This window comes from Drosophila mojavensis, unplaced genomic scaffold, assembly GCF_018153725.1.
Source record: "Drosophila mojavensis isolate 15081-1352.22 unplaced genomic scaffold, ASM1815372v1 contig_136, whole genome shotgun sequence".
Lineage (NCBI taxonomy): Eukaryota > Metazoa > Arthropoda > Insecta > Diptera > Drosophilidae > Drosophila > Drosophila mojavensis.
Window position 1 is genome coordinate 10,511,865 of NW_025318667.1, and position 67,717 is coordinate 10,579,581.

A 67,717-nucleotide genomic window follows, 5' to 3' on the forward strand; every position below is an offset into this window, starting at 1 on the left:
TTTCCCCACAATTTGTAAAAAACGCATTTCAAGTACTAGAGACTTGTGCTTTGGAATGTACACACATATTCATCATATGATTACACTCTGAAAGTTTGATTAAGATCTTATGTCTACAAAAGAAATTATTCAACAAATAAATTTTCATAATATTGCCCACATTTTGAATGGGAAATCCGGGTAAATTGCGTTTGCTGTATTTAAAAATTACTTACTCTATATATATATATATATATATATATATATATATATCTCTCTCTCATATATGTATCTCTCCATATGTCTCTCTCATTACTTTTCCCTCTCCCCATTTCTTTCATCCTTCTCCTTAAACGTGGCTTGTTCGTTAAGCTGAGATGAGCTTTTACTGTAAAAGAAAGCTGAATACGCATACACGAACAGTCAAAAGCACACACACACACACACACTAACACAATAACACACGTTCAATTAGCAGGAATAGTAAAGAGAGCTTTTCTTCTTGTGGTTTATTGAACGAATTAGCGAAGCTTAAAGCTAGAAAAAATATTGCTGGTCAAAATATGGTAATCCCTGCATCTGGATATGAAATGCGTCTATAAAAAATATATATTTTTTATTGTCATCAAAAATGTTGAATAAAATAAAGAAATAATTCGTTTCTTGTGTTTTGATGTATATAAGTATATTAAAAAATATTTGTATATATGTATGTATATGTATATAAGTTATATAAAAAAAAAAAAAAATTAATAATAATAACAATCATAATAATAAGAAGAAGCATATAACATTATTTTGTATATATTTGTGGCTACATTTCTAGATACTAGAAGTATAATTCGCTTGGATAAAAAAAAAAAAGAAAAAATATAATATAAAATATAATATTTAAATATATATCGAGATATTCCTAATAAGCTACAGCTAGTAAAAAAAATAGATGTACATATATAACGGTAAACATATAGATATATATATAGCTGATTATCTTTGTGCAACTAACTAAGGAGTAGGAGCAGGAGCAGGAGCAGGAGCAGGAGCTGGGGGCTGGGCGCTGGCTGAGGCTGGGGCACGCCCCACTCAGACAGACTTGATCAGGCGATCCTGCCGCTCGAACAGTTTCGTCTTATTGGCCAGCGTCTCGGCCGCCGTGGCAATGACACCGTTTGTGGCCGTTGCTGCAGCATCCGCTGCCGCTGCCGCTGCGGCCGTCGCCGCTTCCATGGCACGCGCCTGCAACTGCTCCTGGCGCAGGGTGGTGAGGCATTCACGGAACGCGAGCAGGAACTCGTCGGCATTCTCGTGATTGAAGCACATGGGCGGCTTGAGCTTGATGACGTTGTCGTTGGGCCCGTCGCTGGAGATGAGGACCTTGTGCAGCTGCTTCATGCGATTCACCAGCCAGTGCGCGGCCTGGGTGTCGGGCGAGCGCGTCTCCCGGTCGCTGACCATCTCGATGCCCACGAACAGGCCCATGCCGCGCACATCGCCCACGGACTCGAACTCCTGCTTCAGCTGGCTGCACTCGCGCAGCAGATACTCGCCCAGCTGCTGGGCGTTCTGCTGCAGCTGCTCCTCGTCGATGATGCGCATCACCGCGTTGGCAATGGCGCACGAGACCGGATTGCCGCCGTATGTATTGAAGTAGGCGATGCCGGTGTCATGGAAGGCCTGGGCGATTTCGGGCGTGGTCACCACAGCGCCCACCGGATGGCCATTGCCCATGGGCTTGGCCACGCACACGATGTCGGGCACCACGCCCTGCGTCTCGAACGCCCAGTAGTGGCTGCCCACGCGCCCGAATCCCACCTGCACCTCGTCCGCGATGCAGACGCCGCCGGTACGGCGCACCGCCTGGTAGGCCGCCTGGAAGTAGCCGGCGGGCGGCAGGATCTGTCCGCCGCAGCTCTGCAGGCTCTCCGCAATGAAGGCGGCCACGCCCTGGCCCTTCGCCAGCTGGCGCTCGCAAATGTCGGCAATGGGCTGGGCATAGAGTGCGCCCAGATCAGCATTGGGATAGAGCTTGTCCGTGAACTGGCCGCCGTAGATGTCCGGGCACGGAGCCACGTGCACGTAGTCCGGCTTCTTGGCGCCGCCCGGCTGATTGAACTTGTACGGCGAGATCTCCATGACGGATTGCAAGTGGCCGTGATAGGCGCTGCACGAGGACAAACAGATGCGAGGGTTAATCTCTATTCGATATTTGGAATGAGCGGGGTAGGGGGGAGATGTCTTACTGGTCCAGTGTGATCACATCCTGACGCTTCGTGTAGTTGCGCGCCAGACGCAGGGCCAAGTCGTTCGCCTCCGAGCCGGAGTTGACGAAGAAGCAAACGGACAGCGATGGCGGCATCTTGCTGGTCAGCGTACGGCCGCACTGCACCAGCTCGTCGTGCAGGAAGCGATTGTTCGTCGATATCGTGGCCATCTGCAGGGCGCCAGCTCGCACCACCTCCGGATGACAGTGACCCACTGCAAGTGAGAGCAGACGTGAAATATCTCATTATAATTAATGTGCTTGGGCTGATTATGAACCACTTTGAAGCGGTCCTAAGTGGAAATACTGGAAGCGGTTAGCTTGGTTCACTGACCTCAGCATAATCTCTCGGCTACGGAAAGTAACAACTGTCAGTTGCCTCCAAGATAACCTCAATGGTTCAGTTTTTTAAGCTTTGCCTAAAGAGTCTACCGGGAGACCGTACTTAACTCTAGGAATAGCTTAAAAAGTCTATCTGAGTGCTATGATATAAATGATGTATTAGAGCAGTCTTTAAAGAGTTAGATCTTAGGTCAGTTGGCCCAGTGATACAGGTAAATCGGTTAGCATCGGCTTGTGCTCTAATCTTGTGACTTTATTAAAGTGGGTACAGCAAGAGGACGACAAGAAGGAGCAATGAGGAGGAGCAGGTGAGGCGTAGGGGGAGTATGACGAGAATGAGGAGTAAAAGGCAGGAATGGGGTCAGATGAGAAGGACGAGAAGTAAAAGGAGTAGAATGAGGAGTAGAAAGAGGACGACAATGAGAAGGAGAAAAGAAGAGGAGCAGAAAGAAAAGGAGAGAGGAGGAGTTATAGACCGATCATGAGAAGGAGGAGAACAAAAGAGTTAACGAGAGTAGAAGTACTAAGATAAGAAGAAATGGCGAAGGAGCAGGAGGCGGAAAAAGTAAGGATAAAGGAAGAATGAATAGAGAGGAGAAGGTGTATTAGGGAGTACAGAATGAGAAGGAGGAGGTGCAGCAGTTGCAAAAGAAAGAGGAGAAGCAGATGCTACAAAAGGAGGATGATGAGCAGGAGACGAATAGCGAGAATGGTAAGTAAGAGCATGAAGAGGGGAGTCAGAGCAATAGCAGGAGGCGGAAGAGGAACAGTTGCCAAGAGCTACTCTGCCCTGCAGCAGTTGAAGATGCGCATCAGTGCATCAGAGGATGCCATTGCATTTTCATAGACAACGGACAACGGCCCACGGATCACGGACATCCGCATCCGCATCCGCATCCGCAGCTGGGGCCCGATTTGCTTCGAGCCGTGCCTATGGGGATGCCAGGTTGCATTTTGAGTCCACGCTGCGCAAAGCCAGATTCGACAGCAATTCCACCCAGATAAACGCCGCAGCGAGCCACTGTGGACGGGGATAGCTGACTGGCTGGCCACACGTGAATGCCATGAATAATGCTTATTTTTAGGCACATTCGAGCGGACGAACGAACGCATAGTTAGCGAGCGTCTCTGATTGCGAGAGCTCAGCAAAAACACTGTCCTACAAAATGCGAATCACTTGAAGAGAGCGAAAAGCAATTCACATCAACACTCACAATCTCTATATAGATGAATATTTATAGGAGTTTACGTTTTTCTCGATTTAATGTGCTTAGAAAGTATTTTTAATACATATGTAATTTAATCAAATTTACATATATACATATTTTAATAATAATAATATAAAAAAAACGTACGTAAATATTTAAAAAATAATTTATATATGTTTATATTATTTTTATGTAACAAAATTATTTCAATATTCTAAATAATTATAATTATTTGATTATTTAAAAACTCTTTAAATATTAATTAAATATTTTTAATTAGGATTAAATGCTTTAAAATTTGTTTTCAATTTTGCAAAGCATTTTTTTAAAATAATAATTAGAATAAGAAGATGATTGAGCATTGACAGCTATCAGCATTATTAAAAAAAAATAAATAAATAAATAAAAGAAAAAAAACATGTATATAACTAACTAAGCCATCTAATTAGTTCTAATATTTTGTAGGCGTGTGTAGCGAATTGTCAAGTCTTGACCGCATTTCCCTAATGACAAACAAACATACACACATACACACATACATACAAACACACTCATGCATATGCATGTGTCAAAAGTGTTTTTCACCATTATCACAGCGCAGAATTTTCCACTCGCAACGGCCGCCCGCTGATTGCTCAGTTTGTTAGGCTTGAACAAATATTGAATGTAGACTATGGACAAACGGCTAGATGACGGACAGCCCGTTAGCTGGCCGAGCCGGGCCAATCGGCCAAAGTGCGTAGTTGTTGTTGTTATCTCAAGTAGATTTCCACTCGGCACGAGACGTTCACATGTTGCTGCCCACAAGGCAACGCAACGCAAAGCAACGCAACGTAGTTCAGCTCGTTCCAGTGCAGCCACCCAGTTTCACAGCTGGGCCGTCACGTCGTCCAGCAGATAAGCGGCACACTACGCGCTCTGCTCGTCATAGTCGCCGTCACCGTCGCCGTCGCAGTCGACGCTGCTGCTTGGAAAGTAGCACGAGACAATAACGTGGCGATTGGAACGCGTGAGAGGCGACGCGACGTAGGAAATCACAAAGTTTCGTAATGAGCAATAACAAAGTGCCGTTGCTGTTATGACTGTAGCTGCTGCTGTTGTTGTTGTTGTTGCTGTTGCTGTTGCTGTTATGGTCAGCAATAGCAACACGTGCACTAAGCACGCTACGTTATCAACTCTAACAATAAACTAGTTAATATTTGTCTTGATACGTTTAGGCTGCCTTCAGTTATTGTTGTTCTATTGTTGTTGTACAGAAGACACAATGTAGTCGAAATCACGTTTATAGCTTGTGCACAGAAATAGCCTCGGTCTTGCGTTCAAGCACCTTGATCGTACGATCGATTGGCACTGATAATGCCAAAAGCATATCGTAAACGGTAAACAATAATGTGTACACAATTCAAAATTGTTATTTAAAGCGACTAAATAATAATTTGCTACTCGAACTATAAATAAACAGATTGTGCATGGTTGATACTGGGGGAATAAATTTGTTATTCAAATTTAAATATAAATATGCAAAATGGACCAAAATAGTCTAGGGCTATTAATAATGAATGATCTCTGTCCATTAATAGGCCTTATCGGGCAATATGCTAGGCACAGCCAGATAAGTTCCTATGAACTTGCCTACATGCATACGTACATACATGCATATGCACATACATACATAGTTGCATAGTTGGCTGCGCTCAATTCAGCAGCTTATCAGCTGCATATATTATACTTTTTTGCACTTAGTAGATTTTTGTAGTTATTTTTTTTTTTCTATTTTTTTTTCTCATTTATTATATGGCATAAATATTTGCAATAATGAAAATGAAAACTGCGCACAACGGCCAAATGTTAAAAGTTACACGAGGCTGTCGTCAGAGGGCGCGCTTACGTCACAAGCATAACAGCATGCCTGACCTGGCGGCGGCTGCTGCTTTACATAATTGTAACAGCTGATCGCTGCTGCTAATGCAAGCATCTACATTCTGAATGGAAAATTCCGTTACGAAAGCAAAAAGGGATAACAGTGCACTGGAAAATGGCACAGTGGGTCGACATTGTTGCAATACGCAAATTGTCAAATTGATAAATTGCACACAAATGTCAGTCCTAATTGAATTGCTTATGTTATTGCAAGTATTATTATGACGATGATTTCCATTGTTATTGTTATTGTTATTGTTATGGCTATGTGGGGCTCTATTGCTGTTTGTGCCACCAGCAGAGTAACCTAATCAGGCTCAGCAACAGCTGCTCGTGTTTTTGCCGTGTGCCGGGGCCCGAAATCAACGGGCAGCATCTACAATTTACGTAGTACACATAGGCCGGCCCCGGCCCAGGCCAGCCCAGCCCCAAGCGACGTGTGTGATAAGGCTGAGTCAGTATTATTATTATTTTTTTTTTTGCGCCAGCCACTCGAATCAAATCACACACACACAAGTTGCTCAATCGGGGCCTGAGCATGCCGTCAACGTCTGCCCAGCCAACAAGCCAGCTCGACCGCCTGCTTGGGGGGCGTAACCTTGAACTTGCTGCTGCAGCTGGTGTCCCCTCCCTTAATCCGCTACTGCATCATCAGCATCATCATCATCATCATCAGCATCATCATCATCATCGCCAGGGGTATCAAACTTTTTATCAGAATACATTGAGACGCATTTCGCACATATCAGCTTACTACATTATATTGTGACTGGCGATTATTTGATTGTGAACCCGGGCATGTCATAGCAGCGAGCCCAGCTCATCGGGCCCCGGTCCCGGGGACACAAAGTATCAGTTTTACTATATGCTAATTTCGGATGCTCAACTCAAAAGTTTATTAGAGCTAAATTAGCCTACTTTCTGTTAAGACGTATAATTTATGAACTATTCTATTGGGGCCATAATCACATTATAGTTATAGTTATATAATGAATCAACACTTACCATGTGCAACATTGTTGATGCAGTCCAGATAGCGTACGCCCTCCTCATCGAACATATATTGACCCTGGCCGCGTACGATCTTCAATGGATCCGAGCGATAGAAGAGCTTACAGGCTTGACTGCATTTTATTTCGTATTTTGTTGAAAAGAATAAAATAAATGTGAAATGTTTAAAAATATATTCTAAATCGAATTAATCGCAAGCAAGTAGGTTCTATATATATATAGGCGTTTAGCTGGATTATCTATCTATATGGCTTTTGGATGGGGACAACCGGGGCCTAGGTCCAAATTCAACAAAGTCGTCATCACAGCTACAGCCGCTGATACGTAGAATATGACGACCTGTACTGGAAGACTTGGGATTATCGTTTATGTACATTTGTACTTAAATGAAGAATTGCGCTATTTGGACGGCTTCAGGCTGTGGCTCTTGTTGTTGAGCAGCAAATCGATAAAAGCCAAAAATAAATACCGCTACTTGCGGCGCGAGTGTTTGGCAACAGCCAAAAATGCGAACTCGTCTCTTGGCCCGTTCGTCATTGTTGTCGTTGTTGTTGTTGTTGTTGTGGGGCGAAAGAGGCGAACACAAGCACAACCCAACGGCTGCAGCTACACAACGGATGAGTGTGCTGCATGGGGATGCCGTTAGTTGACCTTGACAGCGAAATTGTTTAACGCAAGGTCTACTAATTGTGCGCATAACATAAGTGCAGCTGCATATGCATATGCATTGCATTGCATAGCTTAACATAACATAACGTAAGGCAGCATAACGTAAGGATGCTAGTTATACGCCAGCTTAATTATATTGTTTAATTGTAATTATGTATATGGATTTAATTTAATACGCACCCAATGTGTTTGTTACGTAGTTTAATTGTCTCCGCCTTGGACAGCTGCTGGCTGGCCACGCTTTGCACTTGTTCACTTGCAAACGGCATTTTAAATTTTTTAGCTAAATTGTTAATAATATTATTATTTAAATGCGAGACTTGAGCGCGCGCACTTTGAAAAGTTGAACTGTTCCGGCAAGGATTACGAGTCAACTGAATTGAATTGAAGGCTGTGTATGTCGGTCTGACTGGCAGGCACTGGACGCCTTTAACGTCTTTGGGTGCTTAGAAATTGTCGCCGAATGACAAATTTTATGTGAGAGTAGAGCTATTTTATAACCAGCCCACTGCCATATACAATATAATATTATATATATACATATATATTGTATCTGTATGTATATACATATGTGTATGCCTCTGCTGATGTTGTTGCTTTTGTTATTTGGCACTGTTGCCGTTGCTGCCGCTGCTGCTGCCGCCGCTGCTGCTGCGGCTGCAGCTACACCGTTAAGAGACTCAATATTCCTTAATTGTGCCGCTGCTACTGCAGACGCTGTTACTGGCTGGCGCGCTCAGTTGCTGTTACTGTTAAGCGTAGCGCTGGCCAATGTATGCGTGAGTGCATGTACATACATATGTAAGTGTAGCGGCAACACACACGTGACTAGCACCTCTCTTGTTCTCGCTCTCATTCTATAGCCGCTGGCTGTGTGTGTGAGTGTCCGCTTGGTGTCGGTGTGATAACAGCAGCCAGCCGACAGAGCGTAGCGCAACGTGCGCTGAACGGGAACAACAACAACAGTCACAGCAACGACAGCTGAGCCGAAAGTTAGCCGAGTAGGAACTTTGTTGTTGTTAGAGATGCTCGCGTGCGTGATGCATGTGCTATAGTCATAGTCATTCAATAATGTGATGTAATATTTATGTATTATTTTAATTATTTATATAACTGCTTATATAATAATGTTTAAAGGACATATACCCCTACATGTTTCCTGTTTGTTTATTAAATTAAGATGTACATTTATAATATGTCATGAATATATAATATCGGCCTAAAAGTATGTTATAATTAAAATATGAATATATGTAATAATTTGTATATTTACATACTGTGATTTGTAAATATTATACATCATTAATTGCTACAACTAACTAAGATAATTGTACTGCCGATTTGTTTATATGAACGAGACGATGATTAATTGCCAAAAAATCACAGCTACTTCGCTGCACACTCACACTGACAGACATATATATGTATACTTCGAAATTCGTCTAAGTTCCGTTACATTTGGTGTGACCAGCTGATGCAACTGTGGAAATACTCTTAACAGCGCCAGCAAATACCAGCTTACAAATTTCAAATTGCACTATTTTTAATTATTGCAATTATTATTTATAAATGTTATTGCATTTGACTGTTGTAATCTTATAATAATGTACACTAAAGTATAACTAGGTAGGTAACAAATTATGTAAGTCCAGCATAATTAACTCATTGTAATTGCAGCATATTATTAACATGCGTCTGAAACTCGGCCGTGCCCTCCTCCAACGGCAGCACCATAATGCGGTCCAGCAGCTGCCATGTTATGAGCGGCTGGATCAAATTGTCTTTGCACACATACGCCGGAATTTTGAGATCAAAGCTGCGGCAGTGCCACTGCGGCTTCATTGGCGGAATGCAAATGCGGTACACAACTTTATCGTTGTCCTTCAGATTCTGAGGATCAACGGGCTTTGCATTCCGTTTGGCTTTTATTGCGCGCTTTGCGGCAGGACGGATTCGCTTACGAGGCGCTGCCTTGGGTAACTCTAGTGGAAGCGGAGTTGACTCCGGCATGCGCTCATTGGCGTTGTACTTCTCCCTCCACTTCGTCTCCAGTTTACACATCGCCTTTTCCTCATTTGCGCTTAGATTAACCGTTGAATTAATGCGCAGATAATGCAAAGTATCCGTTATCACATCATTAAAAAAACTGCGCGACTCGGGAATCCAAGTAGGACTCATGACAATATTAGTCTTTTTACGTTTACTCATTGTGCTTTGTCAAATCGTCAAGAAATACTCGAGTTGGCGTAATATTATTGCTGTATGCTTTTCGATTCTAGTTAATCTCGCGCAGTGTGTGCACACAATCTTTGAAATATTTTACACTTTTTGCCTTTAAAGGTGTTGCCACCACGCTTAACATATCCGTTAAACGGATAAAAATTCGCATATGTACATATGTATGTATGTAAATAAAGAGCTTTTAAGTACCATTTGATTTGCTCATCTAAAGATGCATAATAACAATGATAAAGCATTTTAATATGAAGTACAATGACGGATCCTTTTGTAGCCATTTGTGGCAACAATTAATAACACTAAGATTTATTTTCGGCGACTCATATTTATAAGATCGAAGCGTTAAAGCGGCGACCGCACTATGTCATACAGTAAAACCAATACACAAAAGAAGCAACACCAGCATCCACTAACACAAAACAATATCCCAAGGTAGATTTGAAAAATATATAAATTGTATAATTAAAGTAAAGGAGCGCGCGATAATGTTACGCCCCAAACGGAGCAAAAGAAGAGGTGAAGTGAGTGCGGAGCAGGCGTGGCAGGGTCATAAAAACAATAACAAAATAAATGACAACAAAGAACATTTATCTATGGCAAGCCGACTCTGAAATACCCTTACCGACATGGGCAAATTTGAATGTGTTTACGATATTCACTTCTCTAACTCTTTCTCTTTAATCCTCTCTAGGTCTTTCTCTCTTCCTATGTCTCTGAGTAGCATTATTGATGAGCTGCATACTCAAAGATATCTTATCTCCTGTGTTTGATACCCCTTGGCCATATACCTCCTGTAAGGGTATAGCGAAAAACCACAAAATCTAGCAAATGCATTTACGACTTGTCGATGAGTCGTGGGATCGTGGGATTCGCTACAGACAGCTAAACGCGTCGCCCAACATTTCTAAGCAGTTCAGTTGCTCAATTATTGTTGCTGGTTTCGGCTATTCGGTTGTTCAGTTGTTCGGTTGTTCGGTTGTTCGGCTATTCAGTTGTTGGGCTTGAGTAATGAGCACTGTCCGTCGACATGTTCGCAGTGCCGTAAAGGCGTTCAAATTAGTTGTAAAATCAGCCCGCACGATACATTTCATTTAATAACAGTTCGGACTTGTTTCTTCTTGCGAGAGTATATAATGCACACACGATGTCCGAATGAGCCACAGTCATCCGTCAACACCGTTCCAGTGAGCTCGTATAACTCCTACTCAACGAAACCTACAGTCCCAAAATGGCAAGTCCTTAAGAAAAGTGTGATCAGTCGGAATACCTCAGCTCATGAGGTCATAACGAATCTTGGAATAACAATAATAATAATAGAAACTCCCAACTGGTATCTTTCTGATCTGAATCCCTCTCTGTAGCACTCCATTTCTGCAATGGCTTTGATCGCTTCTCTGGCGCTGTGCGCCGCTGATGTCTCTCATTTGCCCCTCTCCCGGAGCTACTTGCCTCCGCTCAGTGGTGCCGGCGGCTACTCGGCGTACTCCTCGTATCCCTCGTACACGGGCAACTCCTACTCCAGCGGTGCCTACTACCCGAGTTCCCGCCTCGGCTCTGGGTACAACTCCGGCTACAGGCCCGGCTACAACTCCGGTCTAGGCTCTGGCTATGCTGCTCCGCTGGTCACCGCTGGCTACAACAGCTATGCAGCTGTGCCGCAGTACAACACCTATGCCACGCCCACACGCACCTATCTGCCAGCCCTGATAGGTTACTCGGGTGCTGGCTACTCCGGCTCTGGCTTAGCAGGCTCTGGCTACAGCGGCTTGGATACTAAATATGCCTCCAACGGTGGCTATATCTATTAGGAGACGATCTCAGGCTTTGCTTGGAACATCTTCAAATATGTCTCTCTACATCTAGTGTATATATTATATAAGTTTTTTTTTTTTCAACGCGTAATTAATAAACAATTCTATTATTCAATTAAACATAGTCTAACTTTTGGTTTCCGATCAATATTTAGCTATGAGCTATGATCATAGATAAGCTTATGCTATAGATAGTATCTGTGATTAAATGCAGTTTAATTGTAGATTCGACTTTCACTATTTTAAGTGCGTATAACTGTGAAGGCACTGTTTGTTAAACATAAATTGTACAAATATAAATACATATATAAATATATAACACGCGTAAGTGTAGACAACATTTAGAAACTATTAGTTAACAACTTTTTGGGGGTGATTGTGGACCGAGATGAGGATCACTTATGGTACAAGTCGTGCATGCACATCATCGCTTGCGTCATCTCCCCCGTAGGGCCCGGCTGGGAAGGCATCATCCCCAGAGCCTGGTACCAGGGCGTTCGAGCCTCGGCGTTCTCCTCCCCGTTCATTGACCAGCGAATGTATTCGGCTCGACTAATTGATTGAGTGAGACGGGAATAACGTAGATAAGAATTAGTATTATATTCCTATAAATATATATAAATCTTGTCACTCACTCTTGTGTTTTCGAGCGGAACCTGCGTAGCCATTTCGCTGCTCTGTGCTTGCCTTTGCTGCAGGAATCTCTGCAGGATTTTGGGTACACCGAACTGAAGGGGTTCACGCCCGGCCGTATAAGGAGCTGTGCCTGTCGCTGTCGTGTGGGTGTGTGCGCTGATGCCTCTGCTGCTGGTGCTGCTGCCGGAGTCGCATACCAAGTCCACTTCGTTGCCGTCTTCCCGGAGCGGCTTGTCGCCAAGCGTTGCCAGAGGATTCTGGAAATGCAGGTTAATATTGAGATCGCGATGTCCGCGCTGCCGCCGTTGATAGAACATGTACCCAATGCCAGTGGCAGCAACTGCCATCAACAGTAGCGCGGCCAGCAGCCAGACACCTCGACCCTCTCCGTCATCGCTGCGGTCCGACTGCTGCTCGCTGGAGAGCAGCCAATTCATGTCGATCTCGTTCGTGCTGCCATGGGGACACTGCTGGGCCTCCGGGACGACGGCATCGCCGCACATGCACTCGTAGCCGTAGTCGGCCAGGACACACATGCCGGCGCAGTGGGCGTGCTGGCAGGGATTGGCCGAGGCTAGCGGTTGTCGCGACACTCCGGCCACAATGATGTCCTGGGCATTCATCACGTTCAGGTTGATGGCCTTGCAGTTGCGCTGGCCGTACAGTTGACAGCGCACCGCCTCCCTGGCGCCCATATTGACGATGTAGGCGTGGTTCTCGTAGATGCTCAGTCCGGTCGGCTGCATCAGAGCGTTGCTCTTCTGCAGCAGCACATAGCTCTGCCTCTGCTTGGCACCGCCACGCCCCCCATAGCTGATCATCTCCAGGGTGCGGCTGTGCAGGTCCACAAAGTAGAGCATCTGCTGGTGGGGATCTGTTGCCAGGGCGGTCACATAGCTGCGATGCTTGCCCAGCAGCAGCTCCCGCCGGCTGCCGTCCAGGCGCGCCATGTGGATCTGGCTAATGTGCAGTCCGAAGGTTTCGCTGCGTATGGCCACGTAGAAGAGACGCCCCAGGTGTGCATCAACGGCAAGCGCCTTCAGACTGAACCGGGCCGTCATATGCAGTATCTGGCCACACATCTTGGCCCGGAAGCTGCACACACTGATCTTCTGCGGCGCACTGCCGCTGATCACGTACACGTTGCCCGTCGTCCACTCCACGGCCATTTTGCTGGGCGTGCGCAGAGAGAGGGCGGCCAGGCGCGTGCGGTCTCGCATGTCCACGCGGTAGATGATGTTCTCCTCCTCGCTGCTGAAGTAGCCCAGCTTGCGGCGCATGTCCACGTCGAAGCCGCTGATGCGCGAATCGTTCGCTGACCAGGCCACAGACAGCATCACCGGCTGCTCACTGAGATTGCGCACCTCGTTGTAGCTGGTGAAGAGGAGAGTCGCCCCGGACTGTATGCTCTTGCAGCTGCTGCGATCTTGGCGCAGCATGAAATCCGCATGGCACTGGCACTGATAGCTGCCCGGCGTATTCTCGCACAGCTGCGCGCACGGCTGCTGCTCCGGCGAGACGGCGCACTCGTCAATGTCCACGCAGCTGCGCTGATCGCTCTGCAGCCGATAGCCCTCCAGGCAGGTGCAAACGGCGCCCGCCGGCGTCGCCTGGCACTTGTGCTGGCAGAGCGGCCTCATGCAGGCGCTGCCGCACTGCGGACCCTCGTCGTTGCCATTCGTGCAGTCGTCGAAGCCGTTGCAGACACGCGACATGTCCACACACTCGCCATCGTGGCAGTCGAAGAGATGCGGCTTGCACGCTCGCCTCGCACTCGCACTCGCACTCATGCTCGTCCCGTTGCCGTGCAGCGTGTGCTGCTCGCAGTGCTCCTCGTCGCTGCCGTCGGCACAGTCGCGCTCCTTGTCGCAGCGGAACTCCTGCCGGATGCAGTGCTTGCTGTCGCGGCACTGGAACTCGTAGATGCTGCACAGCTCGCCACAGTCGGCCTCATCCTCGCCGCGTGGGCACTCGGCGGTGCCGTTGCAGCGCGCGGCCATGTCGAGACACAGCTTCAGATTGCTGCTGCACTGATACATGGGCGTGGCCAGCGTGCCGCAGCTAATGTTGGCTGCAGCAGCAGCACCGTCGCTGCTGCGCCGGTCACAATTGAGCTCGTCCGACTGATCCCCGCAGTCGTTGTGGCCGTCGCAGACGAGCCGCGCATCCAGGCACTGGCCGAGCAGGCAGCGATGCATCTTCTCCGGGCACTGGCGCTGTCCGCACTTGTCGTGCTCATCGGAGGCATCGCTGCAGTCGATGCGGCCGTCGCACTCCCAGCTGCTGGCAATGCACGATCCACTGCTGCACTGGAACATGCCGTGCTCACAGCTGGCGGCCTCCTTGCAGCGCAGCTCGTCCGAGTTGTCGCCACAGTCGTTGTTGCCATCGCAGACCAGGGTGTAGTCCACGCACTTGCCGTTGTCGCAGGCGTGCTGATGGGCGTGGCAGAGCTTGGTTCGATCTGAAAGGGATGAGGAGTATAAGAATTACATATATTCCTATATATCATATGTGCACATCGTATAGAAGTTGGCCTACCAAACTGGGCGCAGTGCAGCTCGTCGGAGCTATCGTTGCAGTCCTTGTGGCCGTCGCAGCGCTTGTTCTTGGCCAGACAACGCTTGCCGTCATGGCAGGCGAATTCCGACAGATCACACTTCACTTTGACGCGTTTGATGCCGTCGCAGTCCGACTCATCGGAGCCGTCGGCGCAGTCCTGATGCCCGTTGCAACGGTGCGCCATGGTCAGGCACTCGCCCGAGCTGCGGCAGCGGAACTCGCAGTCCAGGGCCTCGGTGCAGCTGCGATTGGAGGCGTCGCGGTAAACGAAGCCGGCGGGGCACAGGCACGTGCTGTCAAACTGTCCGGCACTGACGCACACATGCGAGCATCCGCCGTTGGCGTTCTGGCAGGGATGCGGGGACAGGCCGTCGCCCAGTCGCCGACTCGCCGCCAGAGGTATGCGCACGGGCAGCATGTGACTGAGGAAGGCGGTGGCCGCTGCGGCGGCACCATCGCGGCCCATATGCGGGCTCGCGTCGATCTCGATGCGCTTGTTGGGGCCCAGGTTGTTCTTGTGCGTCCAGTAGATGGCCGGTGTGCCGAGCTCGCTCCAAAAGAGATCCTGATCGACCAGGGCCAGTGCGTACGGCCGCCGGAACTTGCCTCGCAACGACTGCCCATGGGTCTGGCGATAATTGCTGTAGCTGATGCGACTCGTGTCGCTGTCCGACCAGAACATGGTGCGCGTTTCATAGTCCACGGCAAACTTGATGTCATCGTCGCCCAGGTCGTCCTCAAAGACATGCGTCTGGGCGCCTTTTCCGCTCAGTGCCAAGCGATCGATGTGCGTGTGCCGGCGCGCCTTGAGCGCCACAAACATAAAGCCCTCGGCTGGCATTACGGTCAGCCCGATGGGCCTCTCGTCGCCGGCAAAGAAACGCACCAAGGCACGCTGCCCGGTGCGCAGGGATAGCAGCTCAATCACGTGACGATCCATGTCCGACCAGTAGAGATTGTGGGCCAAGTGATCAAATGCCAAGCCGCTGATATTTCCCAGATTGCGATAGACCAAGGTGACCAAACGCTGCTCATTCATGTGGGGCACATACTCGAAGATCGCGCGCTGGATGTTGTCCGCTATGAAGAGGGTGCCATTGATGCTATTGAAGGCCATCTCGCTGATGTAGCAGGGCAGGTTGTGCGAGGCGGTGACCACATGTCGCCCGAACGAGGTGTGCTCGATCTCCAGCAGCGCCTGGCGCAGTCCAATGAACAGACGTTGCTTCTTCTCCGTTTGGCTGCAGCGGCGTCCATCGGTGGACAGTGTCATGCCCTCCGGGCAGGCGCACGTGTGGCCGCCCGCACTCGGCTCAGCGAGCAGGCAGAGATGTGAGCAGCGCGCCATTTCACAGGCATGCGCCACCTGCGGCTGCTTGGCCGGATGATAGATGTGCACGGCATAGATGGTGCGATCACGTGCCAATACCCGATGATCTTTGCCGGAGAATTTGTGGCAGGTGTGAATACTCCGGGTGCCCCAGTCCGACCAGTACAGGTGATCCTCAAAGATGGCAAGGCCATAGGGATGCTTTAGCATCCCATCGAGGACGGTTTGACGCGAGCTGCCATCCGGGTGCACACTCTGTATGCTGCCCAGCTTGGCGTCCACCCAATAGATGCGCTCCTGGTGCATGTCCAAGGCAATGCCGTTCGGCCAGTGTATATTATCCGATACAATCGGCTTGGAGTGGGCGCCATCCATGGAGGCACGGGCTATCATCGGCCTATTGCCCCAGTCGGTCCAGAACATTTGGCCACGCTGCGGCCACAGTGCCAGGCTGCGTGGCTGGTGCACATCCTCGGTGACCAGCACCACACAGTTAAGACCATCGTTCGAGCAGACCGCAATGTGTCGCATGACATTGTCCGAGAAATATATGTTGTGCGTCAGCCAATCGACGGCCAAGTCCTCGGGAGCGTCTAGGCCAGATGTGAGCAATATCTCGGCCATGGAGCCGTCGGCATGCGCGCGCACAATGCTCTCCGCCTCGTTTTGTATGTTGGTCCAGTAGATGTGCTCGCCGTCGAAGGCCACGCCAATCACCTTGGTCAAATTGGTGGCCACAGTGATGACGTGATGTCGCTCCTTCGACTGCGGCGCTAAGTGCATGCCCATCACAGTCATTTGGGTGGTGTACAGGAGTAGTGGGGATTGCTTCTCTCCGCCAATGCTTGTGGCGTGGCAGGTGCGATTGTTGGTGGCATCCAGCTCGTAGCCTGCATCACAGGTGCAGCGATAGCCACCGGATGTGTTCTCACAGCGCTGACTGCACAGATCCTGTTGCTCCTGGCACTCGTTAATGTCCTCGCACTTATCCTTAAACTTGAGCAGCCGAAAGCCCTTGGGGCAATAGCACTCCGGTCCACTGGTGGGCATCATGTGACAAGTGGCGCCGGGCGGGCACTGCTTGCTGGTGCAGTTGGGTTTCACATGGCAGCTCTCGCTCTCATCGCTGCCATCCGAGCAGTTGGGCTGACCGTCGCACACCTGAGCGAGCGACAGGCAGCTGCCATGATTGCGGCACATAAACTTGCCCATAGACGGTTGACACAGATCCTCTGCAGAGTAAAATTCACAATGCTAAAGCCTTCAATTGACCAAATTCCGTCGAGCATTTACTCACCACAGTCCTTCTCATCACTGCCATCGCCGCAGTCGTCGACGCCGTCGCAGAGCCACTGCTTCCGCTGCAGGCAACGGCCGTTGGCACAGAGGTGGCCGGTGGTGCAACTGGTCGCCGACTGCTTGCAGCCGGCGGTCTCATCGGAGCCGTCGGGGCAATCCTCTTTGCCGTCACACATAAAGTCAAGCGGTAAGCAGCTGTGATCTTGACACATGTACTCATACTGGCTGCAGTTGCGGTGTCCGAAGCTAGTCAGCATTCGATGCGGGCAATGGAGCTCGTCTTCGCCGCCGGGACAATTGTCGACACCATTGCATATTAGTTCCGCTGCCAGGCAGGCACCGTGTGGCTGGGCACACGGGAACCAATGCGGCTGCCGGCACAGCTTGTAGTCTGCCATCCACGGAGATATAAGATTTAGGTTAAGTTTGAGGTTAGATTCGATTTGTAGCTACCGCATTCCAATTCATCCGTGTTGTCTGTGCAATCGCTACGTCCGTCGCACATCTTCGCCTGTAAGATGCAGACTCCGTTTTTGCACTGGAACTGATCTCCATCGCAGCGTGCGTGCGCTGATCCCGTCGCGGTGGCAGCAGTCGCACCGCAAATGAGCAGCAGCACTCCACCGCACAGGCACAAAAGCCACCAGGACTGCTGCACATGGCACTGTGTTCGCACATTATTCTTTTGGCTCAAGGCTGCGGCCCTGTTGGGACAAAATGCACGTGTGCATTTGAGGTTAGGTTACGCAATGAGTCTCACTCCCCATCTCAATTTGCTACTCACATTTGATTTGTGCTCTTAATGCAGCGGCTTGTGGTCTTCTTCACCGCGTATTCGTTACTCATAAATTAAACATTAACGAAACAAAATATATCAAAACGTTCAACACAAATTACAAAGACAATGCAACAAGCGTGCGCAAAACTCAACGCAAACGTTAAGATGCAAAAAGCGAACTGAACGATGTTCAATTGCAAGAAAGCGCAATTGACTTATTGCACACCCACACATATGCATATGCGCAATTCGAAATTCGGCTAAGTTCCGTTACACTTGGTGTGACCAGCTGCAGCAACCGCTGAAATACCCATTAAAGCGCATATAAATGATATTTTTCAAATCTATGATTGTTTTTATTTTGCCAATTTAGCTTTTGTGATGTATTTAACTATTGCATTGTTATAATACACATGAAAATATACTGAGTTAGCATCATTTGTTCTTTAAGCATGTGGCAACTGCAGCATATTATTGACATAGGCCTGAAACTCAGCAGTGCCCTGCTCCACAGGCAGCATCATGATATGGTCCAGCAGCTCCCATGATAATAACGGCTGAACCATGTTATTTTTGCATACATATGCCGGAACCTTGAGATCGAACCTGCGGCACTGCCATTGGCGCCTCAGGCGCGGAACGTTAATGCGATATATCACATTAACGTTGCTCCTCAATTTGCGAAGAGGAATTGCCTTTCCATTTATAATGGCTACTGGTAAACGTACTCTAGTACGTTTGCCCTTCCCACGAGGCTGACGTGCTCCACGGAAATGGAGCTGCGGCATAAGACCATTGTGGGCCTGCTTCCATTTCGACACCAGTTTGTAAATCTTCAACATCATTGAACAGCTGCGGAGATCGAGAATCCAGCTAAATTTTAGGTTAAATTTTTCTGATTTTTCCTAAAACGTGACTCGAGATGACTTACTTGCTGCGTGGTCCAAAAACGTTTGAGCGAGAAAGTTCGATGACTGGCAGAATTTGAGTCTACATACACAACTGTCAAAAATATTATCCTTTGCGCCAAGTGGCAACTCTACCCGTTACATCGATTAGGCCGTAAGTAATTAGATATGCAACTTTTAAATGTAAGTTGCCGATTTGCCGATATATGCAAATATGAGTACTATGCGATAAATATGCGTATGAATAATCTACGATAAATCATGTTAAGTCATAAGAAGTAACATGACTGGACTGGGATCCCAAAATACAGCAATTTGACTGTTGCTTTTTGTGGCAACAATTAATAACACTAAGATTTATGATCGGCGACCCATATAAGACCGAAGCGTTAAAGCGGCGACCGCACTATGTCATAAAACAGTAAAAACAATAAACAAAAAAGCAACACCAGCATCCATTTAACACAAAACAATATCCCAAGGTAGATTTGAAAAATATATAAATTGTATAATTAAAGTAAAGGAGCGCGCGACAATGTTACGCCCCAAACGGAGCAAAAGAAGAGGTGAAGTGAGTGCGGAGCAGGCGTGGCAGGGTCATAAAAACAATAACAAAATAAATGACAACAAAGAACATTTATCTAAGGCAAGCCGACTCTGAAATACCCTTACCGACATGGGCAAAATTTGAATATGTGTTTACGATATTCACTTCTCTAACTCTTTCTCTTTCATCCTCTCTAGGTCTTTCTCTCTTCCTATGTCTCTGAGTAGCTTTATTGATGAGCTGCATACTCAAAGATATCTTATCTCCTGTGTTTGATACCCCTTGGCCATATACCCCCTGTAAGGGTATAGCGAAAAACCACAAAATCTAGCAAATGCATTTACGACTTGTCGATGAGTCGTGGGATCGTGGGATTCGCTACAGACAGCTAAACGCGTCGCCCAACATTGCTAAGCAGTTCAGTTGCTCCATTATTGTTGTTGGTTTCGGCTATTCGGTTGTTCAGATGTTCAGTTGTTCGGTTGTTCGGCTGTTCGGCTATTCAGTTATTCAGTTGTTGGGCTTGAGTAATGAGCACTGTCCGTCGACATGTTCGCAGTGCCGTAAAGGCGTTCAAATTAGTTGTAAAATCAGCCCGCACGATACATTTCATTTAATAACAGTTCGGACTTGTTTCTTCTTGCGAGAGTATATAATGCACACACGATGTCCGAATGAGCCACAGTCATCCGTCAACACCGTTCCAGTGAACTCGTATAACTCCTACTCAACGAAACCTACAGTCCCAAAATGGCAAGTCCTTAAGAAAAGTTTGATTAGTCGGAATACCTCAGCTTATGAGATCATAACGAATCTTGGAATAACAATAATAATAATAGTAACTCCCAACTGTTATCTTTCTGATCTGAATTCCTCTCTGTAGCACTCCATTTCTGTAATTGCTTTGATCGCTTCTCTGGCGCTGTGCGCCGCTGATGTCTCTCATTTGCCCCTCTCCCGGAGCTACTTGCCTCCGCTCAGTGGGGCCGGCGGCTACTCGGCGTACTCCTCGTATCCCTCGTACACGGGCAACTCCTACTCCAGCGGTGCCTACTACCCGAGTTCCCGCCTCGGCTCTGGGTACAACTCCGGCTACAGGTCCGGCTACAACTCCGGTCTAGGCTCTGGCTATGTTGCTCCGCTGGTCACCTCTGGCTACAACAGCTATGCAGCTGTGCCGCAGTATAACACTTATGCCACGCCCACACGCACCTATCTGCCAGTCCTGGCAGGTTATTCGGGTGCTGGCTACTCCGGCTCTGGCTTAGCAGGCTCCGGCTACAGCGGCCTGGATACTAAATATGCCTCCAACGGTGGCTACATCTATTAAAAGCCGAACTTAGTCTTTGCTTGGATCAGTATACCTATACTACACCTATCTTCATATGCAACGAGTGCTCACTATATATAGATATGTATGTAATTATGTATGTATAAATATTATATATACATATGTATGTAATTATGTATGTATAAATATATAACTGTATATATGCTTACCTATAAATCTTTTTTTTTACTATAAATAAAGTTGTTCTAACTATAATTATTTATGTTTTGTTTCTAAAGTTAAATGGGTTTGTAGGAAGACGGAAGGGGACAAAAGTGGGTTAGGATTTTTTCAGTCAGTCAGTCTCAATTTTTGAGAAATGGAATAGAAAAAAAAAAAACATTTATCTATTTTTTTTTTTTTGCAAGTTTGAAACTTTATTTATACACAGAACTAATTAAGAAACTTAATTAAAAAAAAAAAAAAATTTTGTTGTAGAAATTCGTTTTGTTAACCTTTAGCCCGATTCAATCAGAAATTGTGGAGATCAGCTTAATGCTTATAACGGTACGCGTATCCACCGTTGGCAGCGTAGCGGGTGCCGCCAGCACCATAGGAGCTGCCGCCTCCGTAGCGAGATCCACCATAGCCCTGACCAAAGCTGCGGCCCGAGGCCGAAGAGCTCGCAGTATAGCCACCGAGGCCCTGGCCAAAGGAGGAGGCGTAGCGAGCTGGCGAGGAATAGCTGCTATGGGAGACGGCTGGAGCGGAGTAGCTGACGTGCGAGACAGCTGGAGCGGAGTAACTGCCTTGAGCTGGTGCCAGGTACTGCCGGGATGGGGCATATGTAGAGGCAGAGGATGAGTAGCTGCTGCGAGAGACTGCTGGAGCGGAATAGCTGCTGCGAGAGATAGCTGGAGCGGAGTAGCTCACTTGCGAAACAGCTGGAGCTGAGTAGCTACTGCGAGAGACAGCTGGAGCGGAGTAGCTGCTGTGGGAGACTGCTGGAGCGGAGTAGCTCACATGCGAAACAGCTGGAGCCGAGTAGCTGCCGCGAGAGACAGCCGGCGCCGAGTAGCTGCTATGGGAGACTGCTGGAGCAGAGTAGCTGCTGCGAGAGACAGCTGGAGCCAGGTACTGGCGCGACGGAGCTGCATAGCTTGAGCCAGTTGAGCTGTAGCTGCCGTGTGAGATGGCTGGGGCAGAGTAGCTGCTGGCGCCTGCGGTCGAGTAGCTGCTGAGGGATGCAGCCGGTGCCAGATACTGTCGAGATGGCGCTGCATAGCTGGAGCCGTGCGAGCTCGACGAGTAGGAGCTGGATGGTGTATAGGAGCCGACGCCGCTCGATCCCGCCGAGCTGTAGCCGCTATACGCATTGGCCTGTGGTGGCAGATAGGTGTTGCTCAAAGGAGTGGCCACGCCCAGGGCGGCAAGGGCCAGCAGCGCGGAGCAAATGGCAAATGGACGCTGTCGACAGACACAGATGGATTAGCTGGGATTAGCAACTGGACACACTCGCTGAGCGGGCGACTTACCATGACGAGCTCGTAGTAGTTGCCGGTTGTTTAGAGATGCCAAGCAAGCGGTTACTGATGCCCCTAGAGTTGCGGACCAACACTTTTATAGCGCTCACAAACAAAAGAATTGTGTGTACAAATCGTGTTGAAGAACGAAACGGAATCCAAGATCTCAGTTAAACTAGTCAGCAGAAATTTGAGTACCACACCCTCAGCTGTGTATTAGACGAGCCTGAAACGAGTCTTACACATTAGACAATCAGAAAACGTAATTCTGGCTAATTGTAAAGTAAAATGAGCTTAGCGAGCAAATATCGAAATATCGTAATATCGCAATACTTGATATTCTCAAGCAGTGGCAACGCTACCAAAAGACGTTACCTTATAAAGATACCAATCAGAACATTTTAAAATATATTTTAAAAAATGTATATATGTAAATATTAAAAAAAAAAAAAAAAAAAAACAGAAATACTGAAAATAGTTTTATATTAATAAATATTGATAAAATAATTAATATTGAACCAAAATTGATACATAAAATTAATAAATTTTTTTTAATACTACAAAGTTTTTATACATTTAACGTGTCAAAAATACTATATTACTTGAAAAAATTAAGTATATCAGGAATTAATTTAAAATAAATAGATATAGAATCACTATTCAAATAAATAGAATATGAGAAAATCAAATAATTTGTAGTGCAGTGTAGACGCAGAATTGCGCTATAGTGGAGGATGCCATGGGATCTAATAGTAGTTTGTTTATTTTTAGCTATGTCCATTTCGGAAGTCGCAGAGCCAAACACAAACATTAACGCAAATAATTTGAAAGTTTAATTAATGATGCGATTTTTTGTTGTATCTAGTATTTTTGGGGTCTTTGTTGTTTATTTTCGGTTCTCAGCTCAGACTGGCCAGGCTGAGCGTTGGTATTGGGGAAAAACGTAAGATAAGCAAGGTGCAGAGATAGAGGCAGAAGTGGAGTTAGAGCTAGACATAGACTAGAAGCAGAAGTAGAGCTAAAGGTGGAGATAGATATATATATATACATATATATATGTAAATGTGGATATAGATCTACATAGATATATAGACAGAGGAAGAGATACTGGTAGAGGTAGAGGTAGAGGTAGAGGTAGAGGTAGAGGTAGAGGTAGAGGTAGAGGTAGAGGTAGAGGTAGAGGTAGAGGTAGAGGTAGAGGTAGAGGCATCGCCTCTATGTTGGTTTGCTCAGATTGACTGACATAGCTGCGGGCCTGCAGTTGGGGCATGGGACTTGGCACTTAATCTTGGCTGAAAGCTTTAACGTTTGAATGCTTTATTCGGGCTGAAGGCGACGATTACTCACATTGGACATTAATTATAATTCGCACCGTGTTTATTTCATTGCGTGCTCAGCAAATGGTGAAGAAACCAGAAACAATAACAGAAACGAAAACAAAAACAAACAATTTGTTTATGGGCGCAATTTCAAATTATGCGCCCAACTTTGTAGATCATTATCCTAACTCATATACTATACCTATATATCAGATGGGTGTTGATAGTCCATACGAACCAAAGTGGTGTTGGCAGTGGCTTACCTCGCTTAGCCAATATCAGTATATTGTAGATATGTACAAACTTAGATATGTTGGCCTGGATATATATATGTAAGTATCTATATAGTTTTGTATTATTTACTTTATCTGATTTACTACGGAGTTACTATTACTTTTACTACTGAATAAATTAAACACAAATTATATTAACTTACGTGCTTATTTCCTATGACTTATAATTGAGCTACTATATCTACTGCTATTCATATTACTGCAGTACTACATGTATTTTAAATAATCTTTATAATTTTATAATACTATTTTTGCTACTATTATCTATCTGATTACTATTTCTATATACTATTATTTCTATTTTGATATTACTATTAGTACTAACATATTACAATATTTACGTTGATACATTGTAATATATTTCTACTGCTATACTACTAATTCTACTACTTTGTTACTACTATACTTTTATTTTCCTCTGCTTGCATATACTTATTTCTACTACTCTACCACTTCTACTACTAATTATATATAAAGTACTCTACCACTTCTACTACTAATTATATATATGTACTACCACCGCTACTACTATTACTACTACTAATACTGCTCTACTACTACTACTACTACTACTATTACTACTTTTACTATACTACTACTATTTATTTACTTACTTGATTGACTGCTACAGAAAGTCTTAATACTACGACTATATCTACCTTGCCAATTTTAACTTGACTACTTTTATTCAGGTCATTCTCTGTCCTCTCCATCTGATTATGTGATTCTTTCTATTTCCTATTATAAATAGTTATTCAACTTTAACAATTTTTGCTTTAGCCTCTTCCACTATTTCCTCTTCGACAATTACTTTAACTTTAGCCTTTACTCTATCTGTTTTTACTACTCATTTGACATCTATTATTTAATTTTATTTCACTATTTCCACTTTTACTCTTTCTTCTACTTTTTTGTTAGTATACTTTTTTTTGTTAGTATGACTAAACTTTTTTCAGCTTCGTCTTTACTGCTACTTGCACTTTCGTTACTACTCGTCTCTCTCTTTCTCTCTCTTCTACTTCTACAATCTTTGCTTAAAATATCTCTACAATTAGAGTTGAGCGCTAAAAGACTCTCATAATATTTCTGCCCGCATGAAGTTCCTCCTTCGAATTGCTAATCATTAATGACAGCATAAATAATAATAATACTAATAAATAAAAAAACACGTTCTGCCTAGCAAAAATGTAAATATTAACTCATTTAGCATATATTCAAAGCTGACATTGTCCAATGCAATTTGACTACCGATTCGACTTTCACTATCGAGCCAGAGCCAGCGCCAGCGGAGCTTAACTATGGAATAGACTTAGTAGTATACTACGGCAGGTGTCGATGAGATAATGAGTGGAGGAATAGCTCAAACAGCGCTAAGATTTATTTCGGAGTTCTACTACTAATTGGCGCGGCCCGCATGTCGTTCGGTTCTCGTTCTCTTGCTCTTCGCTTTAAATGAAGCTGACTAAATTCCTCATAATTATCTTGATATTTAATTAACCAATTTTAGTGGCGTCAATAAATTATTTTTCCAAACATTTACAGACAATTTATTGGCTATTCGAACTGAACTGAATATGTATTAATTGCAAACAAGTACGAAGAGTTCCAGCTGAACGACTGCAGCATACCCTAACCATAAGTTAGATAAACGAAATGTAGCTACATTTGATGCTGGCATATATGAAGTAGCGAGTTTACAGGGTATTCACAAAAAAAAAAAACAATTAACTTTTTAGCTGAATCAATACAAGCCAATACAAAGCTGATTATGTGTTATTTATATTATGTGCACCTACTACTATTATAAGTTTACCAACCGATATATACATATGTATATATACATGTGATATATATATATTATATATGGTATATAAAACCTGATACGACAAACGTAATTTGCAAAGATTATTTTTTGTTGCGTGAGTTTGTTGTGCCTTTTTTTTTTTTTTTTTTACCTCTTTCTCATCTTTCTCACATGCCTTTTGTGCTGCTGAATTGGGAGCGCTAAAAAAGCATTGAATATATACAAGTATATATGTACATATATATATATATTCATACATATATATATTTTTTTGTTTTTGTATTTTATGTATTGCATTTTGATTTTTCCTCTCTTTTGTCGAATCGGGTTAATGTTAATGGACACTCGAAGAAACTTGTTATGCCCGAATAACGGAGTGCAAGTAAGGAAGAGTCGTGTGTGAGAAGCGCATAGAAGGGCCGTTGCCCCGGCCCAACGCTGCAGCTGCATCCAGAACATATGCATATATATATATTTAGGCCCGTTGCAATTCCTCAGATGCCGACTTGTTGCCATCGTCTGCACATCGCTCGCCGCTCGTCACTCGTCATGCAGTTCACTTGGATTTTGTTATCGCTGTCGGTGCTGGCGATGCACAGCTTCGCCCTGCCAGCGGGCAGCACAACGAAGCCAAAGGTATTCATTGACAGCAGCGACAGTACGGAGCCGATGCTGTACCATTTTATTACGGAACATCGGCCCACATCGATGGGCCAGAACTATTACCTCAAGCCCGGCCAGCTGGTCGGCACATTCAGCCTCGACTCGGGCACGCTGCACGTGAAGCACGAGGACAGCAAGCGACCCATCAGCAGCAAGCTCAACATTCTCTTTGTGGCCACGGCCAAGGAGAAGGATGCCGCCACCTAGGAATCAGCTACGATCTTTATATATCCACATATATGTAAATCCCATCTATTGTATCTTTCTCTTGAGCAGCTCAATAAAGCCCAGCGTTGAATGAATGTCTATATATAGCTGATCCTTTTGTAATGGAAATATATATATATATATATATATATATATATATATATATATATATATATATATATATAAATAGCTAGATGAACTGAACCACCTTTATATAAATCTTTAGATACATATCTCCCATTCTTTGTATCTATCTCTTGATATATGTACGTATAGATATATTTAGATACAGAGATAGGGATCTATCAATATAGAGAAACACACGCCAGCAGAGGCGTGGCAAATTGAAAACAATCAAAATTCAAAATCTTTCTCTCATTTGGCGATCTTAAGTCTAGTTAACAGTGGACTCCCTGACTTCTTCAGACTGATCTATATTTTATATCATTGTAATCAACCAAGTTTACAGCCGGTAGTGCTCCATAGTAGTGTTTTTACTTGCTTTAAGCGCATGTTGATGGCTGAATGAACCGTTTTAGGTAACAAGTTTTAGGTATGAGATAGATGTATTGATATAAATATATATACTTTATGTATATATTTATGAGATCATGATATCATAATACAATATGATATCACAAAAAGCCTCAAAACGTCGTATCTATTTCTAGAGAATTCACATTATATATCAAAAGAATTCTCTGGAATCTTAACTGCATTCGGAATTATAGTAGAACAATGGTGTTACTTAGACAAGTATATATAGATACCCATACATACATTATATATTGGAACACAAATTTGCATATTTATTGGCAGAGTCTTTTGGAGAACTTTCATCGAATGCAAATAAAATGCTGCGTTTATCGTTTCTGGTAGTTTAAGAAATTCATTGTTTTTATTTTAATTTATAAAATTGTAAAAAAAAAAGATTGGTTCGAAAAAAAAAAAAATGGTAGGAATATCGATTTGAAGCGTTCTTGGAGCCAACTAGTAGACGTAGCCGCCGTTCGAGCCGTAGACGGTGTCAATGCCAGAGTATCTCACTACATTGGCAACTGGAGCGGTAGCGGCAGCTGCAGCGGGAGCAGAATACGAAGCACTCTCGAAGCTGGCCGCGGGAACAGTATACGACGAGTCGCTGGCGAAGCTATTGGCTGGAGCAGCGTACGAGGCGCTCTCGAAGCTGGCAGCAGGGGCGACGTAGGATGATTCGCTGGCAGCGGCAGCGGCGGCGGCTTCAGCGGGAGCAGCATACGAAGCGCTCTGGTAGGTGGCAGCGGGAGCGACATAGGATGTGTCGGCGGTAAAGCTGCTGGTAGCAGGAGCGGTGTAGGTCTTGCTGGTGAAACTCTTGACTGGGGCAGCATAGGAAGCGCTCTGGTAGGTGGCAGCGGGAGCCACATAGGATGTGTCGGCGGTAAAGCTGCTGCTTGATGGGGCGGTGTAGGTCTTGCCGACGAATTGCTTAGCTGGGGCGGCATAGGTAGTGCTCTGGTAGGTGGCAGCAGGTGCGGTGTACGTCTTGCTGGTGAAAGTCTTGGCTGGGGCGGCATACGAGGTGGTCTGGACGGAGGCAGCGGGAGCCACGAACGAGGAGTCGCTGCTGAACGAGGCTGCATCGGTAGACGCAGCAGCAGCTGGGGCGGCATACGAGGCGCTCTGGACGGAGGCAGCCGGAGCGACGTAGCTCTTGGTCACACTCGTGACCACGGAGGAGCGAGGTGGCAGATAGGTGTTGCTCAGGTGGCTGACATCAGCGGCGGTCAAGGCCACCAGGGCGAACGAGACGATGGCAAAGAGTTGCTGAAATGACGAGCAGGAGCTATTAGCAGGAGCAGGAGCAGGAGCCGGAGCCAGAGCAGCACGTCCTTACTAACCATTGTGTGTGAGTGTGTGTGTGTGTGTATGTGGGGGGTGCTGTGTGGGTGTTCCTGCGCGTTGCTGCGTTGACAAAGTTGGTCAAAGAACTAACTTTTGACTAGCGCGTCCTAGCATATTTATAGTCAAGAGACAAATGTCAAAGCGACGCAGCGAGAAGAACAAGATAATAAGAACTTGTAGCTAATTTAACAAATGCTCATAAAATATCGTTCATTATAAGCTTTCTATGAATAAACCAGAGAAAAAACTAAAAAAAAAAAAAAGAGAACAAAACAAATAAGACTCATATAATAATAAAAGCAATGTTCAGAACGAGCTTGAGCTCCTACTGGAGATCGGAGTGAGACGTCCGTCATTGATGATGATTGGTGTTTTGTTCATTAGCTGGCTCAGAGCTCTAAGTTCTATCTGAAACATGTTTCGTTGCTTTTATTTCGGCTGGCATTTATAGCCGCACAGCTCGTCCATTTAATGGGCGACTCATAAAGCACGATATTGGCAAACGAAACTCCATTCATAACGCTCAGCTTGGCAGCTCCGCCAGGTGGGCCGTCTATAGCCAGCGAGTTCTATGCCCTGCAATCAGTCAAAGCGCACAATCAATCAACATGAAAGCAATGAAAAATGCTACCTTGTGGCAATATTAAATAAGAAACAAATTAAAACACGATGGGATTTTCAGAGAGCCGAGACAGTCTGGAATTAATTAATCAACAGCCGCAGGTAGCCAATGCTGCTGCTGATGATGAGTAACGCCAAGTAGTGGACTCAATATACAAAGCAATTTCGTATCCGACATCGAAATGTGTTTGGCAATTAGATATATTGCATTTTAAATATCAGCTATTTATAGCATTTTCTAAATCCGTATTTTTTGCTCTTCTCACATTCGCATCCGTTATTTAATCGTTTGCTACTCTGATTGATAATTAATGTCTTTTTCATATTGTATTTCGTGAGACATTTCAAATTGGCGCTCCATTTAGCTATTCTCATAAGAGAACCATTAACTCTTTAACAGCTCTGCTGTTTAAAGGCTTTTCTTGCTGTTATTTTATCGACTCTGGCAGCGCTCCTCCACTTAACAGCTCTACTCTGACTTCCTTAACAGCTCGGGCAGCAATGTTTCCTCTTACAGTTCTTTTACCAGTTCTGGCAGCGCTGTAACAGAGGGATTTCGAATTCGCGCTCCACTTAACATTTCTTGCGATAATTCCTTAACAGTTCTGGCCACACTGTCTGTGACGAATTTAAATTCAAATTCAAACTGCGCTCCAATTTCTGGCAGCACTCTCGCACTTTTTACACGAGTTCTTTAACAGTGCTGGCAACGTTCCACGCGCATAAGCTGTTGAGCTGCTGTTGATTTAGAAATTTGCAGAGCTGTAACGGCTTGAAGGATTTTAAGCGTTGACTGCGTGAAGGGCAAACACTTTTGATGTCATTTCATTAGTTGATTATATTTTAAGTAAAAAAAAAGAAGCAATTTAACAGAGCTAGTACTACAATTTGGCTAAGTTACATAATAATAAAAAAAAAAAAAACGATTCACGGTTCCGTAAATGCGAGTTCGGGCGTCTGTTCGACAACCCGTTCAAACGCATTTAGTTTCTCTTCTCATATACGTAGCCGCCGTTGCTGCCGTAGTTAGTGCTAATCTGTGAGATGGCATTGGTTGTGGCTGTGGCTGTGGCTGGGGCTGGGCTGCTAATCAGAGCGCTGCTAGTTGGAGTCGAAACCAGAGTTGGAGCTGCAACGGGAGCTGGAGCAGCTTGCTGGACGGTGGTAGTACTCTGCACAAGGGTCTGGGCAGCTGGCTGTGCGTAGCTCACCTGCTGGGCAAGCGCAGGTGTGAAGCTGTAGTTGGGCGTGAACTGTGCCACTGGAGCAGCAACTGGACTGCTCAATTGCAGTGGAGCGGGTGGTGCTGGTACATAGGATTGCTGCAATTGCACTGGAGCCTGAACCGTGGTGGTATAGGTCACCTGTTGGGGCTGCTGTTGCACTTGTTGCTGCTGCACTTGCTGCTGCTGTACTTGCTGCTGCTGTACTTGCTGCTGCTGCACTTGCTGCTGCTGCACTTGCTGTTGCACTTGCTGCTGCACTTGCTGCTGCACTTGCTGCTGCAGCTCCTGCTGCACCTGCTGCTGCATTTGTTGCTGTTGTAGTTGTTGCTGCTGCTGCTGTTGCAGTTGTTGCTGCTGCTGCACTTGCTGTTGCACTTGCTGCACTTGCTGCTGCAGCTCCTGCTGCGCCTGCTGAACTTGCTGCTGTAGCTCCTGTTGCGCTTGCTGCACTTGCTGCTGCAGCTCCTGTTGTACCTGCTGTTGCACTTGCTGCTGTTGCAGTTGTTGCTGCTGCTGCTGTTGCAGTTGTTGCTGCTGCTGCTGTTGCAGTTGCTGCTGCTGCACTTGCTGTACCTGCTGCACTTGCTGTACCGGCTGCACTTGCTGCTGTTGCTGCTGCACTTGGAATTGGATGGGTGTGGGTGCGGAGGCAGAGACGACCTCTTGTAGATTGTAGGTTGCAGTGGGTGCTGGTGCCTGGTAGCTATAGCCGGTAAACTGAGCCTGTTGGATGGCCGTCTCTTGCACCTGCTGAACAATTGGAGCTGGAGCTGGTGAGGAGTAGATTTGCTGCACCTGCGGAGCAGGAGCAGAAACGGTATATGATTGCTGCACTACCGGGGCAGAGGCGGTATAGGTTTGTTGCACTACTGGAGCAGAAGCCGTATAAGTCTGCTGCACCACTGGAGCTGGGGCTGCAACATAGCTTTCCTGGATGGCCTGAGTGGGAGCGACATATGACTGCTGCACCACTGGAGTGGAGGACGTAATCACTTGGCTCACAGGGGCAGAGTAGGTCTGCTGCACCGCTGGTGCGACTGCTGGAGTGGAGTGAATTTCCTGTACAGCAGGTGCGGGCGACGAGATCACCTGACTCTCCTGAACCACTTGCGTTGGAGCTGAAATTACTTGGGTAGTGCTCTGAACGGACTGGGTCTCCTGAACCACAGGAGCAGGAGCAGGAGTAGGAGCAGGAGCGGAGTAGGTCTGCTGCACCACTTGAGCTGGAGCGGAGTAGGTCTGCTGCACCACCTGAGTTGGAGCTGGAGCAGAGTACAGCTGTTGAAGGGCAGGAGCTGGAGAGTAGTACGTTTGCTGAGCCACTGGAGCTGGAGAGTAGTACGTTTGCTGAGCCACTGGAGCTGGTGCAGAGTAGGTTGTCTGAGTTACTGGACCTGGAGCGGTGTAGGTAGTCTGAGTTACTGGCGCTGGAGCGGAGTAAGTTTGCTGAGCCACTTGAGCCGAAGCAGCGTATGACTGCTGGGCGACTGGAGCTGGTGCTGAGTAGGTTTGCTGGGTTACTGGAGCAGCCACTGGAGTGCTCACCGACTGCTCAACAACGGTTGTGGATTCCTGAGCAGCAGCTGGAGGCGAGGGCACAAAGAGCTGCGTGGGAGCTGCTGGTGCCACGCTGACTGACGATTTAGATGTCTCGTAGCTGACGGCCGTGGGCAGTGGAGCCGTTGACACTTGGTTGACGCTCGACTGGCCGCCGCTGTGGATGGTGAAGCTGCCCAGTGAAACGGATGGACGGATCGACTCAATCTGTGCAATGGATCGCTGCGGCTGCTGTGGCTGCAGCTGATAGCTCTGATAGCTGATCGCTTGCTGGGTGGGCTGCTGTAGACCCTTGATGGGGGCCGGGGGTAAGTAGCTATTCGTTTGCGGACGGGCCAGAGCCAGGCCCACCAGGGCAGTGCCAACGACGACTAACGCAATGAGTTTCTGCCAGGCAAACCCAAGACATGCAAATAAACAGAAACAGAAACAGAAACAGAAACAGAAACAGATTAGACAATCCAGAGTTGGCAAACGGCAGGCAGGTGGTAAAAGTGTGGATGGTCGCGGCTGGGCGCACTCGCTTACCATGCTGTGTGTGTGTGGAGTTACAAGATCTGCGCGTGCTACACCAAACGAACGAAACCGTAAAACTGATGCCTGCCCAACAGATCCGATGGGCATTTATAGCCAAATGCCATCTGAAGACTGCGGCCAGAGCACTTGCGGCGACAGCTAGCATCATTGTCATTCCATAATTGGTTCAGCGTCATCTTGGACATCTATATTTCATGGTATGTGTGTGTGCGTGTGCGATTGTGCGTGTATCTGTGTGTGCCTCTTGTGTGTGAATATGTAAATGCTAAATGCTCACAACAAAAGCTTGCAATTTGGCTATAACTTTGGGCCGATTAATAAATGCCCAAAAAGTTGTAAAAAAAAAAAAAAAAAAAAATATATATATATATATAAATAAATGAATGAAAAAAGAAGAAGACACAACAGACAGCAAACAAACAATGCCTCACACTCTCGGCGACGATGCACACACAATGCCAACAGCTCGGCTCGGCTTGGCTCTGCCTGTGCCGCGCTGTGGCCCAGTCGCGTCTGCTAATCTCATGTTTCCCATCTCGGGGGCGGTGTTACACAAATGGCTTTCTTTTCGCAAGCCCACACACACGCGCTCAAACTCACCTGCAACAGTTTTCCAGAGCCAAGCCGCCAACCGCTCTAAGTGTGTTTGCATTTGTTGCAATTGCACATTTGTATAGTTTCTGCCGCGGCTGCTGCTGCTGCTGCTGCTGCAGTCTCTGCTGACCACCAATTGATGCCTGGGTGCGTTCGTTGACTTCACCTAGTTAAATTACGCAATTCAAACTGATCGGCGATCCGTGGCAAACTCCTAGAGTTGGCATTGAATTGAATCAACAGCAGCGATAGGCATCGCTGATAGGCAGCGTTCGATACCCAGCAGCAGGCCTAAGCTTTCATGCCTCTGACTGATTCTAACGAGGTGGCAACACTGGCCGCGTCAATTGTGCACTCAAGTCGTTACGCAATCATGCCAAGACAAACAAGCACATAAATATCTTGACAAAAAAAAGATAAAAAATATTATCTAATTGTTGTTGCTCTTTTCTTGCGGTTTTGCCTTCTGCGTCATTTGCTCAAATTAAAAAAAAATAATTAAAAATAAGCCAAAATAAATTAGAAACTAAATACTCGAGAAATGTTGCCAAATATGTCATAAATAATATAAGAAGAAAAAAAAAATAGTTATAATAATAAATAAATAAAAACAATGTTAATATTGTTATTAGCTTAATATACCTGAAGTTGAGAAAAAAAATATTGGCAACATGGATAAATTTCGTACATATAAAAAAACAATTTCTTTTTATAAATTTCGTACATATTTATAACAAACTGAAGAATTTAATTTTTTTTTTAAATTTTAATTTAAATAAAACAACTGAATAAAAAATAAAAAAACATTAAAAAAAATTTTTTTTTAATATTTTATAATTATATTATGATCTAACTTTCAAAAAATTACACATTTTCAATTTTTGTATATATATACGTATATTTAAATGGAGGAAAAAAAATATGTGTTTTAAAAATCTATTTTTGTTTTAAGTTTCTTTGGAAAGGAATTAAATTTGGTTATGAAGTTTATCTAAAATAGTTTTGAGCTGCACCTCCTTAGCGAATTCAATGTGATCGTGTGTGTTTCTATTTTGTATTTCGCAGTCATAGACATGCATATATGCATATGTCCATAAAATATATCCATATTTGTATAATTCCTTTAATTTTAGCCTTCATGCATAACATGATGTTATACATTTCATGATATTGTCCGGCTGCGTTTCACATTTGTTTAGAAAATTATGTTTATTATAATGATAATGAAGTCAGATCTCAGTCAGATCTCAGCTTGATAATTTCTTATCAAGCGTACAAATCGATACCAAAATATTTGTCAACAACAACAGCAACGACAACAACAACAACAATATGTTTGCACCTGCGGCTTTTGCACGCGTCGCTCGAACTGATGGAACTGAAACAAAAAGCTGTAAAAAATGTCAAGTTGAGGGTCTGTGCCCCTGGCAACAGTTGCATTAAGTAATTATGACTAATTGCCGATCGGACAACCTTTAAGATTAACAAGAAAATGACGGACGAGCAGCAGCAGAAGAAGACCGGCATAAGCCTTACAGAGAGTAGCACAGAAAACATGGCTTGTATAATTGACAAAGCGTTGAATGAAATTGTTTTACAAGCAAATGCAAATGAAACAGCGGTACGGCCGCAAAAAGCAATGAAGATGCTGACTAGCTGAATACCCTGTAAGCATAGCGCAAGTCATGGGTGATTGCTTCGACTAAGCTAGTATAGACTAGCTATATGACATAGAGGAGCTCTCTGAAAGTGAACTCGAACTTAGATTCCCAATTGAATAATATTATTGTTAATATATCAAAATACTTTCATAATTGGGTAGGCCTTGCTCTGCTCAACGTCTGCTCATGCTTTTCTTTAATCAATCTTGCTTTAATCAATCAAATCCAATTTCATATTCCACTGCGGACAGGGTATTCACACACATCATATACGTATGTATGTATCTATGCAGGTATCTATCAAACAGAAACAATCGAAATCTATTCAACAATATAACGTACGTTAAATAATAATAACAACAATGGGGGGGCTGCAGCTAGACAAAACATCGAAAAACTGTGTAGACAAATATGAAAAATTAACGACTATAAAACCACAAGAGAAAAAACAAAACAAATGAAAAAGAAGAAGAAGAAGCGCGAAACTTGCCAATTGAATTTGCATAGAAACATAAAATACAAGAGTTGCAAACCAAAGGAAATATCACCTTAGCTTGGACACCTGTGGGCGTTGGTTGCAAAGAATTAGCAAATCTATTTCATATGGAGCGAGTTTCGCAATGAATCGCATAAGATTTAGCCAGCTTAATGCTGCTAGTTTGCAAATAGTTATTCTACTACTCATGGGTATTTCCCTTTGCTTAGTCGTTATATTAGCTGAGCAGCTGAATGGTTCATACTGAAAATGTTTTGATACTGATTATATGAGGTAGGGTATTTAAGAGACGAAAATGCGTCTAGTTTATTAGAAAGAAACAGAAATTGTACGCCCGTACTGAGTGTAGATATATCTGCCATATCTCTGATTTTTGATTCGAAATTTCATCTCTCTAGCATTTCGTCTATCACAGTTCCTGAGGGACCTTAAAATGCAGTTTTCGATTTGCCGCGCCCCTAGTGAATTGATATGGCAAGTCTAGACATTAGTTAATTCGAGGGTATACACCAGTCTATAGTTTCAATAGCGTTAAAATGGTTTGCATTCATACGGACAAACGGACGGACAGATGGACGGGTAGATGGATGGGCAGGCTGACGGATAGACGGACGGACAGACGGACGGGCAGACGGACGGATAGATGGAAGGACAGACGGGTGGGCACATGGACGGGCAGAAGCACGGGCACATGGACGGGCAGAAGCACGGGCAGACGGACGGACAGCAATACATACATAGCAGAAACTCAATATAATTCACTTATATGAATGAGTATAAAAAATTATAACAATTAAAATACTGTTAGGCAAATCAGCCATAATCGACTGCATAATACTCTATCGTAACCTGAAAACCATTAATTGTGTTCGATATGAAAATTTTCGGTTTGAACTCGTTCATTTAATGAATATGTTCTCTTCTGCAATTTGTCTTATTAAAGTCAAGAGCTTCGATTTGCCACTCTCCAGTAGGCGTGGATACCTAACTTTCGTCTAAGCTTAAAATGGTGAGACTTAAGCTTGTTTACCTAAATAATCATATATATTTCCAATCTGTCTAGTGTCTAAAAGGCTGTCTATTAAACCAGACAGAGGCAGAGAGAGAGAGAGAGAGAGAGAGAGAGAGAGAGAGAGGGAGAGAGAGAGAGAGAGAGGGGGAGAGAGAGAGCGAGGGAAAGAGAGAGATATATAGAGCAATAAAGAGAGAGAGAGAGAGATACTTAGATATGTTTCAACTCTTTCAAGGTCTGGCTCTAATTTATAGTTTCATTTTCAACAAACGAGTCAAATATATCCGCCAGTTTTATTGAGCAAAATAATACAATAAATAATTTAACTATTGTTTTTAGGTGTTGCTCGGGTCAAGCCAGACGTGACTCGCTAAGCTTGTTAAGTATTTTTTTCGTTTTATGCTCTTCTCAAAGCCAAGCCGAGCTTTGTGACTTGTATCTGTTCAGCGAGTGCGGTCGTAAACACGGGAAAAAAGCACAAGGTGATGATCAAATTGACTATCGAATCGAATCGAACCGTACCGAATAGAGAGAAAGACAGAGAGAGAGAGAGAGAGAGAGAGAGACAGAGAAAAAAAACACAAATTGATTAAATAATAATTTATTGGCACTAAATGTCATCGTTGCTCATTTCGCGCGCTTGTAGACGTAGCCACCGTTGGAGGCGTAGATGGTCTCCTTGTTTTGGGACTTGGCCAGTGCCTTGGCGCCTGTGCTCTTTGGCTTCGCCTTGCCCTCTGGCTGCGGCTCGTCGGCGAAAGGCTGTGGATGCGGCTGATAGTTTTGGCCGGGTATGCCGAAGCTGGGCACGAAGGGCTGACCCACGTTGACCAGGTGCTGGAAGTGATGTGCGGACTGTGGACCGCCAAAGCCAGTCTGTGGGCCAAAGCCGACGTTCTGCTGGAAGGGCAGCTCTATGGCGGCTGCAGGTAGTCCTTGCATGGTCAGGTAATCGGGTGCAAAGGCCGTTGGGCCGACTTGAAAGGCGCCGCCTTGTGGGCCAACTGGAAAGGCGCCGCCTTGTGGGCCAACTGGAAAGCCTCCACCCTGTGGGCCAACTGGAAAGCCTCCGCCCTGTGGGCCAATTGGAAAACCTCCGCCCTGTGGGCCAATTGGAAAACCTCCGCCCTGTTGTCCAGGCGTAAACTGAGGACCTTGTTGCCCTCCTACAAACTGAGCGCCCTGTGGAAACTGGCCAGGCTGAGGACCAAGTGGAAACTGGCCAGGCTGAGGACCAAGTGGAAACTGACCAGGCTGAGGACCAACTTGAAACTGACCAGGCTGTTGGAATTGCGGTCCTTGTGCTCCATTGGCAAACCCATTGCCGAAGGCAGCCGCGCCACCGCCGTTGAATCCAAAGTACGGCGGATAAATGGGCAGCGCGAAATTGGGCGGTGCGCTGTGCGGCTGTGGGACATTGCTGCCGGTGGGTACTGAGTAGCCCGAGGGCAGCGTCAGACCCCCGCCGGGATAGTAGCTGCCATCGTTGGCCTTGCCAGGCTCCGCAGGGGCTGGCTCGTCCGCCAGGGGCTGCGCGGCCGACGGCTTGGGATCCGGTGGCAAATAGTTTTTGGACAGATGGCTAACATCGGCATTGGCCAGGTGCAGGACCAGCAGCAGCCCCAGCACCAGCAGCAGTGGCCATTTGGTCCATGGCATTGTAGGCATCCTTCTAGCGATTCGATCTCTGCGAGTTGTCGGCTCTCGTAGCGCTCTTCAAGCTCGAGCGGGCGGTGTGAACTGTGTGCGGCATTGGCCATGAAGTGGGCCACTTATAAGTGGAAGCCAGAGTTCGCCGTTTACATTGTGATCTAGCAAAACTTACATAAATGTCGTATTTCGTGTCGATTCCATTTCACTTTCGTCTACTTTGCATCATAATGGCCATCTGGGCGATGCGAAGTTCCGTTGTGACTCCAAATCCGAATTTGAACTATAAAAATTAATTAGGCAGCCGGGCAAATTTGTTAAACTGTCACATCTGTTGACCCTACTCTTCCTTCTCCTTCCCACTCCGCCTCCCCCTCCACATCACACCACCCGCCCCCCGCCTCCGCCGCCTGCCCTTCGTCCCCATGGCGCTTCGGCGATTTTGCATACAAAGACTACACGAAACACATTTCTCTCAACAGGTTTGCCTCTTGGCAATTAACAATCCAGTTCCAGTTTCGGCATCGACGCTTTCTATGATATAATAATTATAAATGTTACAATCCAGATATAAAAGAATCTTTTATCGACTCCTATTTATGTTCGATTCTCAATTCAATATTCACAATGCAAATTAGCCTCATAAAATATCCCCCTCACACACACACACACACACAGATCCGAAAACTGTTGGAGATAATGACATAATAGAACTTAACTGTCTGTGTATAAACAAACAAAAGCCGAATGACAAATGATGCCATTCGACGTTGTCGTGTTTCAACTGGACCGATGAGATACCCTACACAATATTTAATTATATTCAAGGGCTAATATAAAAATATTATGTATACAGAATAGGGTATCTCAGATAGCCTTTTACCTCTTAGTTATTAAGTCAAACTGCTTGCGATATACCCTGTATTCTGTCATATAGAAGTCTCTCTTTATTTCGTTATTTGACTATGAGACACCCTGTGTTTGACTGTTTTGCATTTCAGCTGCGATTTGATTTATGAGATACCCTGTACTTAACATAAATATTATTTATGTAACCAACGGTCCTTAAAGCATTTGAACTATGAGATACCCTGCACTCCAATAAAAAGAAGTATTTTATATATATTTTAATTTTTTTATGTTTTACTATGAAGTACCCTGTATTTGACATATAATATTTCAAGCTTTGCTTGAAGTAAAGTCTATACATCGAACTGCTCTTAAGGTATTTTAGTTTTGTATTTTATTTCATTTTATACCCTGAACCCATTGAAAATGGGAAATCAGGGTATAATGGTTTTGTGAAAAGTATGTAACGGGCAGAAGGAGGCGTGGCAGACCCCACAAAGTATATATATTCTTGATCAGCGCGACGAGCTGAGTCGATATAGCCCTCCGTCTGTCCGTCCGTCCGTCCGTATGAGCAAAAGAATCTCAGAAGATATTAGAGCTAGTGAGCTGAAATTTTGCATGCATACTCGTGTATACCATAGGCAGTACAAGTTTATCATATTTTTTCGATAACTCACTCGATAACCTTTTTATCGAGAATAATCGAAAAATCGACATTGCTTTTTCAGTCTAATTTGAACACTTTTAGACCTGGAGACTTCAAATTTGCGTTGTATATAAAGTTAATGGATACAAAGATTCTCCTCAAATTTGTAAAAAACGCTTTTCAAGTACTAGAGATTTGTGCTTTGGAATGTACACACACACATATTCACCATATGATTACGCTCTGAAAGTTTCATTAAGATTGTACGTCTACAAAAGAAATTATTCAACAAATAAATTCTCATAATATTGCCCACACTGCAGCGCAGCCCAAGCGCAGTCGCTGCTTACTGTGCAGTTAGCAGAGCGCAGACTTATGCGTGCGTGTGGATGCATGTGTGCATAAAAGAAGTGCAGAATGATTAGAATATCAGCTTAGAGGTTTCAGGGTATCTCCTAGTCGAGCAGTCTCGACTGGAGCCTTCTTACTTGTTTTAATTCTGAGATATCCTTTACTTGAATTGCTAGGGAGTACATATCTTATCGAAAATCAGGTGCCTTTTGCGTGTCTTAGCTTTGAGATACAATGTAGTCTAAGTCTTACATTTTCCATTTTGTTTTCTTACCGTCCTCAATGTTTAGATCTTTTTGCAAAATATTGTTTTACTATTTGCTCAATATTCGTAATACCCAAAGTAGTATTATTAATGTCAGTAAGCTTTTTAAAAGTGTATTCACTAGGCGGTCATTAAGGTCTCTACAACATTAGTATCCAGTATGCAAAGAGCTTTGCGAGGAGCAAAAGCTAAAGCTTAAAAGCTACATTAAAAGCTCGCATGGAGCTTATTGTAAGCTTGTCTAGATAACTTCTTAGCTTTGAAAGCTCTTCGAGACTTTTAAAGCTTAAAGATCTGCCATGTGACAGAATACACTTAATAATGATTGATTGACTTTGATTGACTGACTGAATGAATGATTATTATTGATTTGCATCTCTGATTCGGAACAAAAGGGAATGTAATTAAATATCTAAAATAAAACCTCTCTGAGTTGTGTTTTTTTTTTTTTTTTAATAATTATATACACACAGGTTGGTAAAAAAAAAAAAAAATGAATAGAATTTATGGTGCAAAAAGCACATTATGGGCTATTTACACTATTGTTGATTCGATTTGGTGAACAGTTTGCAACGTCTTACTTCTTCTTGTAGACATAGCCACCGTTGGCGGCGTACTGGGTGCCGACATCACCAGTCGAGTAGCTACCAGCGCTCAATCCAGTGCTGTAGGTCTGCTGGTAAGAGGGGGCAGAGTAGGAAACCGATGGTGCGGTGTAGGTCTGCTGGACAGCTGGGACGGAGTAGGTCTGCTGGTAGGCTGGGGCAGAGTAGGTCTGCTGGACAGCTGGGACGGTGTAGGTCTGCTGGTAGGCTGGGGCAGAGTAGGTCTGCTGGACAGCTGGGACAGAGTACGACTGTTGGTAGGATGGAGCCGAGTAGGTCTGCTGAACAGCTGGGACAGCGTAGTTCACAGCTTGAGCAGAGTAGGACTGCTGTACGGCCGGAGCGGTGTAAACCTGCTGCTGTACGGCCGGAGCGGTGTAAACCTGCTGCTGCACAGGGGGCAGGTATTCGTTTGTGGGTGGGCGGTAGTTGACAGCAGGAGCCACGTAGGAGGTGCTACCCGTCGAGTAGCTGCCACCACCGGACGAATAGCTCACCGATGGAGTTGAGTACGACTGTTGCACAGGGGGCAGATAATCATTGCTGGGCACCAAGTGGCTGACATCGGCTGCCGCACAGGCGAACAGAGCGAACACAATCAGGAATTTCTGCAATGGACGAGAAGAAGACGTTTGATCCGATTAGGCACAGCGCACAGAACACAATAACAATAACACTTGCACATTAAAAAAAAATGTTATAAAAATTATTATAGAAAAAAAATTATAAAAAAAAAAAAAAAAAAAATAATTCAATGTGAACCAATTTGTGATCGTTTGGTTCCAACGGTTAAGGTGTACTAACCATGTTGGATGGATAGCTACGACTACGACTGTACTGGACGAGCTAGACGTTGAAACTGATGCTGATCCCTAAAGCATGCCGGCAATTTATAGCGAAAAAAGAGCATCACTCAACTTGCAGCACATTTGGAGATGAGGCAGCAGCGGCAGCAGCGCCAGCGACGGGCAGCGGTGCCAGCAGGCAGCAGCAGCGGTAGCGGTAGCGGTAGAGGTAGAGGTAGAGGTAGAGGCGGTGGGAGCAGCTACGTCTGCAGCTTCCACTTAAAATATACACTAAGCGAAAAGAAAAAAACATAAAACCATAAATAAAGGCAAGCCAGAAAAAGCAAAAAACAAAAACAATAAGAGCGAGAGAAAAAAAAAAGCACACGCGTTAAACAAGTTTACGCATTTACAAAACTTTTCCGCAACCTTTATTTATTTTATTTTTTACTTTTTTTGGTGGACAACATTATGATCCAAAGATCTAGCCGGCTAATAGATAGATTTAAATACTAGTTTGTCAACTAATTTTCATACTCATTAGTGCCAGAAAAGGTGAGGGCGAAGAGAGCGACTGAGCGGGAGAGAGAGAGAGAGAGAGAGAGAGAGAGATGGCTAAGGGCGCGCACGAACGAATTTGTTTTGAAGGTCATGGGGTTTTATGGCTTTATGCGAACTGGTCGAATCTGGCAGTCACTCTGACCGCATGGATTCAATTAAAGAAATTAATTGAATTTCAGTTTGACACAAAATTAACAGAAAATGAAAAATTGGAGAAAAAGGAAAGGGTCAAACCATTTGCAGAGGTAAAGCAGCCCAGCGCAGCGCCAGCTCCAGCCCCAGCTTAGCAGACCTTGGCAAGATCAAAGCAGCCCGCATCCCGCATCCCCATGCCAAGAATGCAAAATGATGTGATTCAGCTTGGCTTGGCCCAGTCGCGTTACCATTACGTAGCACTTTCTAAAAAAAAAGAAGCCAAACGGCCTTGAGAACACTGAGCGGACATGCATAGTGATATGCGAGTAGAGCTCACAGCCTTACATAATATGTAGAGGGCATGGGAAGTCTTCGGCGAGTCGGCCCAGTGCGGGAGTCACGGATCAACTTTTACTTCGAGCATGGCCTGCAAAAGTTCATGAACCTGTACAGGCGCTGTGCCTCAGCTCACAACATTTCTTAATCATTGCAGCCTGGAATTGTCTTCGTTTATTTAAGGGCACTCCAACATTGACGGATTGCCATTGTATCCCAAGAGACAGGTCCAAATGAGTCAAGGATTGGCAAGCCTCCTATTTCCATTGAACAGGAAGTCAAACATGATATGTTGACATTGTAATTATTTATCAGAATGTAGGAATGGTTGGTGAAGTTGCGACAAATCGACTCATTAGTAAATTGCCTTGAAAGGTTACGAGCAATATTTACATATGCCAATTATTAACATAAGTTGCCTCGACAACATATATTATTAAGGCAAAGCAAGGTTCTTTATATATTAATTTATATATTAAAGGCATAACATAGTGTTAGCAATGCCAAACAAAAACAAGCTTTATATACATAAATATCATATACATAATATACCTATGCATATACATAATATGCATCGTTGACATCATATACATTGTATTGATACCTCATATCATTACATGCACCATATACATAATATTAATCGTGTACATCATATACATCATATACATTATATACATCGTATACATCATATACATCATATACATCATACACATCATATACATCATACACATCATATACATCCTATACATAATATACATCATACACATCATATACATCCTATACATCGTATACATCATATACATCATATACATCATACACATCAAGTACATCATATACGTTATATAAATCATATACATAATATACATCATATACATCATATACATCTATACATCATATACATCATGCACATCATACACATTATATACATTATATCATGTACATCATAACCATTATATACATCATATCCATATACATCATATAAATCATATTCATCATATACATAATATATATGTACATCATATACATGTGCATTTGCAGTGGCTTAACATTGACATAGAAATGTCGAATTTCTTATACATAATATTAATCTTAATTATATACACCTACATTAAATACATCTACATTATATAGATCTACATAATTCATCACGCAGAGTGCTAACATTGGCATACAAAAAATCCCAACTTCCTCTACATATGCATAGCAGAGTGTTAACATTAGTTACTGAGATTGCATTTACATAAACGCGAACGTCACGAAATAATTAACACAGCTGAATTATGGGTTATAAATTGATATGAGCTAACTAAATGCAGCTCGCTTAAACGGGTTGGGCCAAGTTTAGATTGCTTATTTCGGATAGAAAAATGTAAATGAATTCAAATTGTCTTCAGCTGTGCTTTAGTTATTTCTTAAATGGATCCATATTTAATTTACATTGACTGCAGTTTCATATATCAAATGTGGCAAGAGTATCTCAGCTTCGATTTGTCAGCTGATCAATTCCGATATCCGACTAATTAAAATTAATAGCAGTGCTAGAGGCTCAAAGTGAATCTTCGTTATGAGCGAATGGACCGTGACGAGCTCTGCGAGAATATTGGATTGACATTTCAAATTATAGTTTCATTTAAGATGGTTCGACTGACTATGCTGACCGAGCCCGAGTCCATTCAATTTAAAAGTCGGTAGGTAGATTTCGTTATGAATATTTATTATTCACAAATAGGAGAAGGAACATAGATGTAGAAGGAGAGAGAGACAAATATGGAAAAAGCTAAGCAGCTTAGTAAACATAGCCGCCGTTGGAGCCGTACTGTGTGCCATAGCTGGCGGAGCCACTTGAAGAGGCAGCCTGAGCCGTGTATGTGGGCTGGACAAGAGCGGATACAATCTTGTTGTTGGCTACGTTGGATTCCTCAATGCCATTCGATGTGGGCTCCTGGTATAGATGGGCAGGTGTGACGGTATTGGCACCAATGGCAATCGGCGCCTTCGGCACGCCGTAGGTAACGTGGGCAACGCGATCGCCCTGAGTAATGAACTGTTGCGGTGTATAGGTATTGGCGCCAATGTTGAACGACTGTGTCTGCACTGAACTTGAGACTGATCCCAGATTCTGAGGGATCAAATGAGCTGGCTGGTAGCTGCTGGTATCTGCACCGACAATGAGCTGTGCGGTAGATGCTTGCTGATTCTGAGGAATCAAATGAGCGGGCTGGTAGCTGCTGGAATCACTACCAGGCAGGACTGCTGGGGCCGTTGAGCTGCTGGTGTCCACATTGATAACAACCTGTCCGGTAGCTCCTTGCTGATTCTGAGGAATCAAATGAGCGGGCTGGTAGCTGCTGGTGTCTGCACCGACAATGACTTGAGCTTGTTGATTCTGAGGAAGCAAATGAGCTGGTGTGTAGCTGCTGGGGTCACTACCGGGCAGTACAGCTGGGGCCGATGAGCTACTGGTGTCCACGCCGATAACGACCTGTCCGGTAGCTTCTTGCTGATTCTGAGGAATCAAATGAGCGGGCTGGTAGCTGCTGTTGTCTGCACCGACAATGAGCTGTGCGGCAGCTCCTTGCTGATTTTGATAATTCAAATGAGCTGGTGTGTAGCTGCTGGAATCACTACCGGGCAGGACTGCTGGGGCCGACGAGGATGAGGATGCAGATGAGGATGCGGAGGAGCTGCCATAGGCATAGCCAGAGCCTTGTCCCACGTTGAGCAGGTGACTTACATCGGCGGCCACTAGGCCGACCAAAGCCAAAGCGATAACGCAGAACTTCTGCGATAGACAAGAAAGCCGAAATTCAGTATCAAAATGTTATCGATTCAAGCATTTCACTCGATAAGTGTTTCGTTCTTAGAACTTACCATGTTTAGGGTCTGTAGGCTGAGTTGATCTGTTGTTGCTGGCATCGAGGTATCAAGTTTTTATACGAAAAACTATCGAATGGAACACTATAATGGGGTGCTCTATGCTAATTAACGGTTTATGTTTTACTCGTCTCTATTGTTTTTATAGAAACTCACAAATGAATATATATGTATGTGTATAAATATATATATATATATATTTAAATAAATTCCTAAAGCCCAAAAACAAATTCTCTGGTGGCTTGCTTCATCGTCCAGCTAATAGAAGAGGCGGCAGCGAATCGACTATCAATATGTGTCTATCAGACGTAGACAAAACGACATCCGTACAAAATATTGATTAGAACGTCTCCGACATCTGAACGGCCTCCACTAATTATGATCGCATCTCTCGCCGCACCTTTCGTCACATTAAATATTACTTAAAAATCACAAATTAGCGCAAACTGTTTCATTAATATATAATTTTCATTATATACTGTCGTTTTTTTTCGAGTTCTATAAGCGGCTTTGGGTCGGAAACCAGTTTTCACACGGCAGCCTCCAGTAGTGACAACCTATACACTTGAGCCCAAATCTGTCGACTTCACAGAGCAATAACTGTATTTAGAAACCCAATTATCGCATCTTGAATGGCATTCAATCAATAACTCTGCCAAGAAGAACATCAGCACTGAAGCTTGTTTGCTTTTCATCGCTCTCAAAACTAAGTATACCCAGTGAAGTCGTTTGAACTGTATCAGAAGCTCGCATCTTCGATATTTGAGTGCATTCTATTTGTCGTCTCTGAGTCTGCTCTGGGAGCTCAGCTCTATTGTTTGCATATTATACGAAGATCGACGAGCCACAGTTATACAAAATACGAGTTTGTATTGATATGGAAATAAAACTATTTTGTTATTATTTTATTATTTTTTTTTGTAAATTTTTTTTTATTTTTTTTATGCTAACAAATTTATGCTTAGGTTTTGATTTATCATTTAAATCTATTTTTTATTATTCTTTAATTTAGTTTAGTGTTTTTAAGTTGATTTCTATTATAAATATATAATATGTATGTTTTTGTAAACAAATTTAAGTCATACAAAATTGTTATCTAGCATTTGCTTTCATTTGTTGTTATTGTTAAAGTTACAAACAATATCTTTAGACCTGCTTAAAACCAATATTTTATTAAAATGCAAACAATTTCTTTATATTATAATCAAAATTTTTTAATTCTTTGCTTTTGTTTCTTTTTTTTAAAGAATATTTAAAAATATAATTGTTACATATACATACATATATTTATTTTAGATTTTGATTTTGATTAATTATAATTTTAGCGATTTTGTAATAATATTTATTTCATATCGATTTCTTTGTATTTTATATTATAATATATTGTGATTAATTTAAAATCTAATTTGTACTTATTATAAATTGTATTTATTTCTATTTTTATAAAAAACATATTTATTTGAGAATTATAATTTATTCATAAAATGTCTCAAATTTATTTTGAAAAATCAAATGCAAAAAATTTGATACTGGGCGTAACATAGTTCTATTAGTCTATGAATATCAAACGAAATATGTAATTTATTTACATATAATTGTATTAGCTGTTATGCTCAACATTTGCATATTCACAGGGTATATACTAGTCAAGCTCGTTTGTTAATGGCATTCGTGTTATATATGTTTTCTTACCACATTAGCATTATAATCTACCTGTTCTGTTTTTTTTTTTTTTTTTTTTTTTTTGTATATAGAACTGGTTGATTGGCAATTAAAATATAGTCTTACATTTCGTTTCTGGCAACTTAACAGATTAACTAGTTTTTATTGTTATATAATGGATGACAGAGGCGAAGAGTGAGGGCATTAATTTTCGTGTATGACTTAACATTTATAGAGTCGATGTAACGTAAGGCTTTATCGTTTAATTAGCAATGAATTACGAGTAGTATCACTTTTACTTTCTTATGATTTCTTAAGAAGTGAGTGAAAAGTGAATATGACTTGAAGGCGTGGCAGCTTGGGATTTAAAGAAATCATTTTGATTTGGGAGTATGTTTTATGACTGCTAGTTCTAACAGTTCAAGCCGATAAGCTCGTGTTTGTCGTAAAAGTATCGGAAATTTGTTCTTTGCTAAAAATAGTCTAGAAATTGCTAGAATTGGTTCTACTGATATTCATTCCATTTCATTTGATATTCATAACATTTGAAGATTTGCAGATCAAGATAAGCAAAAATCAGGATTTGATGCCAAGAGCTTAATGTGGGATTAATGGTCATTATGAATGTGAAACTATCATTAGTTTGTTTGCTTGCTCGCATCTTTCTTTCTTACGGCCCGGCTAATAAGATTTAGTTAATATGAGACATTATGTGATTCCGGCTGTCGACTGCATGAATATTTATTATAATCAGCGTGATGGCGGCCCAACTTGTTTTCGGACCGCAAACTTACACAAAAATGCAAATCGTACGCGTCAATCTTGTCACATGCTCACATATTTATGGGCGTCTACAAATGCCAAACAATGAGTTTCATTCAGCTGGACCAGCTCTGGGCCCATTAGATGGCCCAGGGATTGACTCATGATTCTACCGCAGCTGTCACAGCTATCACATAATTATGAAACCAGAAATCCGATGAACTCCGTCGAACGGGTTTCGATTCATCATCATCGACTCTAGGCATATTATTAAGTGAACTATGTTCTCTGTAAAATATTCATATATTAGCTAACGAGCCTGTGGACAAACCCGAAACTTTTTTGATTTTAATTTGCTAATTTTATTTTATGGCTGTTTTTCTTATTTACTAATTTTTGTATAGTTTATGATCAATTTAATATTCTCGATTCTGTTTAGAAGAGACTTACATTCCTTTGTTTCTATCCATAATAATAGACAGCGCTTACTAAACAGGTTCTTTTGAATTTGAGCAGACCCTTAAATAAACCCCCCCAGACAGTATAAATATAGAATAGGTATTATAATCCAATAAAACCGATTATATGTTAACAAAAGCTCCATAGTATACTATTATCGATGTTTCTAGAAACTACATATATATTTATATTATCTTTAAATATATACATTTTTTTATTATATTCAAGCTCCAACAATAGAATATATTTAAATGTCTGCACAGTTTACAGCTCAGTATGGGTGCTGGGAAACACTCTTACCGCTTTGTGGTTTCAGGTATAAGATCCTAATCAAATAACAATAGATGCATATACTATTATGTGGATTTTATTTCATTTCATTTGTAGCTTTCGAGTTATACTATTAAATCGAGAACTAGAACTAGACAGTTAGATGGATATCTATATATATATAACTCTTCATATAAATATATAGATATATACATAGATAGATAGGTAGACATATTGGTACAGAATAGAGTGATAGATAGGTAAACAATAGATAGATAGTCGACAGATAGATAAATGAGCATGTCCCAAGCAATCTTAGTTCTGATCAATAAACTGTAAACTATTCAACCATTGGCAATGAACAAATAGCTCAGTTGAACCAGATCCAGTAGTTGCTCTCTCTCTCTCTCTCTCTCTATACTTATCTATATCTATTTCTTTCTAAATCTATCTATTTATGTATCAAAAAAACAAAAAAGCAAAAAAACACAAAAAATGCTCAATTTAATAAATGCAATTAAATAAATTTTGTTTACTTCTGAGTCAAATAAATGTGCATTTTTTGATATGCCATGTTCTATCTTATTCGTGGAGCGAATATCGTAAATAAAGACCGAAACTTGTTGGGTCTTGGAGACAAGTGTCAACAGCTGACATGATTAAGGCTCAACCAAGCTAAGTAGTTTTTGTGTTTGTCAATGTTGTTGCTGCTTCTTCTGGTACAGCCAGCTTGATTTAGTATAAGAGCTGGCATGATATAGTAGCTGGCTGGCAGACAGGGGACGAGAGTATCTGGTGATCGACATGTGGCATATAAATCTGTGCGTTTATCTATGATCAAAGCGTAAGCATTGATCGGGGGGACCGACTTGAGGTGGCCGAGACAACTGGTAGCCGGCTTTCAATGTTGGCTATGTCAGGCGGCACTTGCCCAAAATTTACCCACTTGTCGGCTTTGTTTGTCTCTGGCAAACACTGCCAAACACTGAGGTCAAAGCAAAACTGACGCTAAACATCGCCGCAAAACAATTGCGGAACAGTTCGCGCATTATTTGCGAGCCGGCAATGAGCCGACTTGAGCTGAGCTGCGCTGAGTCAATTGTAAAATTGCATTTCGAGGCAGGGCTGACAAATAGACGGAGAGGCAGGCAGACAGATACACATTGTACTCACTGTATCACACACTCCAAGCGCATGCCGTATGGCAAATGGCTTTTAACAAGTGTCAAAAAAAAACAAACACATCAACGAAACGCCGGAGTGTGCATATTTATTTGCGACACTCTTGGTAGACGATAAATATTAGCTTACTCTATGGTGTATAACATAGATATTATTATTACATTAAATAGTCGGCGAAGGAAATGAGAAAAATGTTGGGAAATTGAGCTCGCATTCAAGAATATTATCTAATATTGGATATATCTCAATAGCTTAGCAAGGTGATGGTAAATTTTTGATTCTGTTTATTGTTATTCTAGGAACTATAGTCTTAACATCTGAATATTTGCGTCAGATTATCGAAAACATTTTGTTTTAAGTGATTTTAGTTTTTAGTTACAATTATCATATTTCCTATATAGACTCCTCCAATTTTATTTTTTAGTTTTAAATACAAATATTCTCCTCTATTAGCCTCGACTCGACTCCTAAGCTAGCAGAAATTTTGGTAGGCAAATTAACAAGTAAATACCAAAAAATTAACAATATTATCTGGGCATTTCTGAACATGAACTTGTCGCTAATTGAGCCCTTGTATTATAGATTTATATGGGTCAAGTCAAAGTGTGAAGTTTGTATCTACATTATGGGATTATGGCCGGCAAAGCACTTAATTAAAAGACACTTTGCTCAGTTAGCATGGCGCAAAGCAATTGTAGCCAAACTAACCTGAGCTCAGGTAACTATATCTTGTTATTGCTGAATTCACAAAGGGAGGTGTGCATTGCACTGTGTGTATGTTGGCCAAGCGCGAATAGCAATAATGCAACACTCATGCAGCGAGAGAGAGTGGGAGAGAGAGGGAGAGAGGGGGAGAGAGAGAGAGAGGGAGAGAGGGAGAAGGTGGGAGGGTCAGTTACGTCAAGCAATGTGCTTCTTCGGCAAGTACCACATATGCCATGAGATTCGCAAAGAGAGGCGCGTTATTTAACTTCTTTTGTGTGTGTTATTAAAACAAAGCAGCTAATATATGTCGCCATTTTTGTCTCTGTGTAAGATGCAAACATAGTCAGCTACCCCCTCACACCTGTCCTGCCTCTGAGGTGAGTGGCATTGCTAGTGGCCTAAACAGCAGTTACCAGCTATTTAGCTGCTGCTGCTTCTACTGCTGCTGCTGCTGCTGCTTCTACTGCTGCTGCTGCTACTGCTGCTGCTGCTGCTGCTACTGCTGCTACTGCTGCTGCTGCTGCTGCTGCTGCTGCTGCTCGACGCCTAATTCGATGGGCAAACATTGAAACTGAAAGTTGGTCGACGTTCTGCGGTTTGGAAGGCGAGGCAGTGGATTTTATTTAATTAATTAATGCTAAAAACTATTTGAGGATTGGCCAATACCCATCTCTAGCTATATATGTAACTATAGCTATATATGTATGTATCTGAATCGCTAGCTGAAGTGGTCTGTGTCTGCTTAATCTTAAGCAATAATCTAGAGACTATATACTATGTTTACATATATATTTTATTTTATATTTATAAAGATGCATAGCTAGCTATGTGTAGATACAAATTTATATATCTGTATTTGTGTTTGTTGATCTATGGTAGTCTTCATATGCATCTATGTGTTCTTCTAGATGTATCTTTATATGTGTGTAAGTATCTACAAGTATCTGCATCTACAGCAATGTTTTTTATTTACATGTGTAGTTCTAGCTCTACATACATATATCTATATGTTCAATATATCTATGTTTTTGTATTTGTATCTTAATTGAGTATATAGCTAATTGCATCTGGTATTTAATTTACATCTCTATCTTGGTATACGTCAAGAAGTATACATATAAATCTAATGTTATACCCATGTCTATATCTTTTGAAGTAAATGTATTTATAGGTATGCCTAGATAGCTATATCTAGACATAGATATATAGGTAGCTGTATCTGTATCTCTAGATGTATCCCTTTTTCTATCTCTATCTTTAACCAAAGCAACATCTGTATCTTTATAGCTCCATCTATACATCTATCGGTGCATTTACAGCTGTATCTCTAGCTATATCTCTGCTTGCCATGCCTCGGTAGCTCGCGCTGTATCTGCAGCCATGTATCTGGCGCTGTTAATGCGTCAAAAACGAAGCAGTTGGATTATTTACACTAATTGACGCCCTAAGGCAATCGATTTTATTATCTTGTCTGCGCCAAGGTTCGACAAATTGAATTCGTATAGATATATAAATAAATATGGAAATAAAAATAAGTGATTATAATCAATTGGAGAAGTGATCAGCCGAACATTCGAAGGGTGCTCTTCGTCTAGCGCAACCTTTTTTTATACCCTGAACCCATTGAATATGGGAAATCAGGGTATAATGGTTTTGTGAAAAAGTATGTAACGGGCAGAAGGAGGCGTGGCAGACCCCACAAAGTATATATATTCTTGATCAGCGCGACGAGCTGAGTCGATATAGCCCTGTCCGTCTGTCCGTCCCTGCGCCTGTCCGTCCGTTTAAGTGCGTCGATCTCAGAAGTTATAAGAGCTAGAGAGCTGAAATTTCGCTTTATTTTTTCGATATCGAGAATATCGAGAATTATCGAGAATAATCGAAAAATTGATTTTGTTTTTTCAGTCTCATTGGAATACTATTAGACCTGGAGACTTCAGATTTACTGTGTATATACATATGATGAATACAAACATTTTGTATTTTACAGATTTTGGATGGTTCAGGGTATCTCCTAGTCGAGCAGTCTCGACTGGAGCCTTCTTACTTGTTTTATTTCATTTCTCTTGTTCATATTATCAGATGTGCATGTGTGTGTTTTTAATTGTTTAATAACATAACGTGAAATGGGGTTTTATTTATTTTGTTTTATTTTGCTTTTCAGTTTTCTTGTCGAACAAAAAGAAGTGTTACTAATGGAGGCCAACAGCCTTGGCCAGAAACAAATTTTTGCCGGTCACGGCTGCCAAATATTTCTCTAAGGATAGATAGTGAACCAAATTAAACCAAACCCGTGCCATAAGACAATAGAATTCAAGCTTATTTTAGTAATTACTTCAACTATTCTTGTGTCTGTGCAAATGTGAAGGGCATAATAGCGAGCTAAAACGTTTTTTCGTTGGCCTAGAAATTAGTTGCGATCATCGCTGATCGTGAATTATGCTGAATTTCTCTACACTGTTGAAGTGCTTTATTAAATTTGTTTTCTTTTTTTGCAGAGCGCGATTAATGAGCTATTAATGAGCTAGCTATATATGCTATCATAAGTTGTATTTGTATCTGTAGTGGCATCTATCTATTTAAGTGATTGTATATGTGGATCTATTTAGTTTCAGCTAACTGTAGTTGTAGCTGTATCTATAGCTCTAACTGTATAATCATCATATAGATATGTATCTACAGCTCTATTGGTGTTTACCAGATAAGCTGTATCTGTGTGTGTATTCTTAGGCAGAGCTCTTGCTCTACAGCTATATAGAGATAGGGGTCCTTATCTATGTATATCTATTCGTATCTAAGTAAAGTATATGTGTATCTATCTATATCTATATCTATGTGTGTAGCTGTAATTATATCTATAACTACTATAACCCAGACTATAACCCTGAACCCATTGAAAATGGGAAATCAAGGTATAATGGTTTTGTGAAAAGTATGTAACAGACAGAAGGAATCATCGCAGACCCCGTAAAGTATATATTCTTGATCAGGACGACGAGCTGAATCGATATAGCCCTGTCCGTCTGTCCGTCCGTTTGTATGAGCAAGCCGATCTCAGAAGATATAAGAGCTAGAGAGCTGAAATTTGGCATGCATACTCGTGTATACCATAGGCAGTACAAGTATATCTTATTTTTTCGATAACTCATCCGATAACTTTTTTATCGAGAATACTCCAAAAATCGCTGCTAATGCAGTCGGCAGAGCGCGTGATATACGTGCGTGTGGATGCGTGTGTGCATAGAAGAAGTGCAGAATGCGTAGAATATCAGCTTGGAGGGTTCAGGGTATCTCCCAGTCGAGCAGTCTCAACTGGAGCCTTCTTACTTGCTTGTATCTGTGAGTGTAGCTCTAGATGTGTCTCCATATCCATTAAAAAAGTTTTATTCATGCCAATCAGAGTAAATTTGTATCATTATCTACATCTAGCTCTAGCCAAATGTATTTCTCTAGTCAGAGTCTCTATCTCAGTCTATAAGCATACTCGTTTGTACCCGTATCTATACTTGAATTTGGCTAGTTTAAGGCGGCACAAGCAGCGTATGCCTAGATCCAGCTGGCTCGCATAGCCTAATTTTTGAAACTGGCTCAAAGTTTATGACAATTTCGCCAAATATAGCAAAACAGGAAAATAATATTAATTTTAGTTGTTTTTTTTTTTTATGTACAAAATTTACATTCTGTAAGTGAAGCAGCACACCGACTCGCAGACTCCCTACACTTGCGGATTTTATAGAGTATAACTACGAGGAGGACGGAAAATGGAGTCAGAGTGTGTTCTAGGCATTTGCATAATAGTGTCATCCGAATGCTGCTGATATCCATAGAGTTGACATGTGCGATACATAATGCTTCAGCTGGGCCGGCAGATGGCACGTGGGCGGGGCAAGGGGGATGCGCAGCTGTTAACCGGTTTCGATTATTGCGGCATCCGTGGCCAATGAGTGAGCAACACTTCGAGCCACGCCGACTCCAAGTTGTTTTTCTATTTTGTTTTTTTCTTTTTTCTTTTTTGCCGGCTCAGCGCGTAATTTGCTCGGCAATTACAAAATCAAGCCGCGAATCAGGTTTTCACATAGTTTGCATTGCTCGAAGTAACACTTCGTCAGCTGCATTGGCATTCAGATAAATTAATTGACAAACTCTGATTGCCATAATTATTAGCCTTTCGAGTGGCCATCAATTAGTCCAACGATTTCACGATCGGCGCGCAGAAACTGCACCCATTTGTGACAGCGTGAGAAAATCGGAACAAGTCTGCCTCGTATGCATACATAACTCATCTGCTCATCTTCTCTTCCACATACGTATGACAGAGCTTTGAGTTTTTCCTTGTCAAGCTGGGCATATTGTATATTGTGTGACGGGGAGTTCCCCTTAAGCATCGATTTGTCAAATATATGCATAATTTATATTTTTGTACATTATTATTTTGCTGTTGAGTTCATAAAGTCGTTTTTAGAATTCTTTTCAGAGTTAAATGGCTTTGCAGGCAACCAAATGAGCTGCGCTCTATTGTCTAGAGAGGGCTTTTCCATGACTGAAATATACATATATATGTATGTATATGTTTGTAATACAAACTTTGTATATACATCTATACCTTAGCAACAATCAAATGATGTTCTCCTTCGGCTGTAAGATGGACGCTGTCATTTGAATAAATCCATATTTCAAAAAATTATTACAGCTTTTGGCATGGAAAATAACTCAAGATAGTCTGAACTCTTAAATGGTAACAATATTATTACTTGGCCCAGAATTAAATCATGAGATTGGTTACCGGCTGCGAATGGTTCATAGGAAACATCACATTGCACCGATACCTGAAACTGGCCACGGTCTTTAATGAAATGAGAAGAAGCAGGCAAGAAAACATGCTCACTAGTTGACGCACAGCTACCATTATTATATTATTATTGTATGGGGTTACTGGAGTCCCTCGTATGGCTTAATAAAATATAAAAGGTAAAAATAAAACGTTTATCAATTTTTATTATAAAAATTAGTATATATCTAATAACGTTTATTGAAGCCATACGAGGTATTCCAGTAACCTCTTGGTGAGAATTTCGTCTAGTTATTCTGGGCGGCTAATTTGCGTTAGCTGTCAGTAATAGTTACAATATTTACAAGTATTTATAAATGAATCTAAAAATAAAATGATTTTATGAATGAATAGGAATATAATATATCAAAATGATATAGTTCATTCGTTGTATTATAGTGCATTTCATATGACTATTTTACCTTTACAAATTTTCTGAAAATGTGGACCAAGACGAAAGCTTTTCAAAAAGTATGTTTGTTACATTTTTGTTCATTACAGGTATATCTTTCAAGCACAACACTTAAACAAGAACAAAACGAATTGAATGAGTTGAATTGCGCTCCGAATGCTTCCGACTGTCAAGTCGAGTTTTCAATTGTTGTTCTTTTTCTTCCAGCTTTCGCTTCGCTCATGCGGACTCGACCTGCTGCATTTTTTCCTCGTCCATTGTCAGAGTATTCAATGCATTTTATGACTTATTCTCAATCATTTCACTAAGTGTCGAGTACTATGAGACAAAACACATACCAATATTCACACACATTCGGCTTTTGGTCTGTCTTACAGCAGATCTCGAATATATAATACACATATTATAAGATTTATTTAAAATATCTAGGCACACGTATTATAGTATAGGGCAACTATTAGATAGATGGACTACGACTTCCCCTGCACCTCACGATGATCAAGCATAACTATAGTCTATGGAATCCAACATGCATTGGTTTTAATTTGCTATCAATTTTGGTGATGCCTAAAAGTATGCAATGATTTTGTAGTCTACCAAATGAAGCTTCGCTGGCCAATGACCCACGCAAGAAAGAAATGCTCAAAGCTACTCATATATTATAATTATCTATAACTGATGTGATATATACGGCTTTCACAATTAATAATAACGTTTCGGTTGCTTTGTTATATGCAGAGTCCCAAGCATTGTCTGCACAGCTAGCAATTACCAATATGTTGAAAAATAATCAGGCTAATAAGCAAAGATTTAATGGCATGCTGTTGTTGTTGCTGCGATAGTTGTTGTAGTTGCTATTGTTGTAAGCTAGTGGTGGTGCTGCTGCTGTCTGGGCTATTCGCCTCAAGCGCTTGGAGCGATATCTTTGCCCGTGCTTGGGTGTCTCGGTGTCTCTTAGCCGGCCACTTTAATTAGCCCAAGTGGCAGGCAGTCGTAAAAGCAAAAAAGCGTTGCCTACTTTCAGGCGGCCATTAAAAATTAAATGCATATCAAAGAAATAACTGCCGGGCAGGGACAGCTCGATCCGCAAGAGCCACAGCAGCCGCAGGCTCAGGCACATCACGAGAGTAAGAGGAAGACGAAGAGAAAGACGATGCGGAAGAGTAGGAGGCAGCAGAATACAGGTCCTGCACTAAGTAAACGACACTAAAATATTACGTGCACATATGCCAAGTCCCGCTATAAGACAAATGATGAGCAGCAACAGCAGCCGACCCACATGGGGGGATGGGAGGCCATGATGCGGCAAGCGCCGTTAGAGGCAGCCAAGCCGAGCAATCAGGCAAAATGAGGTGCATTTTTCAGCAGTTGTCGGTTCCGGGCATCAAATAATACCCAAAAATAATCACAAGGCGACAAAATGTTGCATATAATGCGGCTGCTTAGACAGGCAGACGCGCCAAGTGTGTGGGAGACAGAGAGAGAGAGAGAGAGCGAGAGAGAATAGGAGTGGGAGTGGGAGGAGGAGAGGAGATGGTTGACTGCCTTGAGGCTGGCACGAGACGTGGCTGGGCTATGGTTGTTGATGATGGTCCTGCCAAGGATGTCTGCCTGGGCTCGTGTTAATTATTTTCCTAAAATATTAACAGCAACAACAACAACAACAACAACAGCAGCAACAACAATAGCAACATCAGCCAAATTTGACAAAATTTGATGAGCGAACCGAAAAACTGAAAATGAAAAATCGCAATTTCCGTCGCTCCGATAACCGCCGGCTAGCACACACACACACACACACACACATACATATATATATATATGTATAAGTATTTATATATATATATATATATATATATATGTGTTTATATTTTAAGGATTTACAACAATAAAGAAACGGACGTCAGACAGCGACAGCGGCTTAATGAGTGACGGCTGGTCATATTAGATCCGATGCATGAGTACCCCAAACCCATGCACCACACACACATCTCTCTATCTGTGTGTGTGTGTGTGGGTGAGTTATGGCGCATTAAGCTTCCTTCTTTTTTTTTTTTTTTTCTTTTAAGGGAACTCTTTGGTTAAGCGGGGTTCGGTGTTTGGCGTCTTTTACTTGGCATTTACATTATTCATGTGCTGGCAGGCGCTGTAGTTTTATTTGAAAGCCGAAGCGTTCATAAAAACTCAACTGGCAAGTGCATCGCCAGGGCAGAGCGTAGGGCGTTGGGCGTCGGGCGTTGGGCGTGGGGCGTAGGCGATGCCCTATGCAGCAAAAGGGTTGCAATGCTGCACTAATGAATCACTCATCAATCAGTTAAATAAGGATTCGATCTAGAGTTTGAGACGATTTAAGTTGAGTTTCAGCATTCAGTGGCGCCATCTGGCGGTAGGTGGCGCACGATAATCTCATTAACTTGAAGATACGGCTAAAATATTATTAATTTTTGAAGTTTTTCAACTGTAAGTATTAGAGATAAAAATATTTTAGTTTAATTAGAAGAGTTTAACCTTTCTATATATATTATTCAATATATACATATATATAAATATATATAATATATCTACATATATATCAAATATCTTATAACAAAGTTGAATATTTTTATTTTATTTTACAGATTTGTTAAATGATTAACTGTAGATTTTATAATATCTCTTCAGTTTTATAAAATATTCTAGTGTTGGAAAATTGTACAAACAGCTAGTGCTGTTAGACGTCTAATTTAAAATTTGCTTTTCATTTTGGCTACTTTTTGTACAGGAGCTATATGTGTATTTAAGTTTTAGCTATGCGTTTTACAACACTACATTCGAAAGATTATCATAAATATATTGCATAAATAAATATTGGGTATGAACGAGTTAAGACCTCAGCTCAAATTCCTTTATAGAAATATAATATATGTGTTATCATGATCTAATTAAAATATTTGATATATTTGAGATATTTTAGATATAGGCAAAACGCTTTTTCTTGAGCAAATTGTGAATGGAGGGAAGTCGGCCGTAGAGCATTGGCCGTTCGTTGTTTTGCAGTGTTGGTTAATGTTTCATTTTGTGCTGCATTTTACGTGCGCTACCCAGAGCTTTTGATGGGTTTTCTTTCGGGGCGTCGCGCCGCGTTGCGCCGTGTGTTGATGTTGATGACAGCGCGGCTGTCACGAGATGAAGTTGTCGTTCAGCGCAATGACTTTGCTGATGATAATGACAATGACAATGATGATGATGATGATGATGATGATGATGATGCTGATGGCAAAGGCGGGCAGCTAACAGCGCTCGTTAACTTGCCTTTAAGTCAACTTGTTTGACAATCTGCTCAACAACAACAACAACAATAAGAACAACAACAGGAGCAAAGAGTGTTATAAATTGCATTTAGTGTCGGCCCGAGTCATTGGTGATTTGTTATGGCTGCCAGACTTTAGCTAGAGAGAGCGAGAGAGAGAGACAAAGAGAGAGAGAGAGAGAGAGAGAGAGAGAGATGCAAAAGGTCAGATCGGCCAAACACATTGATGAAATGCCACTGGCTAACAATATCCATGCCAAGAGGTGGGCGGTGGTGGGTGGGCGGTATGCAGGGCGCGGGATGTGGGGGCCGTCAAATATGTAAATTGCAAATGCCAGGCAAGGCAACTGGGCGACTGAGCGACTGGGCTCGGAATTGTTTACAAATTTCATACAAAATGCTTCAGCCCGGGCTTGAGCCATGGGCCATGGGCCATGGCCAAGGTGGACAGTGCCGAGGCCTAGATGTGCATATGCTAAAATAACGCGCCAGTCATAAACTAAAGACTTTGTTTACAAATTAAATGCAGCATGCAACAAGCGACAGAGTCAGAGTCAGAGCTGGAGTCAGAGTCAGAGTCAGAGTCGGAGTCGGAGACAGAGAGAGAGACAGAGACATCTTCATCCAGGCCGACTATATGGAAAGCAAACGCAAAGGCTTCCAGCCCGAGAGAGAGATATGCGCACAGATATACAAGAGTCAGCTCAGAGCCTGCTTATGAATGCGATCTGGACAGATGGACAGCGGGACTGTGTGCCTGGATGGGCAGCCGGACCGATGTCGATGTCGATGTCGATGTCGATGTGGATGTGGATGTGGATGTGGCTTGCTCCTGGCGCTTGGGTGTGATGCAGTTGTTCGGCTGTCTGTGGCTGTGCCCCATGTACTTTATGCCCACGGTATGCAAAGCAGGGCAGGCCCGCTCCACAGCCGCAGCAACAGCTTCAGCTACATGTGTTTTACATGAATTTTAAATGATATGTTAAATAAAATGCGCAGCTAAACAGCCGACGGGCCCGACGACGACGACGACGACGACGACGGCGACGAATGCGTGGACAACACGCAGCGAACGGGCCAAAACGCGACTCGGATGCGGGGCCAAGTGGAAATGCGCTGGGGCAGGCGCGAGCGCGAGTTCTTTAAGCGCACAGTGGTCCACACTGTCGAAAATCAGCAGCTTAGCCTAGACTATCCTATATAACATGTAATACAATAAAGACTCATCAATATATGTAAACATATCTCAAGATTTCTAATTAAATTCTATATTCAGTTAAATTATTTTCTTCGATCAAAGAGGCAGTTGAAATTTGTCGCTAGAGCTAACTGATTGTTAAACTAATTGTTAAGCCTAACATTGACATTTTTTCTAACTCGAAAGTAAGTTTGTTTCCTAATTTGTTACAGATCATATTTCCCATATTTCCACTGTTTCTATATCTCTCTCTATCTCACTTGCACTTCTTTCATTCACTCTATATATATCTTGCTTATTTCTCTCTCTCTCTCTCAACCCATCTCTCTCATTCGATAGAGCTCTGCCTTTTCCAATCTCCGTTTTTCTCTCAACCAAGAGGAACATATGGAACTATAGCTATACAGTTATATAGTTATACAGATTTGTATTTTTGTTCTTCCCCCTCTGTCTATCTCGATATCCCTTTATGTCTGTCTCTGTTTCGGTAGAGCAAAAGTATTATATCATTCTTCCACAATCCCTCGTTGTCTCTTGTGCTCCTTCGCAGTCTCTTTTATTGTTCTTCATTTAATTCAATCCCTTTCGATCTCTGCATCTCTCGCTCACTGTCTCTCTCTCCCTCTCTGTCTCATCCCCTCTCTGTCACTCTCATTCTCTGTTTCTGCGCCTCCCTCTGTCTCTCTGCCTATCTTTAAATCTTTATCTCCCCATCTCTTACTATCCTTCTCTCTCTCTCGCTTTCCTTTTCCCTCTCCCTCTCTCTGCCTCTCTGTGGCTCTCTTTCTGTCTTTAAATCGTTGCAAATGCTTATGTCTCTCTCCATATTTTTTCTTCTATCACATTTTCCTTTATGTCTCATCTTTCATACTCCCATTTCTAGTCTCTCCACATATCCCACAACTGCGCATCTTTACTTTGCTGAACTTTGATTTAAAATGTTCACTAGCGTTTGCCATGTGTTTTAACCACTGTGCGCAGCATCTAAAAACTATGCAAAGTTTATGCGAATCTAAAATATTTGCACTGCACATGCGCATGCACTGCTAGCTCAATTGTTCAGATACATTTATATCTTAAATGCAGGCAAAACTGGGCGCTGCTTTGGCTGCTGCGGCTGCTGCTGCTGCACCCGCCGGGCTGCGTCACAGTTGTAGTTGTTGTGTTAAGTTGGGAGTCCGAGTCGGGAGTGGAGAGTCGCAAAGCGTCTGGGGCTAAACCGTTTGCCGGCTGCTGCCTGATGCTATCAATTCAAAGTCAAATGGGGGGACAACAAAACAAATCGGCGCTGCATCTATAATGAGCCCCGTTCTGGCCATGCCACAGATCCCCATGCACCAGACCCAGAGCCGGGCCTAAGTTTGCGGCCCGAATCTCAATTGTTGGCCATATGGCTTTCGGGCCTTGGCCATGTTTTCCTGAGCATGTGCTCATTGAGTTGTTGTTGCTGCTGCTGTTGTTATTGTTGTTGTTGTTGTTGCACGATGTCTGACTAGGGACACCCACCCAATGCATGCTTACACACACACACACGCAACGTTGTGCGTTGCCCTCAAGGTAATCGTCGTCCGATTCCAACTCGAGCTGCGACTCGCAGTCGAATCATTTCTGTTTACCTCAAAGCTGATCAACTGAGTACTCGCCTCTCTCTCTCTCTCTCTCTCTCTCTCGCTCTCTCAGTTTCTCTCTCTCTTTTCCCCTCCCGCATTTTCTCTGTCTGTCTGTGTGTTTACCTCATTGACTGCAAAGTTGTGGACTGCCGCACAATTGAATCGCTCCGGCCCATAAATGTCTTTATTATAAGCCAACTGCTTTCGGCCAATTTGTGGTCTCAACTACCTTCTCCTCTCCTCTCCTTCCACTGACTCTTCTCTTACTTCGTCTTCTTCTTCTGCTTGATTTTAACCGTTAAATGCAGTCACTCTTTCTATGCCCATGAGGATTAATAAGTTAATTCTATAAATGTACTTGAAACTGAAGCCATAAAAAAAGTATGAGTAATCTAAATTGAATTATATTACTTATGAATTTACTTAAAATTCTTTGATTTCAATTTATTTATTAAAGATTTGGTATACGGGAACTTAGATATTACTATGTAGTTATATTATATCGTGGTTGAAATAATATTTAAATATTTCCTCTTAAACATATGTTATGTAACATACTTATGTTATACATATGTTAACACATTTTTACAGCATTCTATGAGTAACAGTTGCACCCTCTGCCTCTCTGTATTTCATTCCCTCACTATCTCTCTCGCTCATTCTTTCCGTCTGTCTCTTTTCCTTTCTCTCTCTCTCTCCAGCATATATTTATAGATATTACGTTCGGTATTTTTAGTATTCCATAAAATATGCCTATTAATAAATAAGTCTATTAATAAATAAGCTAAAATTGAGATTCTTTAAAACTTTTAATTAATCAAAAATATAATAAAATTATTATTTAATAATAAAAATGTAATATTTAATTAAAAAATATGATAATATTATTATTAAATATTCCATCTTTAGGAGAATTTCAAGAAATTAATTATACAACGAATTTTGTTGTATAAATAAATTCATGATTCAATTATTTATAAAAACTTTTGAAAGCTCAATTTAATACAATTTATTTCGTGTTTTCTCTTTTCATTCTTTTATTCCGAATTTCTTTCCGAATAAATTTATAATTTTTATATAATGAAAATTGATTGAACAATTTAATATTAAATTTTTATTAAATGGTTTTGCAGAATTTCTTGTATATAAATTTTGCAGTATTTTAAGCACTCAATGATTATATTATTATTAGCTCAAATTACCTCAATTAAAACATTTTTTGTATATACATTATATATATAATTATATGTATATATGTATATTCTAGCCTTAAGTAGCTTCAAGCTGACCCCAATCTCGAGCGGCATATGATGCATTCGTTTAATTTAAAAGATTACAGCTAGCCACGGCAATGGCTGAGCTGAGTCGAGCTGAGTTGAGCTGAGCAGAGTTTGCAATAACTGTGCCAAAGTGCAAAATGCGCAACACCCACAAAACACCCAATTTCAGACACAACACAATAGCAACAACAATAGTAGCAACAAGCACAACAACAACAGCAACAACAACTGCATTAAATTGCCTGATGCAGCGAATGGAGGCACAACAATTTCTTTAAACACAGAGCCCGGTCAAGCCAGCAACAACTTTGAGGCAGCAGTAATAGAAAAGGATTCGGACGCCATTGAACACCCGAATTTGCAATTTTCGAGTTAGGCTTCGTTTTGGCCAGCCAAACAGCCCAGCAAATGGTGGGCGAGCAAATTATAGCCTTGCTGTTGCCAACGAGGCTAGCCAAAATCCAAAAGTTTTTCTCGTTTTTCTTTTTTTCTGATTTTTTTTTGTGTTTTTTTTTTTTATTTTTTGGGCCACGAAGTTGTCGGCGTCTCTTTAACACTTAACACGTCAACGGAGCAGTGCTCGTCAGCGATGTTTTCTTTGTTCCTCTGCTTGGCCGGTTAGTTCCCATCGACCCAAAACAAGAATCGTAATGGAAACAATGTTACGGTGTTTTTCCCTTAACTGACATGATTACCTCCATCGCTCTCCATATAGCAGCGGACGAACGAACGAACGGACAGGCAGACCATATACATATAGCTGAGATTGCACATGATTGTGCTCGTTGCGGTCGAGGCACTTGCCTCGCTATCGATTATTATCTATTTTGGCAGATATCGATCGTGATCGATCTGGGGCTGCTGTTAGTGCTGCTGCTGCTGCTGCTGCAGCATTGCAAAAGGTTAAGTGGCAAGAGTATCTGGCAGAAATCTCAGCCAGTTGCCGGCAGCATGCGTGCTCTGAAGGAGTCCAATGTGCAGTCCACGCCCGCCTCCAGCCCACTGCACAAACATTTCCATTGCCATTCGTGGAGTTGTTAATGTGGCAAATGCAACAACAGCTCCACATACCAGGCACCCAGCCACCTCTGCTCCTATGCATGTCTGCATTCACGCTGCTGCCTCCCAGCATTTTGGCAACAGTCGCCAGTTGCCAGTTGGATTCCAGCTCGGTGAAGCTACCAACTTTTATTCCAGTTGCATCAGCTCGAAAAACACCAAAATTTACTACAATATTGTATAAACTCTAATATATATTTCTAATTTAAAATATCTATTTAAAAGTCAAATATTTAAAGAAATTTATTTAGTATTTGAAATTTTTTTTGAAATACATGTGATATATTTATAAATATTATTTATATCTGCATTATTTGTACTTTACTCAAATGTCTTTTATAATATACTTGAAATATTTTTGATGAATTAAAAAAATATAAAAATATATATAATAGTATATACTTTGATATATACTATATAAATATATTTATTTTAAAAAGAAATTATTTTTATTATTTATATTTTTATTTATTTATATATATATACATATATTATATATATATGGGTATATCTATATGACTTTATATATATAACAATTTTTAGCGCTATGAATATTTTAATGTTTAATTTTGAGTACTAAAAATGTAATTTCAAATTTTAAAAAAAATCATAATTTAAAATTATTATTATTTTTAAAATAAAACATTTTTTAACATTTAAAACTATTTGCAATATTAAGATATTCTAGCATATAATTTTAAAATGTACATTTATAATTAAAATACTTAACACATATTTCATTTAAGTTTTAAGTCAATTTTAAATATTCAATTTGATATATCTGTAAAATTTAGTTAACTATTAAATATATCATTGTTGAGTATTTTTTTCTCTTTTCTTTCATTCCTTCTTACCGATTTACCGACTTACCAGAGCTCATATTTTCGAATTCAGGTCTTACATAAGCAAATTGTCAAATAAATAAATAAATATCAAAACAGGTAATCGATATATATGTACAATCGATATTTAATAATAATTATATCTGAGTAGGCTTTGTGTCACTGGCTTGGAGGCGAGCTGTTGGATCGTTGACTTTGATGACTTTTAGTTTTTCGAAGCATCAACAACATTAACAATCGTGCCTGATTTTAAGCGTATCGACTTGTTTTAGGAAAATTTCCCGTTTTTATGTCAAAGTTATTTTGAAAGTAAAAAAAGAAAAAAGTAAAAAAAAAGAGAAACACGACGAGTTTTCGCTGGGGAAGGTGCTGGATCTGCTGGGAAATAGTTAAGGCAATCATCGTCTAATCATGCCCGTCGAGGAGAAGGTGTTCTTTGAGGACCAGCCCGGAAGGAAGTTCGATCGGTGCATGGCCAATGGCATTGTGAAGGGCGGCGGCGGCTTTGTCGTGGGCGCGGTTATATCCTTATTATTTCTGCGTCGGCGCGTTTGGCCGATATTGCTTGGCACTGGATTCGGCATCGGGGTGGCCTACAAGACGTGCGAAAAGGACTTGGAGTCGTTTAAGTAAACTATTCAAGATTCACAAGATTCACAAGATTCACAAAATTCATCAATGCAAGCACACGCACACACATACGAACACTCACACACACACACATACAAAACTTTGGCTGTGCAACTATGTATTCATATGTACGTGTCCATCATATGTACATAACTATGACTATCTATATGTAAAGAGATATATAGACAGAGAAACAGATCAAGAGCAAACGCGTGCGACGAGGGCGAAGGCTAAAGCTATGGCTAAGGCGATGGCTAGGGTGCGGGAGCGGGAACGGGAGAGGAAGAGAGAGAGGGTGAGCGAGAAGGAGGAGAGCAAGCATGTCACTCACAGTATCTCTGCACTCTCAGCCATCTAAGTTTTATGTTGTAGCTGTTACTTGTTGGACTGCCAATTAAAATTCAATAAAAAAATACATGCAATTCCAATGAAAATGATGCACACTCTTATCACAAAATGGGAAATCAGCAAATCGGGGCATGACTAGAAGCAATCAGTACGAGTTCCATGTAAAACAGTATCAGCAAGATCCGCAGAGAGAGCGAGAGAGAGAGAGAGAGAGAGAGAGAGAGAGGGGAGGGGGAGAGACTGCGAGAGAGAGAGAGAGAGAGAGCGCGAGAATGGGAGTAAGAGAGTTGAAAGAGAGTCGCTGCGCATGGGGCAAGTTAAAAATCTTTGGCCGGGTCAGCAACAAAGTCAAGTGCAGCGAGACGTGGCAAAGCTAAGGCGAGTTGCCTGCCTGCCTGGCTGGCTGGCACTCAAGGAGCTCACGTTTCGGCTGCAGTAGCTGCTGCCTCATGTTGCATGCAACCTGGTGCCGAGGCTCGTTTGCCCGTCACATAATCTGCTCCAAATCAAAATTGCTTATTAAACGTGGACCTGTGGATAGCTGCAGCTCTCGCTGCGCCTACAGCGTCTCTCGCTCTCGCTCTCGCTCTTCCCCGCGCTCTCTCCCTCTCTCTCACTCTAGCTCATGTGCGTTGTGGGCGCCCGCAGCTGGCATTTGGACTGGCCATGGACATGGCTCTGACTCTGACTCTGACTCTGGCTCTGGCTCTGTGGACTTGCGTAGCGCCCAAAACGAATCTGTCGCCGCATCGCCAGTTGCAATGTGCCACGAAAATTGCTGCCGAATTCTGTTGCACAGTTGATCACGATTGCCTGGTTCGGGGCTCAATAAGCCAAACATCTTGATACGGATGCGGCGCTACAGGCTGCACATTGATCGACGATGACGACGACGATGACGACGACGACGACGACGACGGCGACGACGACGTGCAAAGCTGCCAATGAACCGATACCAGCCGCTGGCTAACAATATCTACCGTCCTCTCTCCCTCTCTCCCTCCCTCCCTCTCTCTGTCTCTCTGGCAATTTCTACGTTTGCCCTCTGAACTCGATTGCATTTTGTATATATTATAATTGCCGGCCACGGCTCGGGCGCGTTATCTCTGAGAGAGTCAGTCGGCTGACTGCCTGCCTGCCAGTGCCTGCCAGTGCCTGGTCACTCAGTCACTCTAGCCTGGTCGATGGCCAATGCAGATAGAGGCGACAGGCCGGCCGAGTGCTCCGCTTCCATTCGATGCGCTGCCCATTTCTCGTATCGCTGATCGCCGGCGAGCGCTGTGCTCCGATTCGGATGCCACTTTCCAGGAAGCGGCAAATGGCCAAGCGCACAGAACTTGTCGCATTAGCACCACGTTGTGTAGCTGAAATTAATGCGATTGCTGATTGCATTTATGCTCGCTCCGAATAACGAATAACAAACGCGATGCGATGCGATGCGATGCGATGGTTGATGGCCGATGGCTCTCGATGGCACTCGAATGCAGGCAGATAGATCAGAGATTCACAATATATATACACATATATATATATAGACATCAGCTATTGGCACTTTCGAGAGTCTTTAGGTTGTTGTACCAAATGCTAAGCGAATCAATTCCCGCATAACTCAAGTCCAAGTGCTGCCCATTTGTGTTTTTATTTGGGACAGTGCTGCCCATTTCACTAGCAGCTGGCATAGATCAAGCTGCATTGCGATTTATTGCATCTTTCCCCAAATTGTTGTTATTATTTGCTATTCTGTCACAAGATTAAGTGGAGCTTTTCTAGTGCAAAGGGTATATTGAGCATGTGGAACAGACTGAAGCCCTCGACCTTGATGAAGTGCTACAACTGCTTACTTGTCTATAGACTAAACCAGTTCAGTGATAATTTCTGCCTGATTTATGCTTCCATATCGATACGATATGCCACATAGCAAATTTAATCCCGCGAGCATTGAAAATGCTGAGAAGA

The 67,717-nt window shown here is 42.8% G+C and overlaps 14 protein-coding genes across 21 annotated transcripts; 4 read left to right on the forward strand and 10 right to left on the reverse strand.

Moving 5' to 3' along the window:
- Positions 1-767: 767 nt before the first annotated feature.
- LOC6585158 (alanine--glyoxylate aminotransferase 2-like) lies at positions 768-7,877 on the reverse strand. Its single transcript, XM_002010761.4, has 4 exons — positions 7,570-7,877; positions 6,715-6,833; positions 2,220-2,454; positions 768-2,140 (listed from the first exon to the last, which is right to left on the reverse strand). The coding sequence occupies exons 1-4, from the start codon at positions 7,656-7,658 to the stop codon at positions 1,063-1,065; spliced, it is 1,521 nt and encodes a 506-aa protein (XP_002010797.1). The 5' UTR covers positions 7,659-7,877; the 3' UTR covers positions 768-1,062.
- A 2,027-nt stretch (positions 7,878-9,904) lies between these two features.
- On the forward strand, positions 9,905-11,558 carry LOC6585159 (prisilkin-39). 2 transcript variants are annotated; one of them, XM_002010762.4, is made up of 2 exons: positions 9,905-10,059; positions 10,989-11,558. In XM_002010762.4, the coding sequence occupies exon 2, from the start codon at positions 11,004-11,006 to the stop codon at positions 11,433-11,435; it is 432 nt and encodes a 143-aa protein (XP_002010798.1). In that variant the 5' UTR covers positions 9,905-10,059; positions 10,989-11,003; the 3' UTR covers positions 11,436-11,558. The 2 variants fall into 2 exon arrangements, with proteins under 2 accessions (XP_002010798.1, XP_032588451.1); XM_032732560.2 differs by lacking the exon at positions 9,905-10,059 and adding an exon at positions 10,605-10,858.
- Positions 11,559-11,637: 79 nt separating this feature from the next.
- LOC6585160 (putative vitellogenin receptor) lies at positions 11,638-18,259 on the reverse strand. 2 transcript variants are annotated; one of them, XM_015161102.3, is made up of 7 exons: positions 18,050-18,259; positions 17,719-17,969; positions 17,264-17,656; positions 14,616-17,198; positions 12,396-14,538; positions 12,074-12,331; positions 11,638-11,990 (listed from the first exon to the last, which is right to left on the reverse strand). In XM_015161102.3, the coding sequence occupies exons 1-7, from the start codon at positions 18,109-18,111 to the stop codon at positions 11,834-11,836; spliced, it is 5,847 nt and encodes a 1,948-aa protein (XP_015016588.1). In that variant the 5' UTR covers positions 18,112-18,259; the 3' UTR covers positions 11,638-11,833. The 2 variants fall into 2 exon arrangements, with proteins under 2 accessions (XP_015016588.1, XP_002010799.1); XM_002010763.4 differs by having other exon boundaries at positions 12,074-14,538; positions 18,050-18,258.
- A 113-nt stretch (positions 18,260-18,372) lies between these two features.
- On the reverse strand, positions 18,373-19,084 carry LOC6585161 (moonshiner). 2 transcript variants are annotated; one of them, XM_002010764.4, is made up of 2 exons: positions 18,975-19,084; positions 18,373-18,895 (listed from the first exon to the last, which is right to left on the reverse strand). In XM_002010764.4, the coding sequence occupies exon 2, from the start codon at positions 18,886-18,888 to the stop codon at positions 18,490-18,492; it is 399 nt and encodes a 132-aa protein (XP_002010800.2). In that variant the 5' UTR covers positions 18,889-18,895; positions 18,975-19,084; the 3' UTR covers positions 18,373-18,489. The 2 variants fall into 2 exon arrangements, with proteins under 2 accessions (XP_002010800.2, XP_032588453.1); XM_032732562.2 differs by having other exon boundaries at positions 18,373-18,916; positions 18,975-19,080.
- Positions 19,085-19,588: 504 nt separating this feature from the next.
- On the reverse strand, positions 19,589-25,869 carry LOC122757012 (uncharacterized protein DDB_G0271670-like). Its single transcript, XM_044008079.1, has 4 exons — positions 25,859-25,869; positions 23,428-23,506; positions 21,350-22,235; positions 19,589-19,764 (listed from the first exon to the last, which is right to left on the reverse strand). The coding sequence occupies exons 1-4, from the start codon at positions 25,867-25,869 to the stop codon at positions 19,589-19,591; spliced, it is 1,152 nt and encodes a 383-aa protein (XP_043864014.1).
- Positions 20,025-20,973, forward strand: LOC6585162 (prisilkin-39). Its single transcript, XM_002010765.4, has 2 exons — positions 20,025-20,251; positions 20,382-20,973. Exons 1-2 carry the CDS (start codon positions 20,249-20,251, stop codon positions 20,826-20,828), a joined length of 450 nt encoding a protein of 149 aa, XP_002010801.2. The 5' UTR covers positions 20,025-20,248; the 3' UTR covers positions 20,829-20,973.
- On the reverse strand, positions 21,192-22,616 carry LOC6585163 (cuticle protein 16.5). Of its 2 annotated transcripts, XM_032732556.2 has the most exons (3): positions 22,304-22,616; positions 21,681-22,235; positions 21,192-21,650 (listed from the first exon to the last, which is right to left on the reverse strand). In XM_032732556.2, the coding sequence occupies exons 1-3, from the start codon at positions 22,304-22,306 to the stop codon at positions 21,321-21,323; spliced, it is 888 nt and encodes a 295-aa protein (XP_032588447.2). In that variant the 5' UTR covers positions 22,307-22,616; the 3' UTR covers positions 21,192-21,320. The 2 variants fall into 2 exon arrangements, with proteins under 2 accessions (XP_032588447.2, XP_015016589.2); XM_015161103.3 differs by having other exon boundaries at positions 21,193-22,235; positions 22,304-22,612.
- Positions 25,870-26,184: 315 nt separating the features above from the next.
- On the forward strand, positions 26,185-26,680 carry LOC6585164. The gene has a single exon (XM_002010767.3). The coding sequence runs from the start codon at positions 26,206-26,208 to the stop codon at positions 26,575-26,577; it is 372 nt and encodes a 123-aa protein (XP_002010803.3). The 5' UTR covers positions 26,185-26,205; the 3' UTR covers positions 26,578-26,680.
- A 759-nt stretch (positions 26,681-27,439) lies between these two features.
- On the reverse strand, positions 27,440-28,567 carry LOC26528274 (cuticle protein 16.5). Of its 2 annotated transcripts, XM_032732558.2 has the most exons (3): positions 28,458-28,567; positions 27,901-28,383; positions 27,440-27,858 (listed from the first exon to the last, which is right to left on the reverse strand). In XM_032732558.2, exons 1-3 carry the CDS (start codon positions 28,458-28,460, stop codon positions 27,568-27,570), a joined length of 777 nt encoding a protein of 258 aa, XP_032588449.1. In that variant the 5' UTR covers positions 28,461-28,567; the 3' UTR covers positions 27,440-27,567. The 2 variants fall into 2 exon arrangements, with proteins under 2 accessions (XP_032588449.1, XP_015016591.1); XM_015161105.3 differs by having other exon boundaries at positions 27,440-28,383.
- Positions 28,568-29,883: 1,316 nt separating this feature from the next.
- Positions 29,884-33,527, reverse strand: LOC122757696 (putative mediator of RNA polymerase II transcription subunit 12). 2 transcript variants are annotated; one of them, XM_044010752.1, is made up of 3 exons: positions 33,003-33,506; positions 32,394-32,705; positions 29,884-32,252 (listed from the first exon to the last, which is right to left on the reverse strand). In XM_044010752.1, exons 2-3 carry the CDS (start codon positions 32,487-32,489, stop codon positions 30,066-30,068), a joined length of 2,283 nt encoding a protein of 760 aa, XP_043866687.1. In that variant the 5' UTR covers positions 32,490-32,705; positions 33,003-33,506; the 3' UTR covers positions 29,884-30,065. The 2 variants fall into 2 exon arrangements, 1 of the variants encoding a protein (XP_043866687.1); XR_006357811.1 differs by lacking the exon at positions 32,394-32,705 and having other exon boundaries at positions 32,167-32,252; positions 33,003-33,527.
- Positions 33,528-36,711: 3,184 nt separating this feature from the next.
- Positions 36,712-38,916, reverse strand: LOC6585166 (collagen alpha-2(I) chain). The gene has a single exon (XM_002010769.4). It carries the CDS (start codon positions 37,831-37,833, stop codon positions 36,793-36,795), a length of 1,041 nt encoding a protein of 346 aa, XP_002010805.2. The 5' UTR covers positions 37,834-38,916; the 3' UTR covers positions 36,712-36,792.
- A 1,446-nt stretch (positions 38,917-40,362) lies between these two features.
- Positions 40,363-41,438, reverse strand: LOC6585165 (cuticle protein 16.5). 2 transcript variants are annotated; one of them, XM_044010887.1, is made up of 3 exons: positions 41,339-41,438; positions 40,918-41,142; positions 40,363-40,887 (listed from the first exon to the last, which is right to left on the reverse strand). In XM_044010887.1, exons 1-3 carry the CDS (start codon positions 41,339-41,341, stop codon positions 40,507-40,509), a joined length of 609 nt encoding a protein of 202 aa, XP_043866822.1. In that variant the 5' UTR covers positions 41,342-41,438; the 3' UTR covers positions 40,363-40,506. The 2 variants fall into 2 exon arrangements, with proteins under 2 accessions (XP_043866822.1, XP_043866819.1); XM_044010884.1 differs by having other exon boundaries at positions 40,363-41,142.
- Positions 41,439-44,044: 2,606 nt separating this feature from the next.
- Positions 44,045-45,754, reverse strand: LOC6585168. The gene is made up of 2 exons (XM_002010771.4): positions 45,223-45,754; positions 44,045-45,133 (listed from the first exon to the last, which is right to left on the reverse strand). Exons 1-2 carry the CDS (start codon positions 45,265-45,267, stop codon positions 44,138-44,140), a joined length of 1,041 nt encoding a protein of 346 aa, XP_002010807.2. The 5' UTR covers positions 45,268-45,754; the 3' UTR covers positions 44,045-44,137.
- Positions 45,755-64,975: 19,221 nt separating this feature from the next.
- On the forward strand, positions 64,976-65,847 carry LOC6585169 (MICOS complex subunit Mic10). The gene has a single exon (XM_002010772.4). The coding sequence runs from the start codon at positions 65,195-65,197 to the stop codon at positions 65,414-65,416; it is 222 nt and encodes a 73-aa protein (XP_002010808.1). The 5' UTR covers positions 64,976-65,194; the 3' UTR covers positions 65,417-65,847.
- Positions 65,848-67,717: the final 1,870 nt, after the last annotated feature.

What these genes read in the sequence shown, in the direction of transcription:
- LOC6585158 (XM_002010761.4), bottom strand. Translation starts at nt 7,658, where the DNA reads ATGCCGTTTGCAAGTGAACAAGTGCAAAGCGTGGCCAGCCAGCAGCTG. An exon ending in CATCAACAATGTTGCACATG is followed by an intron (nt 2,455 to 6,714) that starts GTAAGTGTTGAT and finishes TCTCACTTGCAG; the next exon opens with TGGGTCACTGTCATCCGGAG. An exon ending in GATGTGATCACACTGGACCA is followed by an intron (nt 2,141 to 2,219) that starts GTAAGACATCTC and finishes GTCCTCGTGCAG; the next exon opens with CGCCTATCACGGCCACTTGC.
- LOC6585160 (XM_002010763.4), bottom strand. Translation starts at nt 18,111, where the DNA reads ATGAGTAACGAATACGCGGTGAAGAAGACCACAAGCCGCTGCATTAAG. An exon ending in CAGTGATGAGAAGGACTGTG is followed by an intron (nt 17,199 to 17,263) that starts GTGAGTAAATGC and finishes TTTACTCTGCAG; the next exon opens with AGGATCTGTGTCAACCGTCT. An exon ending in TTCCGCTCGAAAACACAAGA is followed by an intron (nt 11,991 to 12,073) that starts GTGAGTGACAAG and finishes TCAATCAATTAG; the next exon opens with TCGAGCCGAATACATTCGCT.
- LOC6585161 (XM_002010764.4), bottom strand. Translation starts at nt 18,888, where the DNA reads ATGATGTTGAAGATTTACAAACTGGTGTCGAAATGGAAGCAGGCCCAC.
- LOC122757012 (XM_044008079.1), bottom strand. An exon ending in CTACCTCTACCTCTACCTCT is followed by an intron (nt 22,236 to 23,427) that starts ACCTCTACCTCT and finishes GTCTGTCGACAG; the next exon opens with CGTCCATTTGCCATTTGCTC. An exon ending in CACCCGCTACGCTGCCAACG is followed by an intron (nt 19,765 to 21,349) that starts GTGGATACGCGT and finishes TATCAAACACAG; the next exon opens with GAGATAAGATATCTTTGAGT.
- LOC6585164 (XM_002010767.3), top strand. Translation starts at nt 26,206, where the DNA reads ATGCCGACTTGTTGCCATCGTCTGCACATCGCTCGCCGCTCGTCACTC.
- LOC122757696 (XM_044010752.1), bottom strand. Translation starts at nt 32,489, where the DNA reads ATGCCCATCGGATCTGTTGGGCAGGCATCAGTTTTACGGTTTCGTTCG. An exon ending in CTCCACACACACACAGCATG is followed by an intron (nt 32,253 to 32,393) that starts GTAAGCGAGTGC and finishes TTTGCCTGGCAG; the next exon opens with AAACTCATTGCGTTAGTCGT.
- LOC6585166 (XM_002010769.4), bottom strand. Translation starts at nt 37,833, where the DNA reads ATGCCTACAATGCCATGGACCAAATGGCCACTGCTGCTGGTGCTGGGG.
- LOC6585168 (XM_002010771.4), bottom strand. Translation starts at nt 45,267, where the DNA reads ATGCCAGCAACAACAGATCAACTCAGCCTACAGACCCTAAACATG. An exon ending in GCCTACAGACCCTAAACATG is followed by an intron (nt 45,134 to 45,222) that starts GTAAGTTCTAAG and finishes TGTCTATCGCAG; the next exon opens with AAGTTCTGCGTTATCGCTTT.
- LOC6585169 (XM_002010772.4), top strand. Translation starts at nt 65,195, where the DNA reads ATGCCCGTCGAGGAGAAGGTGTTCTTTGAGGACCAGCCCGGAAGGAAG.